General features: G+C 36.7%; 3 protein-coding genes across 8 annotated transcripts in view; 1 reads left to right on the plus strand and 2 right to left on the minus strand.

Annotated features, from left to right (window-relative positions):
• LOC121865385 (polycomb protein SCMH1-like) overlaps positions 1-15,038 on the plus strand; it is a 34,939-nt gene extending 19,901 nt beyond the window's left edge. For 4 of the 5 annotated variants that reach the window (XM_042364720.1, XM_042364722.1, XM_042364721.1 and 1 more), the window contains 2 exons: positions 4,254-4,399; positions 12,067-15,038. In XM_042364720.1, the coding sequence (XP_042220654.1) occupies positions 4,254-4,399; positions 12,067-12,201 (281 nt within the window). In that variant the 3' untranslated portion in view covers positions 12,202-15,038. The remainder of the gene's footprint in view (positions 1-4,253; positions 4,400-12,066) is intronic. The other variant, XM_042364723.1, reaches the window with a different exon arrangement.
• Positions 15,039-33,470: 18,432 nt separating this feature from the next.
• Positions 33,471-59,247, minus strand: LOC121865387 (serine/arginine repetitive matrix protein 2-like). 2 transcript variants are annotated; one of them, XM_042364725.1, is made up of 17 exons: positions 59,207-59,247; positions 56,163-57,744; positions 55,059-55,475; positions 54,448-54,691; positions 52,531-52,623; positions 51,616-51,691; positions 51,148-51,286; positions 49,547-49,710; positions 48,317-48,422; positions 44,625-44,660; positions 42,585-42,658; positions 41,183-41,293; positions 40,681-40,794; positions 38,471-38,618; positions 38,258-38,323; positions 38,030-38,145; positions 33,471-35,159 (listed from the first exon to the last, which is right to left on the minus strand). In XM_042364725.1, exons 2-17 carry the CDS (start codon positions 57,742-57,744, stop codon positions 35,025-35,027), a joined length of 3,621 nt encoding a protein of 1,206 aa, XP_042220659.1. In that variant the 5' UTR covers positions 59,207-59,247; the 3' UTR covers positions 33,471-35,024. The 2 variants fall into 2 exon arrangements, with proteins under 2 accessions (XP_042220659.1, XP_042220660.1); XM_042364726.1 differs by lacking the exons at positions 33,471-35,159; positions 38,030-38,145; positions 38,258-38,323; positions 38,471-38,618 and adding an exon at positions 40,056-40,239.
• A 4,147-nt stretch (positions 59,248-63,394) lies between these two features.
• Positions 63,395-69,838, minus strand: part of LOC121865388 — a 10,583-nt gene continuing 4,139 nt past the window's right edge. Inside the window, exons 2-6 of the mRNA XM_042364728.1 lie at positions 68,135-68,446; positions 67,227-67,483; positions 66,494-66,632; positions 65,921-66,042; positions 63,395-65,435 (exon numbers count right to left, since the gene is read on the minus strand). Of these exons, the coding sequence (XP_042220662.1) occupies positions 64,881-65,435; positions 65,921-66,042; positions 66,494-66,632; positions 67,227-67,483; positions 68,135-68,446 (1,385 nt within the window). The 3' untranslated portion in view covers positions 63,395-64,880. The remainder of the gene's footprint in view (positions 65,436-65,920; positions 66,043-66,493; positions 66,633-67,226; positions 67,484-68,134; positions 68,447-69,838) is intronic.

The raw sequence follows: 69,838 nt of genomic DNA on the forward strand, positions 1-69,838 counted from the left end.
CTTAGGATCACCAAACATAAGTGCCTTAAAAGTCATTAGGCAGAGGTTAAGCTTTAATTGGAAACCAATGCAATTCGATCAAGAATGGGGTAGTGGGAGTCCTCGGTGGGAGAAAAAAAAAGAGCTTGGTAACCTTGTTTAACATTCTGAACTTTCTTGAGTAGATAAGTAGGACAGTCAGGCAGGCTGAAGTAGCAAACCATCAAAGGCAGGCTGGCATGGTAATGCCATGCTGTGGCTCATGTTAAACTGGGAATGTTTTTGTGCTAAATAAATACATTAGTTTTGTAATTGATTTCTTGTGGTAATGTGAATTTGTTGTACAAACTCTTGTTAAGTGAAGACTACTTGCATATAGTGGTCAAATTGAGAATCAGTTGAGGGGAGTAGGTTGAAAAAATGTAGTTTGTTCAGGAGCCAAAAGTGGTCTGAAGTACTGAACTGCATTGACTTGAGAGGCTTCAGGTTCTCTAAGATGGCCATGAAGCATAGTGTGCCATCACTCTCTGTGTGAATCTTTGAACTTATGACCTGGAGCTATTTCTAACATTTCTGCAGCTTGTTTAGAATCCCTTTCAGCTCAGTCTACATTGAAAATGAGCTGAACTAATCATTCTCAAAATACTCATACAGTATTTGCAACTCCACCAAATTTCAAATTGTTCAACTTATTACTTTTCATCTGTTTAATTGCTCGATAGACAGCCATCAAGTTAGAAGAGAATCGTGATGTCACTAGTTGGATGATTCATATAGTGTGCACATATATGTGTTTGTAGTATTTTATTTTCCAGTTTTTCTGGTCCTTTCCCATTAATACTGTATATTGCAGGGTGGCCAGAACCAAGAGTAAACACATTCTCTTTATTTGTTATCATCTATTCATTCATATTGCTATAACATCCCCATAAACCACCCAAGGCCTATTCTTTTACCACTCACACATTCCACTGCATCTTAGATATCCATCCTCTGTACATTTTTGGAAAATTTAGGTTAAAACAGCCTACAGTTATCCTCTCTTCATGGACATCATTGTATAATGACACATATTGTCCATTTGAAATATAAATCACTGTTACTTGTGGTCACAGCATGCTATAAACACCTGACTTCATGAGCATGATGGGTTATTGTCATATATTTACCCCACTGAGATATAGGTCACTGTGACCCACTTTTGGAAAATTAGGTCAAATTATGCTCTGAATGTCAGACAAGGTTTGTAGACATGGTCATTTTATAATTGTTATCCCTTGAAAAATAAGTCACTGACCTGCACTTTTGAGAATATTTTCTCAACCTGGCAGTCACTAGACTTTGTGGGGATGATTACTTAATGATGTATAGTCATCTCATTGAAAAAATGTCATTGTGATTGAAAAATGGTAATGAGACTTAGCTTTTGGAAGTTTTGGTCACAATGTGCTACAATCACCATACTTTGTGTGCATGATCATATAATAATATCTTGTTACCTCTTTGGAAAACAACAGGTCACTGTGACAAACTTTTTGGGTTTCACACTAATGCAACATGGTGCAATCACCTGACTTACCTCTCTTAAAACTAGGTCTGGGGGGGAGGGGGTATTGGTCACTCATTTTTATGTTTAACTTTGGTTGACCACTAAAGCAGCATGATACAGTCACCAGATTTAATTAACATGATAATCTGAAACAGTATAGTGAAAGTGGGTCCCATAGACATGACTGCCCATTAGAGACTGTGTAGATACAACACACTATATACTAAGCTTTCAGTACACAAGGAGTTAGTGTGTGGCACTGTATGTGTCTACTCTCTCTTTCCCTTATGTAAAGTTATATTCCCATTTATAGCTGGGTGGACTGAGAGTGCTTTGGGATCACACCTGTGGATCTGAGGACAGGTGTACTTGCTTTGCAGCTGCACCCCAATTTAATACAGTTACTGTTTAAAAATTAATGATTTTGACCTGCATTCTGGAAAATTTTAATCATAATATGTTGTGGTCAGTAGACTTCATGGGCATAATTCTAGTCACCAATTTGGAAAGAATAGATCACTGGGATCTGCCTTTGGGAATTACAGATGACAACATACATTAACCAAACTTCACCTGCATGATTATCTAATGGCCTTTCATTGCCTCCCTAAGAAACAATCGATTACTGTGACCTCATTTTTGGGTTGTATACTTATACAAAACTTGTTATGGGCTTGACCAACTAATGATATCTAGTTTCTTCTTTTTGACTAGTTCATTGTCACTTAATTTTTACTAGTGTTGGTTATGTTAGGCTTTGTTAAACTATGGGTATACAATATAAGAACTTGCTTCAGTTAACATATATGTGAATGGTCAGTTAATGGCACTTAATTACCTTCCTGAATAAAAGCACATAATGCATCTGCAGGTGAGCTTTATATTTTTCAGACAATTCAAGTACTCAGTTGTTATTTAATTCAGTGGGACACAATTCAGTTGTTGTTAAAAGTTATTACTGTGCTTCAGCAACAAAGGCATTTAAGTGCATAACAAGGTTAGTAATACATTAGTCCAACAACAATACAAAAAATAAGACATAATTCTGTATATTCATTTGAATACAACACCATGTCTTTCCAAGGGGATCTTGTGTATATTTGTACTTTTGTATGTATGTACAGTATGTGCATACAACAGCTACCATCAGCTGTTTTCTTTGACTTGAGTTTTGGATAAGTAGCATTGACTCATGATATGAAAGGAATGAGCAAATAAGAAATGACTTGCTTGAGAGCAGGATGTGGAGGAAATAGGAGGCAGAGAATAAGAAATTAAAAATTATGTTTGTGTGAAAATGAAAGGAGTATTGGGTTGAGAGTAAATAAGGATCTGCTCATGTGGCATAGACATCCGGGGAGAATGAGATTTGGGTCTTTGGTAAAAAGAGGGTGTCATTCAGGGGAGGAAAGGAGGAGGAGAGGGGAGGGATGAAGGATGCAGTAGAAGTGAGGGAGATGAACATTCAGGAAACAGCAGTGTGCATGAATGGATGGAGAGCATGGTGTTGAGTAAATTTGGGGAAAGGAAGAGTTATTGATGGGTGATGCTGGATTGTATAAAACTAGGCAAACCACATTTGTAGCCTAGTTGTGGAAGTGGAACATATCTTGTATCTTGAAACAAATACTGTACTTATTTTCATTTAAAGGCCTCTCAAAAGATTTGATGCTAGTAGGATTGCATCTTTCATGGCAAGGAAAGCTAATTCCTTCCTTCCATGGCTCTAATATTAAGAGTGACCATCTCTCTATTGTAGTCATTGTTCTATACTGTAATTAATAATTCCTGTGCCCAGGAGTTGAACCCAGGTCATTGGGATACTGAGAACTGAATTTTACTCGTGTATTTCAGTGACAATACAAATGTATGTTGTTTTTGTCTAATGTGATTCTAGAAAAACAAAGGAAATTGGTAATGCATCATAGTCAATAAACGCTTGTGCATGGCATAAAATCACTGTGCATTTAGCTTTCAACTGCCAGCTTCAGATAATGAAGTTCTTTAAATTTGTTTTTGAAATTCTCTGAGTTAAGCATCATAACAATTAAAAAAGAATATCAGGAAAGGTCAAGGGCCAAGAAATTGCATTTAGAATGTGTCTACATCTGGGGTCTTATTTTGGTCTGAGACCCCCTGCCTGCTTCTATTGATACCCTGCTGCTTACTGCATATTCTGTTGACGACTCTTGCTATGAATATTATCTAGACTAAGTTTTTTGTTGTTAAGGGCACAGACCTTACATGGTACTGTAAAGACAAAGGAGTACAGAAATTTAGAAAACTACATCAAAGAGTTAACAAGTAAGATTTTAGTGTAAAAGAATTAATGATAAGTAAGATGTTTGGTAGATAAGTTTTCTTTAAGAAATGATCAGCATTTTGTCCCAAACATGATCCGGGTATTTCATAGCACAGTTTAGTATTCCGGTTAGGTTCTTATTCTTTTCCTTAATACAGTATTGTTAAAAAGTTTTAGGTAATTCAACTGCTGTTAGATGTTATCCAGTCTTCTACATGAACTTCTCCTATGAAGATTTTAAATGATGTTTGATTAGTAGAACAGGTATTTACATTAATCTGAATCTTAAGGTAATAATTACAATAATTGCACAAATATTAGTAGTAGTATGTGATGACTGTTACTTAGCATCAGTGCTTATGTTACTATAACTGCAGATCTGATAGCTTTAGATTATCAAGAGTCCTCCTCCCCCTCCCTCAGAGCCATCCCCCTCCTCGGTGAGTGAGCCGGGCCAGAGTCCCCGGCCCCGCGGTGATCCGGCAGAGTGGACCGTTGAGGAAGTCATCACACACATTGCCAACACTGACCCCGCACTAGCCAACCATGCTGATCTGTTCAGACGACACGTTAGTTAGCTGTGGTGTTTTCTTAAAGATTTATTTTATTTATTTTTATTTATTTTGTCCAACTAGAAAATTAAGGAGTTTATAGTTAAGGAGCATGCCAGTAAATTTAGAAAAAAGTAAGAATAGTTTTAGGAGAAAGTTAAAATGACAGAGTAATATTGAGAGAGATGTGATTGTGAGAAACTGAACTCATTTGTGTGATGTGGGGTAATGCATGAGCCTCTCTCCTGCTGGATTTGGGATGGAGAATTTCAGGTCTCTTCCCTACATTCATTATGCTGTCTTCCACTTCCTCTCTTTCTTTCTATATTCTTTACACTTCCTCTCTGTGTTGCTAAATGTTTCATGCAGAATCTTTCTATTTTAACTATATCCATGCACTTAACCCTCCATATCCATTTTGGTCGTCAGTCTCTCCATCTTCACTGCCCCCAATTTTCCCACATCCCTTTAACCATACTCTTGTACATACTGTCATTATATCATCTTTCAGCCACTCCTTTTTTTTTATTCCATGTCTTTCTCTTATATTGTCACTGTCCATTCTATTTACTCTAAACTCAACCCCCAGAAATTCCTCCCCACTTGTTTGCACTCACCCTATCATTGTACTATTACACAATCAACTTTCACTTCATCACCCTGAAGTAGGATGAGCTGCCCTTTAAAACCTTTTTAACATCTAGATTCCCACTCTAATCCCTCATTGCTCTTTTTGCAATATCTGCCATCTGTCTGCCTTTCAAAGCTTTAACTGATATACCAGCATCTACTTATCTGTCCAGTCCAAAACTACTTTCCAGATATTTGAAATACTGAAATCCATCCAATTTCTTACACTCCATATCTCACACACTAATTCCTTAAAAAAAACTAGAAACATATTCATCTATCAGAATCCTAATCCTGCTCAATGTCAAGCAAGTGTTTTTCCATTACAGTATACCCAGTAGGACAGCATCTTCTTTCACTCTTCTTTTATTCATTAATCATAATCCATCATCTGCATTGCTAGGTGATACCATGCTCACCCAGTGCTAGAAGTTAAATAAAAAATTTACATTGTCCTGCAGCATAGTCTGGGCAGCCAGCTCAACATTTATGGTTGTCCAGATTGGGTTTTGGTTTACCTGATCTCACAGAATCTAAAACACCTAAAGGTATTTCTTCTTATGTTATAACAATAGATAAATGATTCATACTGTACTTTTGTTTTCAGGATATCTATAAAGTGTTTGTTTTTGTAGAGTACAAGGAATTTCTTCTGCTTCATTGTACAAGCCACCTAAAACCTAGTACAGGAAACCACCTCGTTTATTATTCAGGGTTGATTCTTGCTAGAGTATAGTTAGAGTACAGTACTTGATGATTCTCTGCATAGATTTAGTGGCAGAAACACCTCGGCTTAGAATTTCCTCTGTAATAAGAGAAGTGTTCAGTAGGTGAACCCCAGTTGACTGTAGCTTGTTAGGTAAGTATAATTCAAGCAGCAGACTGAAATTGCTGTAGTACACCTGGTTGTGATTGAATTTTTAAGCTGTTTAAAGGAGAACAATGGTTCCATTCTAGGAGTCAATTTTTCACTAATATAGTGTTTGCTCACATAAATACATACAGTACCTGTACATACAGTAATCCCTCACCAATCATGGGTTTATGAAGTGGTTCTTATTGTTTGCTTTATTATGTACTGTATATGTTCCTCAAATGACAATTTGTTATCACTTACCACACCCAAGTCCTTTTCCTTCTCAAACCTCTTTAACTCTATGGAGCGTGGATGACACCTTTTGCACCATCCAAAATATTACACTAATGTATGGATGATGCATATTGCATCCAAGTCTCTATATACTGTATTTGTTATAAACCCATTTTTTGATGGATGGGTGCATGTTTTGGTTTAAAATGCATGCCAACCTTCCAAGCACTATTATAAACAAAAGCAGGTGAAAATTGAATATTCTATATTATTTAAAAGTTGAATGATTTAAATGTCAGATCAACAGGATCACATCATAATGGTGATGATACTATTATATTTACTATTTGGAGCTGAGGAGTACCTTGTTCAAGTGGTTATGGCATTATATGAGGGCTCAAAAACCTCTGTGAGAGTAAATGGTGAGGAGTGTGAGGAAGAAGTCCATCAGGGGACTGTTTTGAGCTCCTTTCTGTTTATCATGGTGCTGGAGGTAATATCACAGGACTATAGGACTGGTCTGCCATGGGAGTTGTTGTATGCTGATGACTTGGTGCTGATTGCAGATACTATTGAAGAGACGGTGGAGATATTTGAGAAAAACAAGGATGGAATAGAGGCAAAAACAAAAATACAGGTATACCTCTGGCAATGAACTGGATTTGTTCATAAAATTCACTTCATTGTCAGAAATTTCATGGTCAGTGGTAGATTTAACATGGAGTAAATGGTGTAAGTTGCAGTCCTTCATTATTCTGTTTTTTGCAAATGCCCAAAAGAAAACCATCCTGCTATTATAAACATTAAAAATAATACATATCACATCATAAAATACAATATTATATATTTATGTATAAAAAATAGCTCCTTCTACCTTAAAACCATCCTCTAGGTGATGTGATACTGAGAGTGGGCGACTCAATCCAGCCAGGCAGCCATCCAGCTGACTCAAAAGAGTGTGTGGCTGCTGTACTGTGTGTTTGCCTTGAGGTTACATTGGGGGAGACAGCACGTGACTAGGCTGGAGATGCAAACCTAGGTGTTACAAGAGAAAATGCTCTAGTTATTTTAAGCTAAACTTAAATTTAACTAAATCTAGCTTGACAATCAGTGACAAGTATGTTAAAGTAAACTTACAACAGATGTGGTTGTAAGGTGCCTGTGTTTAAACTGAAATAGGCTGAGTTGCTAGACACACTATTGAGATATCGCCCACTGCCTTTACACATATGGTCAGTTGCTCACCTCCCAAACAGAATACACATCCATGCTCTTCATTTTTCTTATTTTATGCAGGTTGGATTTCCCTAGTCCGGAATTCCATGGTCCTACGCCATCCGTGGTTCGGTACAAGTTTAGTTTGCCTGTACTTTATTTATATTACAGTACAGTACCTGTATTTAATGTAAACTATTTCTTGTCAGTCATTTTTATGCTTCCTATATGTATTTCCAAGTGCCAATACCTAAAATTTTGCAATAGCACTTAATACATTGTTACAATGGCTTATTTGGGTGTTCCGGCACTGTAACATTTTGACCACCCGTTGTCTGGAAAAGTCTGCTGGCTGTCTCTGGTCTGGTCCTGAGGGTGCCAGATTTGAGAGGTTCAACCTGTAGTCTTATATTATCTATTCTTTATTTTCTAAGTCATATTAGAGTATTGAAATTATTTTTTCACAACTTTTATTGTTTCATTAGCTGTAAAATGGAAACATGTTTAGGCATCTTACAGGCCACAGCTGACTGGCGACGTGTGTTATGTTTTGTGCACTTCGTTCTGATTAGCTGAAATGAAAACAACTATGTTGGATTCCATTTTTTTTTAAGTAAAAAAAAAGAAGAGGGAAAAGAACTTCATAATAAAGAGGCTTCGTTGCCAGAGGTATACTTGTACAGTATTGATTAATGGTGTGACCATGTGCTGTCAGCAGGAAAGGTATTGGCAGCAGCTCAATTATTTGCAAGGTGTGTACACAAGAAATGCAGTGAAATAGATGGTAGCCTGCAGGATGTTGTTGACTTTTAAGTGTTCTGTATGTGCATACAGCAAGACTGGAGAAACTAAACATTGGGATATGTCCCAGGACTGTGTCGATGAGTTCTGTTACCTTGGTGACATGGACAGTGCCGGTGGGAGTGCTGAAGCCTTCCTAGTTGCAAGAGTCAGAAGTGGCTGGACGACGTTTAGAGAGCTGCTGCCTTTTTTGACAATGAGGACTTTCCTTCCAAGTGGAAGGTAGAATGTATGTGGCTGGTGTGAGAAGTATGGTGTTGTATGGCAGTTAAAGAGGATGGTGTAAGTAGATTTGAGCGAGCTAAAAGAGAATGGTGAGGTGGATGTGTAATTAATGTGATACTGAAAGACAGGAGGTCTTGTTCAGAACTAAGAGGGTAGTTGGGTGTTGATAGTAATTGGCCCAGCTCTTCATGTTTGTTCTCTGCCTTTATGCATGTGAGCTCATGCTAGTGATATAAATTTTGAAATATATTTTTCATATACATAGTTGTGTATGAAAAGCTTGTAAGGTATAAAAGCCTCATACGTACATTTGCATTGCTAGAGGAAGTAGCATTGCTAGGAAGATTGTTGAGGTCAAGCACACAGCGTCATGTGGACTGCTTCATTACACTATACAGTATTCTTTTATTTTATATATATATATATATATATATATATATATATATATATATATATATATATATATATATATATATATATATATATATATATATATATATATATATATATATATATATATATATATATATATATATATATATATATATATATATATATATATATATATATATATATATATATATATATATATATATATATATATATATATATATATATATATATATATATATATATATATATATATTGATAAAATCACACGGAAAAAGGGAAACAACGGGCACCTTAGCTTTCGTCTTTATTCAAGACATCTTCAGAGGCAACTGGATTACATGGACAGAGAGAGGCTTAAATATACAGGGTGACCTTATAAAACATGAGGTCAGGTCATAATGATGTCATCCACTAATCCACTAATCCCCACACCAACACACACGAATATAATACAATGAAGCAGTGTACTTTATAATATTTTTATACAGTTATGATAAAAAATATGTATTGCAAACATCCTGCACTTATTTTTAACCTTGGGCTGCACATTATGAGACTTACGGTGAGTTTCTCAGGGATTATTTTCCCTAATCCCTTATTTTCCACATGACTCAGCCCTTACTAACCACAGCTTTGCCAACCATGGGAGAATTGCAGAATGTAACCACTGTAAAGTTGTACTTAAAAGATTTTTCCTGGTTGGGCTGTCAACGTGAGCATTAATTGCTGTTCACGCCACTGCAGTCAAATTACTCTCCGCTTGCTACCTTGGTCACCCCTGGTACTTAAAAACCTTCATTATGGCATATTGCTAAACATAATAAAAAAAAGTTATCATGTAGGCTGAGATATATTTGAGTCTACAGTTGGGGGAACATTGTAGGTGTGATATGACATGTTGTGTTATGTGTGATCAGGTAAGGTTGTCTCCATTCCTTGAAGGGAGAACCAATAAGTAATATGTGTGCGTGTTGAGCAAGTGGGGGGATAGATGAATGGGTGAGTGAATGGATGGATGGATGAAGTAATGGGTGACTGAATGGATGGATGGCACTGTGTGTTAGTGTGTGTCTGTCTGTCTAATCTGTCTGTGATTGGGAGCACTTTTTCTAAATCTGTATTTTATGTGGGGGGGATTCGGGGGTACCCCTACTTATATCTGTACTTAACCTTTACAATATTTCTGAATAGAGGTTTTGAATCTGAAATACTTAAATGAATAATGTTATCTTTAAATTTTGACTAGACAAAATACATGATAAAAATTTTAAATGATGAGGCTTTTATAGTCATACATCCAAGGACAAGGTCATATGACCACCTGCCCCAGCCATCACCCTTGCTTACCCAAATTTTGCCTCACCTATCACCTCTTACTGCCCAACTCCTACCCTACTCATCACCTCTAACTGTTCTACCCATCACCCCTCACTGCCCAACTCCTATGCTGCCAACCACCCCTCACTGCATTACCCATCACCTCTTCCCCTCTCATTATCCCCCTACTGCTATACCCACTATTCATCACTGCTCATTTCCCAGCTCCTACCCTTCCCACTACCCCTCACTGCTCACCTTCTAGTCCCCTCCCACTCCCACAGCCTCCTTCAACATTTACCAATATTTTACCTCATCTCCCTAACCATACAGATACATTAACTTTTTGGAACTACCCTTGATATAAACATTGACTTTATTAATTATTATTATTACCTGTTCTTTTTATTGTTGATTGGAATATTGACTCCACAGAACGATGTCTTCGGTATTTGGTATCCTGTGTTTTGTGTACCCGGTATATATTTTTCACTAATTAAGAGTGTATTGGCAAGAGAAACCCATAAGAGCGCAGTGGTGTCAATGCATGTACAGTGTTCCCTCAGTTAACGAATACAATTCGTTCTAGAAGGTCGTTCGTTAACCGAATCCATTGTTTCATTGGGATATAGGGTAATTGGTTCCAGCTCACCGAAAAGTACATACAAAGTAAAAAAAAAATGCAATAAAGTACACTTACTTTGAGGTGTGTATGTAAAAGGTTCCTGGTTGATGATGATGGGAATTAGAAGTGAGGGTGGAGGAGAAGGGAGAAGAGAAGGAAGTGGGGATGGAGGAGAAATCACCTTTCAGGGGACCCATGCTTGATGCCGTCATTTCACCCATAAAATTTTAAGTTCACTAGGTGTAATTCAAGATTATTTTATTTAGATCAACACTGCACTGCACTATATATTATCAATATGTTAACTTAAGTTCAGAATGACCAATAATTTCAATGAAAAATGCAAAAATATTCAAGGCCCCAACAAAATAGATGTTCACTCCACTGTTTTCAAAGCCCAACTGACTCCTTGTGGCTGAGTCAAGCATCTGATGGGCGCACAAAAAACTAGTTCCTTGTACTGCATATATTATCAATATGTTAAATAAATGTTAAAATGACCAATAATTTTAATATAAAAAATGCAAAAATATTAAAGAGCACAACTTTCTTGATATTTACTCCATTGGAAACGAATGTAAACATAGAACAGATTACTGAATTGGCAGACTAGCCCATCAGCTGATCAACTGATGCTCACAACAAAACATGATGTTTGTAAGGATTTCGTTAATAAAATTTTTGTTAGTTAACCTAATTGAAGATTCTTGTGGAAGGTAATTCGTTAACTGAAATTTTGTTAACTGAACCGTTCGCTAACTGAGGGACCACTGTATACTGAAGCTTACTCTCAGCCCAACATTATTTAAGTACTGTACCCTTTTATATGTGTTTGTCCATCTCTTGGAAAATCAAGGATCTGCCTGTCATCGACTTTTTCTTCTGGTACTCCACAGTCCCGGACAACATTTCGCTCCCCATGGTGAAACTGAGTCACGGGAATAAGTCTCCGAACTGTCTTACCCTGACTGTTTCATCTCGTTTGTGGTCAATGCTGCTTCATTTTGGGCGGGAGTGAACTTTTGTCCCTGACTGTACATGTACAGTATATTTGATATGAAAAAGTAAAGAAGTAGAAAAAAATGGACTTAATTTGTCTAGAAATAGGTTTTGGTGATGATTTGTTGCAGGGTTGCTTTGGGAATATGTTCCACCTCAAGGTAGTGCTTCTGGGAAAAAAAGGATAAGGATCACAAGATTGATTTTGCATTGCTTTGCTTTAGGAATTATAATATTGAATTTATTTTATCTAAAGTAGATGCAAGGATTGCTTATTTTCATTGGGTCTTTTAGATTTAATATGTGAATCCCATGTAACTCATTATTATGAGTAAGTACATTTATCTGTGTCCATATACTCATACATTGTTTATTTGTTTTTTGTTGCAGGAGATTGATGGAAAAGCTCTCCTTTTACTCAACAGTGACATGATGATGAAGTATATGGGACTTAAACTTGGTCCTGCACTCAAGATATGTAACCTCATTAATAAGATACGTGGACGCAAACATCTCGTCACATAAACTGTGTCAGTGGAAATGTGATACTTTGTTGATTTGTCATGTAGACTACCTGTTACCTACGTAGTTTGGAACAGGAGGAAGTATCCACCTTGTACAAGACTGTGTGTGACTCCTGTAGATGTAATTCCTATGGCCACCGTGCAGGGTTAATTCTGACGTGTACAGTATGTCACACCCACCTTCATCCGTCTTAACCATGATAGGTTATGTCGGAAGAGTTATTCTTGTTATCCCAATTTCATGGAGATAATTGTTGTAACTAAATTTTATTTATTTATTTATTTATTTATTTTATTTTTTATTTATTTTTTAATCTTATTTTTAATATAAATAAACTGGCATCTTCCAAAGAAAAAACACTAAGTTTAGCATGTATAGACATCATGGAAGAAACAGCATGATAGCTTGTGGTTATTGCAAATGCCTAAAACATGAAGTAGGACCACATGCATGAAATGGAATGAATCTGTATAGTTTATTTTGTCAAGAGTACTGTATATCAATAAATATGTGTCTTGTCAACATGTCAGGGAAAGAAACATGTGTAATATGTACAAAAGGCACTTAAATAAGAGGACTAGCATTCTTGTTATGGTTTTACACTATTAGGTATGTCCAAATACTGTACAGTGGTATTTTTTATCTGAAAATAACTGTTGGGAAAGAAAGCTAATTTTATTGTAGACTTTTTTGTGTGTGTGCATCAGTTACTAATTTTATCACAAATTTATTAGATGCGGTAAGCAAGGGTGCAGAATACAGGAATCAGGTTAAGGGTTGAGATAAACATTGAAGAGTGTTAGAATGGCTTTAATGTTCATAATTATTGTTAGGTTCATAAATTATGTGATTGGCTTGTCATTAATGTAATCTTTCATCCCATGGCAGAATGAAGACTCCATTTGAGTTTTGGGAACAGGCTTGCTGATTTAACTGATAATTAATTTGGGGGGAAATACATTCTACATGAAGTAAATATATTGATAGTACCCCGGTAATACCCCGTGATTTTGGGGAATATTTGAGAGGAAGGGTTTATTTCACCAGCATCTGGTTCCCAGAATTATCACTTTGATCATTACGAGTCAGTTACTCTAAGGACTTGTCAAAATGATGCTTACATAACCAGCATCTGTTTTTTTTTGTGGTCCTGTTTCCTCTGAAGCAGTAGTCATACCCATCTAATCTAGCCTAAGTAACCTAATGAGAGTTACCCACATGGAATGAAAAATGACTTAAGTTTTTAATTGGGTGAACTTCACCAGCTCTACAAATTACAAAATGGTACAAGGAGAATTGATTGCAGGTGAAACAGTCACTTCAAATTTGAAAAGAATTTATAGTGATTGTACCTCTGGAAATAGCTGTTTTGAAAATTTGTATTGAAGTTCATTTGCATCAATTGTAGTTAATGTAATTTGACAGTTGTAAATAAAGTATGTGGTGATTGCATGGCAGTACAGTCTGAGTTAGCTATTTCATCTCGTGACAGTGATCATTGGGTGGCCATATTGACCGAGGTAGTTGGGGGCAAAGCATAAAGACCAGAACTTTAATTGATGCTAACATAAAACAGGAAATTACATCACTAATTTCAGTAATCTAAGAAAAAAATAGAATAGAAATAAAACTGAAAAGTCTAGTCAAAATTTAATGTACAGTTAAAGAAGTAGTAGAATGAACAATTACATAAGATGATACTGTTGGGTTTGTGGTAGATGCTATTGGCTTAATGGTTGCATTTATCTTGATATCTCTGGGTAAATGAAACTACCCCAAAAAATTTTAAGAACAAAAAAACTTCTTTTGACAGCTTTAATTTATAGATTCTTATGTTGTATTTCTGGGATACCAAAGGGGGTGAAGAGAAAGCCTTGGGTTAGTTCACATATAGTGGGGATGATTGTTTAATTATTATTATTGAAAGTTTATTTGTGTTCTGTTTGGATGTCATTTTCTTTCATACAGTGTTTAGTCTAAATCACCGGATTTCTTTAGCTATATTTCCTTATCTTTTAATCAAGCCATTTCAAACGGTCAGACATACAGCTTTACATAAACTTTTGAGTATTGCAAGTGTTATCCTTGGGACTACAATCTGTCTCCAACTTTACATCTTGTTCTTTTAATATTACTGGACTTGTGATAGAAAATGCAGCCCTCACTACTAATTACCCAATACATCATTTGGTTACAGGTGTTGTGACTGAGACATATGTGTGATGTATCATTATGTACTGTGTAGCCAGCACATAATTTACGTTAACATCTGGTGCCTGTTGACTCTCTCTCTCTCTCTCTCTCTCGTTTGGTTAGAAAAAATATGATTTCACTGCATTATTTTGAGATTATAGGAAAGTTATTTTTTATTTTTATTTTTTTCTTCATGAAAAGGCTATGTTCACATATATGTTTTGTACTACTGAAGTTTACTGTAGTGTAATTTAATTTTGAACATACACTTTGATTCTCAAGTGAATAAATGAGAAAGATTTGTCACAAAATTAATTTCTATCTTTAATACAGATGAAGTATTTGTGAGAACATTGGTTTATTGAAAGAATTTTGAATTTCTCTGCACGAAAAGCATACCACTGATGTATTTATGGGCACTTGAGCATCACCTGAAAGTGTGAGTATATAACACATTGTCTTGTTTGAAAATCTAGATAATGAAACTATATATAGTACTGGATTGTGGAAACTAAATATTATGTGATTATAATGTGTATGGGAGGATGTACTGTATTCAGATTTAACCCTTTGAGGACGGTGATGGCAGTTTGTGGTCGTTACCCATTTAATGGGGAATATCAAATAATAAAAGAAAAATATAATTAAAATCTTTTACTCTTATTATAAACTCTTGATTTGCATAATCAGAGTTGAGGGTCAAGGGGAATAAATCAAGAATTACAACGATCCCATGTGGGAGCTTTATGAGAGAACACGTGGCATGTGGAAGCTACCTCCGCATTTAAATTCCCTAAAGATTCACTAGAATCACTTGTTAAATCTTGAAGAAAGTCACCATCTTCACTTACATCTCTTTCACTATGGACAGGAGGGTAATCCTTGTCTCCAGAATCAAATATAGTGTCATTAGTTTCCTCGAGCGGATATGGTATGTTTATACTGCCTTAGGTCAGTTGCCAGAAGCCTCCACAAAGACACAAGCAAAAACAAATCATGGGAAACTTATATTGGGCCTGCAAGAAATATTTATCACAACAGTTACGGGATATGTCCAGAAGGATAATGATAGTGTGACCCTCCGTCCTTCGACAGTTGTGGTATATACCTGTAAATTGTTAAATCGGGTAAACTGTTTTGAATTTGTGAATACACTTCTATAGTTCGAAATGTCTAATATTTCCAAATCGTTGGCAATATAAACATTTTCTAACCAATAATAATAGATTTTATGCTTCAGTGGTACTTGGTTAGTGAAGCAAGTTTAATGAAAATGATGTACAGTATCTTCTTGGCTGTGGCCTATCAGACAAAATGAGCAATGGATGACAGAAGTCATCAGAGCAGAACCACAGTTTTTTTGTTAATATTTTTATGTTTGAAAGTAATTTTTTCCCTGACTGATATCACATCGATAACCCAACAAGCAAGTGTGTACAACTACATGGCATGAATTTAATATTGCTGAAATTATTGTAAAATATTACCTAAAGATGTTGTCATTAACACAATAATAATCCCACCCTTATAGATACATAATATACTGTACTGTACTGAATTTGCCTTAAATAGTGTTGATTAGCATAATTAATCAAAAGACCTGTTTGTTGGGATTTATACAAACTTCTGAATTTTTTTGCTTCTGTGGGAAGAATATAAGAGGTGAGAGAAGAAACTGGGAACTTTTTTTTATGTTACACAATATTGTATACCTTCTCAGGAGTATGTGTTTGGGGATCATCCTATATTTGCTATCCACAAAAATTTTCAGATAAGCATCTGTGGCTAACTTGACCCGAACTGGGATACGTACTTGATAAAATGTAACCATTTATTGTCACTTTTCATCATGTGTTGCAAGTAGTTTGAAAGATGTCATTGTGTATATTCACATGCTAGTCCACTTGGGTATTTTTATTTTGTGCTGCTAAAGCAGATACAGTATCCTAATAGGTTTTATGGAAATAAACTGATTATTTTTTTAAGTGTCATTATGATCAGTGAACAAATTATTAATTTATATATATATATATATATATATATATATATATATATATATATATATATATATATATATATATATATATATATATATATATATATATATATATATATATACATATATAAAATGATGGTTACATCTGATTATGGATTGACATTCAGAAGTGTAGATATTTATCACTATACAATTATTATAGTGATGGTAATACTTTAGTACCTCATCTTTATATTCATTAGGTAACATCAGAAGTTATCAAAAGAATATACAGTACAGTATAGTGGTTTCACTGTGTGAGAGTTGTGCCTGATGGATATCATGACAGAAAGTACAAGATTATGCCGTGCCAAGAGCACATCCAACTACATAAGAGGTCTCTCTGTTATACAGCATGTTTCTTTTACATGATATTTAACTATTCTCTGATGATATGAAAGTTCAAGAAATTTAGTACTTTCTCCAATGTGTAGGGACACTAAATTTGTGATATTAGTATAAGCATTTAGAGGAATCAGAATAAGTTTGACAAAGGACATGTGTTATTTGGATAAAAAATGACAAATATCCTTACCTTCATTCTGTAGTAGTCTATTTACCATTCATCCAACTCAAGCAAGGAGGACCATATTCAAATAAGGGATGCATACTTTAAATTCAGACGTAGGAATACAAAGCATTTGAATCCTAGTGTACTGTATATATATTTTTGGGAATAATAAAAAGAAAAACTCAACCATTAGAGACCTGGCACCAATTTATTTATTTTTTCCATATTAAAGATGTTAATTTTATAGTGCACTATTGCTATTACTACAATAGAAAATATACTACAGTATGTGCACAAGTTTCTTTTCTTTCTACTTCATAACTTTGATCCCTCATCTTCAAGATCCTTGTAAGTATTATTGGCATCTTGTATTTTTCCTCCCATGTTGAATTTTTATTTTTATTTTTATTTTTATTTTCTGTTTTAGGACATTTCCACAAGCCACCATTTATGGAGCTGTTATTCTTGGTCTTAACTTGAGCATATTAAAAACTTCTTAAAGTGTAAAATTAATACAGTGGTCCCTCGGTTAATGAACGGTTCGATTAACGAAATTTCGGTTAACGAATTACTTCCCACAAGGGTCTTCAATTCGGTTAACGAACAAAACTTCGATTAACGAAATCCTTACGAACAACACGTTTTGTTGTGAGCATCAGCTGGTCAGCTGATGGGCTAGTCTGCCAATTCAGTAATCTGTTCTATGTTTACATTCGTTTCCAGTGGAGTAAATATCAAGAAAGTTGTGCTCTTTAATATTTTTGCATTTTTTATATTAAAATTATTAGTCCTTTTAACATTTATTTAATGTATTGATAATATATGCAGTACAGGGAACTAGTTTTTTGTGCGCCCATCAGATGCGTGACTCGGCCAACAGGCGTCAGTTGGGCTCTGTTGACTGTGGAGTGAACATCTGTTTTGTTGGTGTCTTGAATATTTTGCATTTTTCATTGAAATTATTGGTCATTCTGAAATTTAGTTAACATATTGATAATATATAGCGCAGTGCAGTGTTGATTTAAATAAAATAATCTTGAATTACACCTAGTGAACTTAAAATTTTATGGGTGAAATGACGGCATCAAGCATGGGTCCACTGAAAGGTGATTTCTCCTCCATCCCCACTTCCTTCTCTTCTCCCTTCTCCTCCACCCTCACTTCTAATTCCCATCATCATCATCATCATCATCATCAACAACCAGGAACCTTTTACATACACACCTCAAAGTAAGTGTACTTTACTGCATTTTTTTTTTACTTTGTATGTACTTTTCGGTGAGCTGGAACCAATTACCCAATATCCCATTGAAACAATGGATTCGGTTAACGAAATTTTTGGTTAACGAACGACCCTCTGGAACTAATTGTGTTCGTTAACCGAGGGACCACTGGATATGTATTGCTCATTTTTCATAATGGATTTTTTTAATCATATACTGTACAGTAATTTCCCTATTAGCCAGAGTCCATGGTCCCTGGAACTCTCCAATAGCTGGAATTGAAAGTGGCCCTGAATTTCTCTAAAAAAAAAATCTCAATTCCGGGTCTGCGAACGAATTTCCGAGGTTGAAAATCAACCACATTTTCCGGAAAATTTCAGAGAAAATTCAGGAACTCCCCACCCAAATCTGGAAAGAAATTCCGAGGATGAAATACTGTAATGTGCAATTTCCGAAAAAAATCAAAGAAAATCTCTCCAAACCTTTCTGCTCCTGGCCTGGGACAAAGGTTCCAGAAGTGACGAAAGATTGCATCACTTGCTGGGTGCATGGGTGGAAAGACTAGTAGGGTAACTGCAATTGGCAAATGGTGTCATGTGATTGCATGGAATTCCTTGATAGGCTGATGCGTCTCCCAGCTTATCCACTCTAAGCTTAGCATCATGACACACTTAGTTCATAGTCATCTGCCATTGTACAAGCTAAGCATAGAGTGTTAAAGCAGTGTAAAGACATAAAAAATTATTAATCATGTACACTGTACTGTACATTCACTTAGTGTGAAAGTACCATATATGCAGGAAAAGGGAAACACTGGAGCACCTTAGCTTTTGTCTTTATTCGAGACATCATTCTTCAGGTCGTGAGAACCGCTAATGTAAGACCACTAAACCCCTACCGCACCTCCACTGCAAATGAGAGAAGAGCTTACCTGTATATACAATGGGTGACCTGACAATGCATTAGGACAGGAAAGTAACATGACTCACTAATCCCCTACCCAACCTCTGTTCCAAGTGTTAAGACAAAAAGTTATTACAATTATGTAAACATTCAGCAGAGTAGAGGCTCAAAATGTCAACATCTGCTGGTGAGTACAGTACTGTATACTGTATTGTATTTAGTACAGTAGTAGTATACATTATTTTGTTTTTTTGCAATATAATTTACATGTACAGTAGTGTTTGCGTAAATAAATATGGTTCCGTACAAGCGTCATTTAGACTTGGGAAAATTTTCCTTAGTGCAGGGTGGAAAATTCCACTGTCTTGACACACAACTCCATTAGCGCCTGTATCATAGATTTTTTGTATTTTATTTTAATTGTTTTTGTACTTTGTACCCATAATTTTAGATAAACTTTTCAGGATTGTTTTGGTTAAAAAAAATAGTGTTTCAAATGATTCAGAATCATTATGACACCAAATTCATCTCCCTAATACAATTAAAACATACTGTGAATAAAAATTTATACACTTTTGCTAGCCGTAAATATTTTCGCTCGTGCCCTCGGTCTAAATGTCCTTGCAAGATGAGATGTGTAGTTTAGACTCAGAAAACTGTTCTCAGCACCCAGAAACATTAGGGGGATGTGGGATAGTGTCTGTTCATGCGAGATGCATATTTTAGATTCAGAAACTTTTCCCATTACCTGGAAAATTTCTGGGAATGTGGAATTGTTTCCGGGTTTAAGAGAGTTGTCTCTGCCTTGAAACCTCTCAAACCTGGAAGACCTCCACACCAATTATTCTGGTTAACGGGCAGTTTACTGTAGTTCCCCGAGGGAGTATTTGGAGAGTGCAAGTGTATCGTTTGTTTGTAAATAGCCAAAGCCAATGACAAGTATTTAGTGGTGACAACATACAATTACTGTACTGTACAGTACTCCAAATTATGAATAACATAATACAATGTCTTGATTAAAAAGGAAAGGAAAATGTTTACCAAAAAATGCTCTTTACTTGTTATCATTCTTTTTCAGTAAATATTCAGCATTTATTTACTGTAGTGTGATTGGCTTACTACCAACTACAGTACAGGTATAATTATGAGTTACATTTTTTTGTGGATTTGTAATTATTTGTAGGTGAAACAAACAGTGATAGCAAACACAGCCTTGAGGATTTATTCATTCTCATAATTTTTTATAGGACATGTTAGTTATTATTTTTTCTTGGCATCTGAAACATGATTGTTATTGATGCCAAAATGTACTAAATTATTTTAGTACTTGTAATGCCATTATTTGATGTATGATTACATATGATTACATTGAAATGTCATAATTATGGAAATGCCCTACCTGTAAACATTATTCTATGAATCTCTATATTCTTTTATTTTCTATTTTTTTAAAGTGTATGAATGTATTTGGAAGTTGATTTATTTGTTATAAAATTTACATTGCAACCTAGTGTAGGAAAGAAAATACTATTCAGCAGTTGCTATTAAGTGAGTTCATTAAGTGGGATACTGACCCTCAAAAAAAATTTATTTAGTGTAATTTCTCTTCAGTAGTACAACAATTAGGGAATGGTTTTGGAAATGTCTCATACTTGTTAGTTTTGGAGTAAAATGTTAGCTTGTCATTGTTGTAAGTCTGGTGTTTGGAGAGTCTATTATCAGGACACCATACATACGCATGTATGCACAAATATGCACACAGATAGAGGTAGTCCTTGTTTGTTGTGAGGGGTCTTCCTGTAAACCCTTGCAATATGCAAAACAAATTTACCCATAAGAAACAATGTTTTGAGGAGGGGATGCATTCCTGGCCTGGAATTTTTTTGGGTTACTGTACTGTACTTGGATTGATTTGCTTATAGAAACATTTACCGGGTATGTCAATAAAAACATTTAATAGTACATACGTACTTACAAATATAGAGGAAGTACTATACAAAATACAATTTAGAGGTTTGTGCATGTTCTTCCTCTCATGGGTGTTTGTCAACTGTTGTTCCTTCACAGAACTCATGATGTTTAACCCCATGTGTACAGACTTCCTTCTTGAGCTGAATAAAATCGTCTGGCGTTCATCGCATAAAATATTAAAGTAATGAAGGGGTTAATAATGTCTACTTCACCTCTAAATTGACAATTGTTCTTTGTTTTGTGACACAAGTTATACTTGGTGAATTACTGATGGGTCTTTTTTTCACATGTGTGATTTGTGACATTTATGAAGATATAATGTGTATACTGTATAAGTAAACAACTTTTACAAAATTCATGTAAGGCTTAACACAATGGCTGCTCCAGTAGCAGACTGCTATTGTCTGTCATGTTGCACTGCACAGGATTGCACAGTAGAGTGAAAACACGTCTCAGCACATCAGGAAGGTTCTCACTGACTGGTGTTCAACAAGTAATCTACAGTATGTGTATGTTTAAACATTTTTCTTGCGATAGCATTGCAAAGAACTGAAACGATGCGATAATATAGTACAATATACAGTAGTCATAAAATTTTAATTGCGATAAATAACAAATGTAATCGTGAGTTTGCAATAAAAGAGGACTGTGTGTATGTGTGTGCTTGCATGCATGCATGTGCTAAGCTGTCGATAAATTGGCATGCTAGGGGCTCTTGCATTGCTGAAATACTGAATTAACCTGATTTTTTGTGTGATAACAAAATTCACTTCATCAATTGGCAAGCCTGGAGAGAAGAGAAAGGTTCGAGGTGGCAAACCGCAAAATTTTTTCAAAATTTAAATAAATGGTATAATAGACTTGAGAATGTGCTAAAATACAGAGAAGAACATGTAGTATTGTACACCTGTATGTGAATTACTGTATATGGATATAAATACAACAAAAAAATTATGCTTGTAATCTAAGTCAGTGTTCATGACTCTTTTTGAGCGGAGATACACATAGCTACTATACTAATGTCCTTAGGCAGAGGAGGACTAGGTATAAGTGCAGATATAAACTACTGGAAATGTTCAAAATCAACCCCATGATATCTTAATGTCAGTATCCATATGATCAAGATATTATAGTTTATCAGTAACAGAAAGGCTCTTGAAGTTCAGAGGGGTTTTTGAAGCCATATTGGTAATAAATGGTGAAAGTGTATAAGAATATAAGAATGTGCAAAGGGTTGGCAACAGTGAACTGAAAGGGAGTCCGAGTTACAGCTACACAAAGTGACAAACGTTGGCCACTTATCAAAATTGACCGAGATTTCAGTGGTGCTAAAACTTCCTGAATTAGTGCCAATTCCAAAATAATCAATGCATATTTACACTATAAGGGGGTCCCCGGGTTACGAATGGATTCCATTCCTGAGGACGTTCTTAAATTGAATTAGTACGTAAGCCGGAACACATGCTATGTGCATACTGTACTTGCAGAACAATGTTTAAAATCCCACTATATCATCGCTCAAGTCCTTATATACCGGGTACATCTAAAATCACTTAATTTAAGACAAAAGAAGAAATAGAATGACAAAATACAGTAAATGAAAGTAAAAATATGTCCTCAGGTAAATAAAATACCCCGTTCATATCGGGAGGCGTTCGTAAGTCGGGGATCCCCTGATACTGTATAAAACATTATGCAATTATCCCTCTTTTCATTTTATTCCTTGTGTCTCACTAGGTCTCATATTTTTATTCATGATCCAAATCCTATATTTGTGTATGGGCTGCATTGCACATCAATAATTTCTACCTTTAGACTCCTGACTCTACAGTTTGTTAGACTTGAAATTATGTATATTTGGAACTGGATATCATAAATTAATGTGGTGGTCTTGGGTCAATTGGTGTCACCTGGATAAATTTGTGCAAGATTTAAAAGATGATGGGGTATACTTTTTCACTTCAGAGTGTTTTATTGGATTATGCCATCTAAATAGGACATTCTTGTCAGGGCAATTCTTATACTGTATAAGTTTCTACACCAGTGGTCATTCACCGTACTCTTGTGCCTGTGCTACCACAAATATTTATGTATAGGTATACCTCTGAACTATAGCAGTGGATTGCCTTAAGTTAAGTTATTTCTACTACATACTGGGTAGTCATAAAATTTGCTCACAGAAAGTGGTTGTTCTTTGATATTGAATAATTTACATGAAATTTAGAATTGTACAGTTGCATTATTTCATGGTGTACATATAACTAATTGTTCAATATTCTGATACATGCATTTTTTTTTACAAATATTTTGTATTCCCATTAAAAGATGTAATACAGATAATTCATTATTGCTCATATGGGACTGAAGTAATACCAAGATACGTAAGTTATTTGGCTATCTGATTTTTCTATTTCTTGTTCTCCATCCATCCCTTCCTTTATTACTATATTCTTCCCCTTCTATCCTTGTCTCCCCCTTTGCTTATCACTAAATTGTATTCATAACTATTATTTTAAATTTTGCATAAAATTCAACCTAGTGTCCACATTTCCTGATATGACCGAAAAACCTACACACGGGAATGTTTTAAATGCAGTTTTGCTCTGCCAATTAAGGGAGTATCACACTGGGTAAAATTTCTGCCATTCTTGTTTGCCATTTCTCCATTCTTGGTCAATAATTTTCCAATTACACACTCAGTTGTAGCACAGTTTCTGTATCCCCATTGCATGGAACAAAACAATCGTAAACATGGCAGGTGACCCAAAAGCTTTTGTACCATATTTCAGGAAAATCATCATTCCCTCTCTTTATCAACAAGGGAAGTTTCAGAATCCATCGTCCAAATAATGCATGCAGCTTGAGAATCCGTGCTGGTTGCTCTCACAGTGGATGTAATTGAAAGTCAAATATAAAAAAAGAAGCAACATGTAATTTTGATTTCTGTGTATAAATATATTCTATTGATAATATATATGCATTAAAATCACTTAAATTTGTTTCCTAATACAATACTGTTATTTGATTATTTTTTAAATCAATGTCTTTCAATTAAAATATTATAAAACCTCAATTGGACCAGAAAGGCAGTCAAAACTCATCTGAGAACTGTCAAATGTTGCCTTTTCTTCAGATTTAAATTTTTAGGCAAAAAATCTGACAGAGAAGCCGGTGTCGCTGTATTCTGCTGAAGGATGCGGAAATTTTGCCCAGTGTGAAGCTCCTTTGTCAATTATTGTACCTGTATATGTTTTTATTATACAGTACATGTACGTACTTGTTACTGTTTTGTAATCTTGTTTGTTTTGGATGAAATTTTAAGCAAAGCAGTTCATGCATTTGTTTGTCCACTTGAACTGCCTATCTTGCAGTGGATGGCAATCCACCATCGTTGTTTGTCTGGAAATTATTCACATTTTTCAATTTTCAGAAACTACAGGCTCATTTGCTGAAGTTATCTACAGTATAAGTATTCCTTGGGTGGTCTTATTTTGAAATAATACAGCATCCCAGATGGCTGCCTTTACTAAAAAAAAAAAAAAAATCCTGTGAAAATACCAGCTTGATTTTCTTGAAACTTTTTATATTTTTTGGAATGTCCCCTTGCAAAACTGTATCCAATGTCAGCATATCATAAGTTACACACACACGTGCACACACAGACACACACACACACACACACACACACTACTGCTACTTTGCTGTCACTCAGAATCAAGTAGCTTGTATGACAATCATCCAGCTATGATACAATGAGATGAGGTGGCATTGTGCAAGACACTGCCATTCATGCTATCGTGGAGTTGTCTCACAATGGCGATGAATTTTGGTGGGCAACCAAAACGAATGAGGGGTCCACCCAACGGCTTGCCTGTTGACGAGTCGAAGGCCTTAGTAAGGTTGAAGATGATGAAGGCCATGTACAAGTCACGACGTTGTTCTCTGCATTTCTCTTGTATCTGGCAGGCAGCAAAGATCATGTCAGTGGTGCCACTTGATGGTCTAAAGCCACATTGAGATAATGGGAGGAAGTTTTCTGCCTCAGGAAGAGGTCTGTTTAGGAGGACTTGGGTGATAATCTTGCCAGCTATGGACAGCAGGAAGATCCTGCAGTAGTTGCCACATTCTGACCAGTCTCCCTTGTTCTTATAAATATTGACGATGGAGACATCTTTAATGATCTTGGGGGATTTCCTCCTCCTCCCTTATTTTCTCCAGGGTAGAGTGGAGACAACTGGTAAGTAGAGGTTGTTCTGTTTTATACACCTCGGTTGGGATTCCATCAGGTCCTGTGGCTTTGTTATTTTCATCTGCTTGATGGCAGTAGCTACCTCATCACAGGATGGAGGATAGCTGAGGTGGATCAATTATGGGGGCTGAAAGACCTGCTGGATAGTCAGGACATCCACATCGGTGTTTTGGTTGAGCAGGTAATAGTAGTGCTCTTTCCAGCACTGGTGGATGCCTTCTTCATCTTTAATTAGGGAGTTGCTGTCGGATGAGTGGACGGGGTCTGTACCATGAGTAGTTGGGTTATACATTGTTTTAGTAGAATTGACAAATTAATGCATCTTGTGTTGATCAGCAAATTTTTGCATTTCACATGCTTTATTTTTCCACCATTCGTCCTTTAGATAGGGAAGTTTGCGCTGAACCATTGCTTTCTTCCGGCAGAAGGTATCAGCTTTGGTCCGAGACCGAGGGTTGTTCTGCCAGTCAGTGAGAGCAGCACATTTACCATTGATGAGTATGTTGATTTCTGAGTTATTTTCATCAAATCAATCCTGGTGTTTTCTTTTGATCTGGCCAAAGGTTTCACTGCAGGTTTTTTGGATGACACCATCGAGATTACCCTATTCGCCACTCAGATTTAGGTTGGTTGTTGTTGGATTGTTTATCAGCCCATCGATGAGCTACACTCTGAAAGCATGTTTCACCACTTGATCCTCCAGTTGCTTGGTGTTAAAACAACTTCTAGAGGCTTGTTGCCTCCACTGTTTTGGGGCAATGTGAAGGGAGAGTTTGGCTTTGACAAACTAAACAGCTCTTTTGTCATAAGGGCAGTTTTTCTTTCAGGATGCTCATTTGTACCAGCATCCAGACGGATCTTGATATTACATGCAGCGACCATAAGAGGTTGTATAGTTTGTGATTATGTTTTTAACCACATTAGGATGACCTTACTGGGTGCGGTTGCCCAGTCAGGTTTTTAAGGCAGGCTATGTTAGGGCACGTTTTCTAGCCCTTCCTCATGTGGGGTGAGCAGAGTGGCTCCTGGAATGGGCTGCTCAGTTGCATAGACACAGGACAGGATTGCACTTCTGCCTAGATCCCAGTGCATAAATGACTATCTTGTATATGTCGCTCATGTGCAGAGTTGTGACTAGAGACTTGGGCATTCATCTCTGCCTGTCCCCGTCGCCATAGGGATTTTGGGGGTTCTGATGATACACACACACACACACACACACTCACCAAGGACCTTGTGACATTTTGTCTTGTTTTACTTTTGAAGTCTTTCCAAGTATTTATTTATCCAGGTTGTTGCTTTATTTACATTGTCTGTGGTGCATCAGGGTTTGCATTTTATATTTGGAAGTTTTAATTAATATTTACTTTTTTTTTTTACTTTTAGTTAATCATTGGACACTACTTTTCAATTTACTTTTAGACTTGTGCTCAAATGTTAGGTAGGTAGGTATGTACTGTACACATAATAAATGCTAGAATATAACATTTTCTAAACACTGTTATGAACCCCTTGAATTTCTTTTCATTGGCTTATCATTCTCTTCTCATTCAACCATACATGAATTACCGTAGTTAATTTTCAGCGTTTTAATGTGTATCGCCAGTACTGTATATTTTAATAAAATCGTTTGATCACTTTCAAAATCTTTGTACTTTCTAAATGTTAATCCAAAAGAATTGATTAGCATGTGACAAAAACTTTTGAATGAATTTTGAATTTACAGCCACTTCCATATAGGATGGAAACAACTTAATGTTGCTGCAGTATGGTGTAACTTTAATTTATACTTTATACCTCTTGATCAATATCCACACATGCCTGCTTGTGCCCTTTGAACAAACTTAATTGATTTCATAATTTTTGGGGGGATTGTATTTGTATTAACGTTTCATAAACACACCCAACAGGGAAATTACTATTTTATGTAATTTCAATATTTTATGGATACGTACAGTCCAATACTGAACTGAATGTATCACTTGTGTTTCAGAAAAACAGGCAGATTTACAGATTTATTACCAAGTAAAAAATAACAAGGGCATTGGTGATCTCACAGTTAAAGTAATTACAGTATGGAGTAAGTTGCGCTAGAATACTTTTTTCCTAAAGAGGCAAGATCACAGGTAATCCCTTTACTTGTGAAAGAATTATGATGATTTACTAGTGTAGATATTGCTTTGTGATCTTGCAAATTTTTCTCATGACTTTTTTGTCAATGAATGCATAGTACAGTGCCACATAGTAAAGGTTGCCCTCATTTATACTGGCCCCCACAGAGCCAGACTTACATGTACTGGGTATGTTGTTTACATTTGGCGACCCATAGATTGTTTTTATTTGCTGTGATAATTTCAAGGCCATACTTCTAAATAATGCGTTTGGTCATCTTACAAGTTTAATAACTCGTCATATTTATGCCACCTAAAACTATTCCCTTTATTCAACTTGTGGATCAGGAAATAATAGCAACAATTAAAATGTATTATATGAAGCAGACATAACTTAGTTGTTTAAAGCTAATAACCAGCTTACCAAGCTATCTGTCTGGGAGTTCTGGCACCAATACAAGGTCCTCAAAGCCAGCCTATCTTGCAGAAAACAACAATGCATTTGTGCGTAGAGTTCAGGCATACCTCTTACAATGGACTGTTGTATTCATAACTTATTGTGCTTATTTTGTCCTTTGTCATTCAGTAGACATTATATTTTATTTATAAAATGTTTTTCATACATTTGTTGTGTCTAGTATCACTATTGGTGTTATTACCAATACCCAATGAAGCCCTCATATATCACCCACAGCCATAGACAAGAAACTGTGCTGCCATGAACACATTTTCATTGGAACCATGTTGTAGAGCAGTTTCTGACAGTGTTCCATATTTCAAGAACACATCTTAAGTGTTATTTGACTTATGCCTGTATATAATGTTAGTTATTAAATTACCTGTGCTATTAGTGCATGCATAAACACTTACTTCAGTACAGAATCATCACTACCAAGGGGACTTTTTGTGGCAATTGGGAACATGACCCCTTTTACTATGGAAACTTAACATTTAGGTTATTTTCACTTGTGCCGAACTGCCCTTTCCTCAATATAAATGAGGGCAACCTGTACTTGGCTTCACAGCCACGGGGAAGTACAGTGGAAATAAAGTAAATTAGTGATTTAATAACTTTCTGAAATTTGTTTTTGTGTTTAATAGGAACTATTATTTTTATTGATTTTCTAATATGTTTTCTAGATTTTTTTTCTCGGTCATTTCAGTTCCTGATTTTAGTAAGTTGTGTGAGAATTGAATTGACTAAGAGATGTATGTAGAATAAATCCTCCCCAGCCTTCATCTGTTCCTTCAGCAGAATCCTGTTGTGGGTTTTGCCAGAATCATTGCTGGGAGTCATTGTCAAATCATGTAATATATTTGAAATCTGAAATTTGTTTTTTTTATCCATTTAATGTTGAGTGATTATTATTTCAGTTACATTATTAGTTAAAGGCCTTTCTTCTTGTATGTAACCATATGCATAGGGTTCTATGTGAGGAGAGAATTTTAGAATAACAAGTGTAAAGTATGGAAGGAATGTTAACAGAGGTAGTGAATGATATATATTAGGAGTAAAGCAGGGTACATATTCCCCAACTGACAAAAGGATTCTGTTCTTGAAAAACCTTTTGTAAATCATTTTCTTAAATCCGATCACATTTAACCATAGACTTCCATTATAAAAGCAATGTTCCTTAACCCCTAGGCACTGGGCTTCGGTAGACAACCCCCACTACCCACGCTGGCATGTAAAGAAATACATGTACTTACCACAGGTTGTCATCACCAGGCTAGGAAGAGTAGAAAAAATACGTGAAGTGGCGTGTGTGGAGGAGTGGGGAGAGTTTAGCAGTACATGAGGTAAACATCATTGATTTGTAGTATGCAGTATGAGTACAGGGCAGTTGTTTTTATTATGTTATTACTATTTTCTTTTCCTTTTTTTTTCCGGGGAAGAGCCCACCCGGGTAAAGGTCACTGACCTACAATGGGACCTAGGGGGCAAAAAAATAAAGAGCAAAAAGAAATAAAAAATAGAAGAGAAAGAGACTATACCAATCCACACCAGGAAGATGCTGGAAAACCAGCGTTTTTAAGTAAGACATTGTAAGAGTATGGAAACACAGAAGGCAGAGTATTCCACAGCTTGGCTGTGTGAGGAAAGAAGGATGTACTATAAAGGGTTATTCTAGTGTGACCGACATCCACGCAGAAATGACGGGCACCGTGGGCAAGACGAGTGTTATGAGCCCATGGCCTTGCCGGCGGTACACAGGATGCCAAATCCACCGAACATTGCCCGTTAAAGTACCTGTAAAAAGAGAGAGAGCGAAGCAACATTGCAGCGAAGAGAAAGGGAAGAGATTATAGTCAAGACCACTACTGTACTACACTTCTGCTTGGAGATTGGGGGTAGCAATATGAGGCGAGGCATATGAAGTCAAAGGGCGATCTCTCTACACAAAAATTGAGACATCACAGAAAAGGGAGGCGTGAGCGAGCAAAAGATAAATGCTTACTTGGAAACATAGTCTAGTCAGGCCCATGTGGCAATTCAAAATTTACTGTGAAATTACAATACTGTATGTCATATGACATGAACTGAAGCTCTGTAAGCACATGTTATATGATGTGAACCAAAGTCTAGGGGTTAACCCTTAGACATTAAAACACTAAAAACAATATACCACTAAACTGAGTGGGACCAGGTGGCTACAGTTATATTAAACTTAAACCTATCTCCAGGTCTGCTCTCGACGGGATCGCATTTGGATCAGGGGAAAATAAGGATCTCATCCTCCGAATACGAGGGTTAACATCCACACTTCAGGATGCAGGCCGTCCCGTGACATTCCTATGGATACCCAGTCATGTCGGTATCTTGGGGAATGAGGCAGCAGATGGCCTTGCCAAGACTGGCTGCAACAAGGACACACCTGACTACGTTGTTCCTCGAACACTTTTACAGATTAGGACCCAAATTCGCCGCAAACAGAGAGAAGCTCGGGAAGCAGCCATACCCCTGGACTCCCCGCTCACCTGGTACGATGTCCTCCGTAAACTTCCTGACCTCTCGTACGTCTACGGGAAAGGGTCGTGGAAAGGGGACGTGATTGCTGCCCGTATCATCATTGGGTATGACTTTGCTTGGGAGATTGGTATCCCCGCATCCCCTGAGCAACGCTCTTATGCATTATGCAGAAGACCCGACAGCAGCACCCTTATCCACTACCTCCTAAGATGTCCCCACACACAACGCTTCCGTGACGCCTGCTGGACCACCACTCCACGACCCCCTGACGGAGACACGATGATCCTCCCCATACTGGCCAGATATTTTGTAAATAATATTGATTATGTGTTAAAGGAATATCCGTCCTTCCTTAGGCTTTAGTAAGCCCCTTTATAATATTTATACTGTATATACTTGTCACACTTGCCAGATGCTTCTGGTGTCATTGTACAGGGGTACCTAGTGACAGCACTAGGATCCCGCTTCCTCTATCAAGGAATAAACAATTGAAATTGAAAAAAAATTGAACCTATCTCTTTTGAAGGATGGTAGTGTGACTGGTAGATGAATGGCATAGTACAGCATCAACTATAGGTATATTTCCTAGACTGTAAATTTTCTACATGTCGACTCCTTGGATATCGACCACTTTTCGATCTGTATATTTAACAAGTCTGGCGCCTCAGCAGCAACACCCATTGTTTGTTACAACCTTTAAATGGTGATTATTGCCAGGAGTAAAAAAAAAAAACATACAGCTTTTAATATGAAGGATAAAAATAAGTACAGCTCCTCCCCGACTTATGACCTACTCGACTTACGACCACCCGGACATATGATTGTGCTGTGTACTGACAAAATTTTCGTTTGTAATTCCCTTTAAAATGGCTGGCATGCTTAAAAGTGAGAGTTTTGTGGTGCTGAGAAGAAAAAGAGACCCCCATTTTAGATTTTCTATGTATTATTTAAGCATTTTCGACTTGCGACCTGGATGCGAGTCCCTAGCCCCGTCGTAAGTCGGGGAGGAGCTGTAACTTGATTTAAAGAGGTTAAAGGAAGAGGACCTGGGAGTGATAGATGGTAACAAATTGATGTTCAAGGAACATACTGTACAGTACAGTATACACGATGAAGTGAACAAGACAAACCGCTTGCTAGACGTGATCCAGTAGACAGTCCTGCCACGCTGGGCTGGAAATCTGAAGCAACACTGCAGAAACCCACAGGTACTTAAAACTGGATACAGATATTCCCATGCATTATGAAAATGTGCTTAAGGAATTTTGAAATTATTACAAAAAATTTTGCCCTTAGTTACAGCACATTTTGAAATAGAAAAAAATCCTTATACAGTACTGTACAGTATAACAAAGAAATTCACCAAAATTTAAAAATTTATTTTGTGTGGATTCTTGGTGGTTGCTACAAGATGGTGTGCACCTACCCACCACAACAACAATGGAGCTGCTCAGTTTGAATTCATTCCTCAGCTTGTGTTACGTTTTGCTTGTGTTCAGGACTGCTACTGTGTATTCAAGATGAGTGGAAAAAGGCCATCAAGTTCAATGAAAGCAGTAGTACTAAAAGATTCCATAAAGGAATTACATTGGACATTAAACTTTGTTTTAAGGACGTAACTCTCTTGAGCGCTGCCTCATTACTGCCAAGAGAAACTAGTGCGTGCCTAGGCGGCTAATTATCCATAATGTAAGAAAATAAACAGTAATGAAAATAACTTGTCGGCGTGTTAGTCCTGTATATTAACCTGGAATACTTTTGTAACCGGTGGGATGCTTGTACAGGTACAGTGGGGTATGCTATAACGAACGGATCCTACTACGAATATTCCTATAACGAACGGTTTTACCTATAAAATTGAGAATGCTATAACGAACGCAACTCCTACAACGAACGCGGATGAATACGGGACTATTTCGCCTGGCGCATGAATATTGTTGTACCGCGACCCACAACAAGAGCGTCAGGCGCCATCTTTGTCTCATTGTGCACCAGTGTTATTGTTGAAATTTCGTCTTTTGATGTGGAAATTCGCGTTATTTGTATAACTATTTTGTTATACAAGTATACAATTGTAACAATGAGTCGTCCAAAGCGAGTGAGAAAGCTAATAACCCTTGAAACTAAGAAAGAAATTATAAAGAAACGTGAGAATGGAAGAAGCATTGCGAAACTTAGTGATGAATATGGGATGGCTAAATCGACTATATGTACGATTTTGAAGAATAAAGAGGAGTTAAAAACTGTGCAAGTGGCAAAGGGAATCTTTAGACTTAGCAAAGCAAAGTGTAATGTGATTGAAGAGATGGAAAATTTACTCTTAGTGTGGATAAAGGAGAAAGAAATGGCAGGTGGTAACATTAGTGAAGCTATAATTTGTGAGAAGGCCAGACAATTGTTTGAGGACCTTAAAGCCAAGACTCCCAGTGGAAGTGATAGTGATGTGCCAGTGTTTAGGGGTACCTGCATGCTGAATAACACTAAGGTAAGATAAAGTACCGTATTTTTTACATTTTCCACAGAATTTTTTCAGTGTTAGGTGGTTGTATTTGGGGGCCTGGAACGGATTAATCCTATAATGAACGAATGCTATAACGAACGAGGTTCTGGAACCAATTACGTTGGTTATAGCATACCCCACTGTACTAGTTAGTTCACAATACATAAAATGTGAATACTCAAAACCACAGATGATAAACCTGCAGTGGGTGAGGGATTACTGTATTGTACATAATCCTGAGCTTATAACTGAGATGTTGTCTAACAACAGTGAACTCCTCAACTGGCAGCCTGTATTATAAGAAGCTGTCAGGTGAAAGGCATAAATTTTTAATATGTGGAAGGGTCAAGTTTGATAAGTGAAACTGGTAACTGAAGATTGGTTATATAATTGTTGAATATATTGGAAGCTGCTACAGTTGTATGTGAATACTGTAATGTTTTAGGAGGTTAACCAGTTGAATAATATGAATCATTTTGGTGAATTATCCAAGAAAATACGACTAATGAACGCAATTAATTATTGGTAATGGCATTGCGTTAATATTACACTGAATGAAGATACCTAGGGAATATTTTTAACAATTGAGGAAAAATTCTTCAGATATTTCAAGTTTCTTTATACAATTTTACATTTCATACATATATTATGCTCAAAATGTATACTGTATCTACATGTAGAACATTTGATTATTACAGTTTTACTTCTTAACTTTTAATACAAAGAGTATAATTTGTAGTCAATGAAACATGAGTAACATAAAGAAAATCTGTAAATTATTTGCTAACAGATGTATAGTTTCATAATAGTATCCCCTACCAGCATGTGACTTCCTGCTGTCTGATACTGTATATGGATCACAAGCCAAATTGTCGGTTTTGAAAGTACGTGCCATACATAATTGGTGGATGACTATTTCAAATAAACTGAAATTTACTCCATACAATATAAGCCATGTTTCTATAATACAGTACCTCATGCTTGGCAGAGTTGTACCGTCACTTGAACATTGTGCCTGATCACAGATGGACGGAAGAACACTGGTCATAAATTCTATATTGCATTTTTCAACTGGAAGGGGAATAAATAAGAAAACAAAAGTATAGCAATAATTTGGGATGCAATATAAGTTTTATATGGCTAAATAACTAACAGCTCCAAATCCAATTATTTTCTTTCTTCAACACATTGCGTGTAAATCTCCTACAGTTGTAGAACTTCATGTAATCTAAACAAACAAACTTCAGTGCTTTACTTAATTAAGAGACACTTCTCTGAATTTTATTATAATATTTACTGTATCTAAAAAATTATCTGTCAGGAGGGGGTTCGATGACTTCTATAATGCAACATGCAACTCATGATGTCCTAGGAGGGTTGGTATGCATGGCATACCAATCCTACTACATTTGGTAACTGAACATCGTATTAATTACACCAAAATAAATTCAGCAAACATTGCATTACTCATGTTAAACTATATACCAAAGTAAATGCATGTCCCAATATCTATCATCTGTGGTCTCAAATTGTTTCACAGTGTAGATACCGTAGATACTTTTTGGGGATACTGTACAGTAAAGTAAAGATAAATGATTCACATTCTGCAAAGATTCATTATACCAAAGTTATGAAAAAACATCAGAATTCTGACAAGGTATAGAGAGCACTACTACAGTACAGGATGTGCAAAACTAAAAAACATACTTAACCTTGCATTATACTGCCAGAATACTTATGGCCCTATTTAACACCAATACCAGCAACATGTTTGGTACTGATGTACAGTATGCTCTTAGGTTTGTTTCTGTAATTAATCATAATGAAATTCAATAATGTTACCTTCTTTCTCCAGCACTACACACATTTATAAAGGGTGCCTAAAGAACTAAGTTTTAAAATTTTAAAACAATTGATGCTGAAAGAAATTTTACAATAAAAGCTTCACCAACGATGCTAGATGATATGTGTCTGGATGGTGATATTACGTAGCATTAAGGAAGAAAACTCTTTTATCCTATATTTGTACATAATGGACACTTATATTATTTAACTTAATATCATTATCAAACAAGAGTTTGCAATATAAAGCCAGATTATTGATACTAGCAAGTGTTCCAAATCAGATGCAATAAAAAGTAACAGGTAGCCAGTACCTATAGCAGTGGGTTATTTGGATCCTTGGGAAAGAGGCCAAGGGACTGAAGATATGCTGCTGCAGCATTTGCTTTTGCCATTTTCTTGGTTGATGCTGCTACTGATGGTTTAAATTCTTGCCCATTCACCATCACCTTCACAAATGAAATAAATTATCAAAGTTAATGACTAATTAATATGTATAAATATTCTTGAAGTACTCCTGTATAAAAAATCAGATTGTTAACTTTGCATTAATGATATTTAGAAATATTCTTGAAGTATAAAAAATCAGATTGTTAACTTTGTAAACTATGACTAAATTTAGCAATTCTTACTCCACTTCTACAAACAGTATACTGTACCTGACATGTCAGCTATTCCTATGTTTGAGGTATGGTGATAAATGGTGAATATTCTCTATATACTGTTATGCATACGTATTTTTTCATTGTTTTAAGATTTAAGTCTAAGGTAGTCAAAATATTTGTTACCACTATGAGAGGAGATTCAGGAACAATAAAGAAGCCTTTGGAGAGGGGAACAATATAAAACTCATGTGTACTGTACAGCTACAGTATATAGCAACACTGATAGATATCCCTGAAGTACAGATATGAGTAGAAGAATGAATAATGAACCATCAAGAACTGCATTTTGAATTGTAAATACAGAATTGTTAACAGAAAGATTTCCAGTTGTGTACAGTACTGCCTGGACTAGACATCGGTGAGGTTTAACATGATACTGCTCACACTACATTATTTTTTAATTATGCTGTCTGAGTGTGAGCAAGGTACTCTAGTACAAATAAAACTACAGTATTTACTTTTTGTGTAGTTTTAATTAGGGATGCACCGGAACCAGAATATTAAGTTTCGGCCAGAACTGGAACTTTAAATGTTGCTTAAAAAAAAAAAAAAAAAAATGTTTCATGACACCCAGAAATGCCAATATGATATTATTGGTCTTTGTCTTGGTTTTTAAACTAATTTCTAAAACTAAAGCCGTGAAATGAAGTTCAAGTAGGCCACTTTGTTTTATATGCTTTACCACTTTTTAATAGTGTTTTTATTTTTGTTTATTATTTTTTTTTACGGGAATTAGCCCACCAGGACACAGGTCAAACGACCCACAATGGGGCCTGGGGGTCTACACACTGCAACGGGTGTTTAATGTTGCTAGTTGATAAAATATCTGGCCATTCACCCTGTCTTGGAAAACATTCATGCTATTTGGGATGAGATAACTACAAAATTGATGAATGGAGCTCAGAAGGCAGTATGGAGGTAGAATGTTTAACTTTGGAGGTTATGACTTTGAGACACAGGTGTTGATATAGCCCACATAGTTGACCTGGAGCACAAGATTAGAATTAAGTTCAGCAAATTTGACTTTGAGGTATACTGTACATAAAGAATACAGTAGAAGACAATTTGGCATTTAATCCACTATTGAATGTACTTTACATAAATTTTAAAAGTGAAATGTCTTTATTCTTTGTATGTTTGTATCTACAGCAAGTATATACAGTATAGGGGCAAGATAGGTGGTGGGCTGGTCCTTCACCAGAGTGAGGCATGAGCATCCTCTACCTCCCATAGCTCATTCCTAACTTTTTCTATTTCTCTATTTAGTGTTCCTCTAGTGAGGAAAGGACATGGGCATCCATCCTTACAAATTTTTATCTCTTGTTCTTGAGTAATCATCAACAGACAATAAATGATTTTCAGTTTCTGTTGGATCATTGTCACCTAAAGATCCAACTGCACTGCCTACTGTGCTTGTGGGCAGTGTGCCACTGAGAGCTACAAAGAAATGTATACAGTATTCCCTTTATGTGTTTGCCCTTAGGACAATTATTTCTTTTACTTGTATTGTATATGTGTGTGTGTGTGTGTGTGTATAGACACACACACACACACACTCTAAACACATACAAATAAATAATAATGGGAAAATTCTCTCACAAATAATCTGAATCAATGTAGTATTAAAAATGTTGAGTCTACCCTCAAGTCTACTCCGTGCTTTATTATTAATAAAGCACGGACTTGAGGGTAGACTCAACATTTTTAATACTACATTTGTTTCTGAATATTTGTGAGAGAATTTTCCCATTATTATTTATCTGTATGTTTTGTGTGTGTCTACACACAAGCACATATATACAAAACAATACAGGTAAAGGAAATTACAGTCTCTAGAACGAATGGCTCTGTGTTCCGGTCGTGAAAATGCCGGCAACTGTAAAACTACCCACAGTCATTCTTGGGTATATCCAGGGTGTCATCCGCGAATAATAGAGGACCAAGAAATAAAAATCCGCGAATTATCCGGGAGTACTGCACTGTATTTTCGAGCAGTAAGTACACAACAGCTTACAGGGAGATGAAAAGGTTGCTCTGAAAGAAGAGAGTGAGTAGTTTGATTACATATGAGTCATGTAGCACAAAAACTCAGACTGACTACTTTCTTCATAGGAAATCAGATAGGAAGCTTGTAAAGGTTCTAACAGGGAATGAATGTACCTTTTAGTACAGACTGCTTGTCTGCAACATGTTGCTTAAAAGGTGCAGGAAAAGGAAGAAGGTGCGTGTTCCAAAAAGGAGCGTGTGGAAATTGAAAGAAAAGAATGTAAGAGAAGCATTTTATGTCGAGTTGAGAATGGTGGATACAGCCAACGATAGTGTGAGGGTTAGTGTAGCCAGATGCTGGGTCAAATTAATGGATGTTCTGCTGAGCAGGACTAGTAAGATGTGAGAATGGACAAAGGTCCCAGCCAGGCATGCAATTATATGGTGGTGGAACGATGAAGTGAACAGAGTGATAGAGGAGAAATGAAAATTGTACAAGGCCTGGAAGATGGGTGATGAAAAGGAGTACCTGGAGGCCAAGTGCAGAGTTAAAAGTAAGGTTTACAAGGCTAACAAGCATGAACAGTGAAGATGCAAGAGGCAATATGCTTGGAACAACCACGCAAAAAGTGAGTAGAAATAAGGATGTTATTTAGTAATGATCTAACCTTCATGAGGAAATTCTTTTTGTGGTCTGGGCCACAGTCAAAAACCATCTCAAAATCAGGTGGAGACCACTTTCGCTTTGAGCACAGTTCAACCAAGGCTGAAACTGGATGCTTTCCTGAAAAAAATAATTGATCTTATCAAATTTCACACCAAATTAGGTTACAAATATATAGCATCAATATAACTACTCCCCAGTGTTAACAAGTAAAATGCTCAACATAACTCACCAGAAAGATCCTTAGCCAGTGGTATTGGTTGTTTCTTTGGAGTGAGTTCTTCTTGAGCATGAAACCCTGCAAATGATTCATGAAAATTTGGAATATGAGGTTAACAGCTCTTACATAAGTAAACTTTTTGGTCTATATCAAAACACATGTAGTTCTTCACAATTAAATCTGTACAAAAATTATTACTTTGGAAAACACATACAAAAAAATTACCCTTTTTGTCCATCTTCACATCCAGCAGCAAAGGTTCAATTGTTCCCTCCTTGTTCTTACCCAGCCCTTCCCCTGGTGACCAGCCCATTTTCTGTAGCATCTTGAGTCCAAATTGTGGCCTCACAGGTGCGGCTTCCTTGAACTGTTCCTAGAGGGGTCATGAGGGAATAGGAGGATGGCATAGATTAGAGAGTGGAGAAAACAAAGCCAGAACTGTTTGGAGAAGCTGCATTACTGTCTGAGCAGACACCATGAAACTTTAGCTGACATACCAAGCAGAATGGTCATATCAGTAACCATACTTAATGATCATACTCAATGGGTTTAATCTCAACATAATGCCATCACAATAATATTGAGGCTCTAACACATTGACAGCTTAACAGTTCTTCAAGAGTTTTGGTTTCATAATGTAACCTAACAATTTAACAAGTTAAAAAATGATAAGTCTACCTGTTACATTAACAAAGCTTTAGCTTTTATTACTTTCTAAAATCTACTGCAGAGTGACTTGTTTAACATTTCAATAATAAAAATCTCTCAAAAATGAAAACTAGGTGCTTTTAACTTATTAATAATCATTACACTTACATTGTATTAGTGCAAAATCTAAGCTGTTTTAATTTCATGTACAAGAACAACCACTAGTGATACACTAACAATAAGAAGCATTATTAAATGTTTCTATGTAATATAATTAAAAAAATAATTCAATACCCCTAATCATAGAATTAAGAAAGAATATTTATCTCAAACTTCAATTTTTTCGTAAGAAAAATATTAGTAAAAAAATAAGAAATAAGTTCTTACGTTATTTAGTCTTTGTTGAAATGTAACTTTATTCATACTGTAAATAATAATTAAAAACAAATAATTTATGTAACGAATACAGTAACCTAAAAAAGAAATTTAGTCGCTAATTTCCAAAGCATGAAATTCTTGCCTACATGATAGCACTACTTATACCTTGTGACTCACCAAAATGTTGACTCACTCACCCGTCCCAGCAGCCGCCAGAAAACACCTTAGGCCCCACAGCTGTCTGTTGCCAGAACCCGGATGCACTAACGAGATGGAGCGGAGACTTGGGGGGAGGGGGATCTGTAACAAGCTCTCTCTTCACTGGGCCCAAGTGGGGAAGCCAGCGGGATTTTCCCTTTATGATTCATCCTGCCAAGATGCACTCTTTCGTACTCTCACATTCTCTAGATTCGTGACTACTCACGACTTATGAAGACCCCAAATATTTGACATTAACAGAAAATCCCAATCAAAGGTGTGATGAGAGCTTGTTATAGACCCCTTCCACGACAGGCTAGGGGTCAGTGTACCAACGGTTCCACTGGCCCCTATCCTGCGTGAACACTGTTGAGATAACCAAAAATTGGCTCAAGTTATTTAACTTGAGTGCCAACACTACCAGGAACCAAGGTAAATGATGAACCCAAGAGATATTCGAATAAATTAAGATTCTATACATTTACAGTCAATGAAAATTACATCTCTTCGTTTTCTGAAGACAAAGTCACCATTGTGGAGTGTGAAGTTCACATAAGTTAATATATTATACTGTACTGTACTGTTCTATGAACAGAAAAAGAACAATTTCAATTGCTCTAGGGTTCACCACCAGCCTGGTTCCTAGTAGTGTCCGTAGGCTTGGGTATCCTCTTGTGGTGTGGCAGGACATCGCAGCAGCAGAGGTACTCTCCCCAGCAGCTTCACATCGGAGCTGACAAGTTGGAACCTGAAATACAACAGCCTGGGGGCTGGAGTGGGCCGGAGGCTGAGTCAAATGCCCTAGAGAAGGTAACACTTCTTTACTAACAACTGACCGTGACCTGTTTAACCAAACCAACTGTAAAACTGAGCAACAGTGCTCACCAACATCATATCTAAGGATGACAAAAAAAAAAAAATGACAGAGAGGAAGCTGGATACTGTGAGTACTTCGTGGGCACCAAAAACAACAAGAACAACGTATACGTATAGCCTTGTAATGGCTTCATGTGGAAATTAATTTTTGTCCCCATGAGTCACCCAATCAAGCTTCCTGTACAAGAAGATTATCTAATAAAATACAAGAACAAATTAGAAAAGCCTAAAAGATATATATGTATATATATCAGACCTCAGTGCAACATCCAGCCCCCCCCAACATCCCAGTTCTTTTTTACAAGAGCAAACTTAATAGAATGCAGCATGCCTACCTTCCTGGCCCAGGCTTGATGGCCTGCTGATAGTTCTTCCTGAGACAAAACCTTCACCCCAGTTGTCCCTGTGAACTGACCTGGCTCCTGCTTACTCAGGGCCCAATTCTGCATCTGTAGAAAAGTTACATTCCTATATATTGAGGGCATATTCACAAAGCTTTTCAACCATTATTATATACTGTAAAAAATACACGTCCATTCCTAGTAATTGGGGATGGATTTAAAAAAAAAATCCATTGAGTATTATTTGCCTCAGTTAAGTAAAGCCTTTTACTGTACTGTAATCACATTCAACTGGGGATGATACATCCAGGCTGCTTCACCAGAAGGAATCTGAGAAATGTTATGCTCAGTGCTATGTATATATAGGCAACACCTACCTTCTCTTATGCACTGCCTATCCACATTTCATACAAAAGAGCCTATGTGAAACCTGTGTGTGCCAAGTCTTCATCTGATGGTGCATGTTACCAAGAGTTGATTATTTTACAGTTCTTACCTCCTTCTGCACATTGTGAAGAGTCTTTATAGCTTCACTATCATGAGGATTGTCCTGCAGCTTCCGCATGGCACTCAATCTTGTTGAAACTATCTGAGAGATGTCCACAGCCTGTCAAGGAATGATGTATTAACACTAAAATAATAAATATGCAACTTGTGAATTGATTAAGCCAACAAAGCGAATAGATATTTGATGACCAAGGTGGTTCATCACATTTGATTTTCTATATTAATTATGTTTAGTAAATGTCCAGTATTACCTATTTCTTGCTATATGAGGGTAATTTGTACAGTCACTCAAAAAACTATCTCTACTTGGGAAGGGGGGGGGGGGTCAATGACTTACAGCATGAACGCTAACACACCTGTTGTCTCAGTAGGGTTGCCAAAATCCTTCGTCCATTGTGTCATTTTTTCAACACAATTTTGTATAGATAGATAGATAGTTTCAACTGAGGAAGGTGAAGGGAAACCTTTTTGTGTTGACAACTCTACACTCCATTAGAAGCATTTAAAAATAACCCAGGACGAAACCACAGATATTATATAAAAACAATTTTTTTTTTACGGGGATTTGCCTAACCGAGCACAGGTCACTGACCCACATCAGGGCCTGGGGGGCGAAAATATTATTATTATTATTATTATTATTATTATTATTATTATTATTATTATTATTATTATTATAATAATAATAATAATAATAATAATAATAATTACAATACACTGTAATAATAATAATAATAATAATAATAATAATAATAATAATAATTAATAAAAATAAATAAAAATAATAAAAAATTAAATAATAATAATAACCAGACCATAAGTAGATACAAAAATGAAAAAACAAAATATCAAGAGTGAGAAACAATATACTACAGCTACTCGACTTACGACCACCCAGATATTCGACCGTCCTAGTCATACCAATTTTTTTTCAAATTACATATTTTCGAGTCCCGACATTAGTGATTGCGCTGTGTACTGACAAAATTTTTGTTTGGAATTCCTTTTAAAATGGCTGGCAAGCTTAAAAGTGAGAGTTTTGTGGTGCTGAGAAGAAAGAGAAACACCCATTTTAGATTTTCTATGTATTATCTTCACATTTTCGACTTACGACCTGGATTTGGGTCCCTAACCCCGTCGTAAGTCGAGGAGTGGCTGTATATAAATGTTGTGCTGTCAATAGTAAGAGAAACAATTGAGACCCTGTAAATGTGTGCAAATGAGGCAGAAAGTCAAATCAGCAACGTGGGACTTGATCACAATTTTTGTGATGCCATATGGCAGCAGGGTCTACCATAAGACAACACTTTATGCTTCCAATATCTTCCCAGGCGGTAGTACCTCCCTGTTTGATAGATGCCGACTACCTACTACTGTATTGTAGTCCTTACCGGAGGTTCTGATTGAGGAAACACTTTGTCCTCCTCTTTCTTCTCCTTAGGAGGAACAGGAACCCAGTCACTCTCTGGAATAATATAAGATCATTACACTAAGAATGTCCTCATGCATATGCTGTGGTAAAAAATTACCTTTTATTTAATATTTTTCACTCACTCTTATGTCACTATTCATTAATTGATAAGAATAATATATCTTGTACCTGTATGATGTAAACTGAACATGTGTGATCACAAACCTTGGTATACACACATACAGTATATAACCCAAAGTAAAATATTCAGTTGTTTCCTTGCACTACAAAGAATGAAAGCATTTGATCCAAGTGTAAATTCCACCCGCGGCAACCTTTAGGCACATCATACACCAAATTTCATTAAAATCTAAAAATCTAATAAAAGAAAGGTAACCACAATAGGTAATGTAAATATATATATATATATATATATATATATATATATATATATATATATATATATATATATATATATATATATATATATATATATATATATATATATATATATATATATAGTGGGATGTAGTTACAGGGATATTTCAATTTGGCGACCTGCCAAGTCCACACACACACATTCACTTCACACACATATACACCGATGGTCTTCATTATTATTATTTGATAGCAACCTGCCATCTCCATGGAGATGTAGTGTAAAACTTATATTACAGTACATACTATTTCATTTATATTAAGCTATTTTATATGTATTTGACGTAAATTTAATTAAATGTACAATACAGATATTGTTTTGTGAATGAACAGGCAACCTAGTTTGGCTTTGATGAGTGTTATATGCAGCCATGAAACCTAGCCCCCTATTTTCCCATAAGCCTTTTATTTTGCCAACCGTGGATTTGCCAACTACGTGGTTTTTCAGGAGCCTAACCCCTGCGGTTAGTGAGGGAATACTGTAGTAAAAATCCAAGTATTACTTATTTCATAAGAAGATGGCTAGCCTGGTGTCTCCACTCATATAATTTACCAATAAAATAAATTTCCCTAAATTACTATAAACCAAAATTAAAACCACATACTGTACTCCATATAAGGCTGCTACACATGACAGCATCATATAATATACAGTACAGCATTCCATATACCTGTACTGTTTGCATTTTCAACACTGAGGCAGAGCAGCACAAGAAAAGTTTCTCATATACTGTACAGTATTTGGGTTACTGACCCTCTTTACTCACCAATATTAAAAAATTTACTATGAAATTCCAAACTTTGGTCAGGCTATCAGGCATGCCAATTATCACAAATACTCCACAGAATATTAGGAAATGACAAGAGAAGTTACATACGATAAAAAGGTAGAGTCACAGAGACAGATTTAGAAACATGAAAAATTAAATGGATGCAAGGACAGACAGAAAGAAAAACATAATTAAGTAATACCCCTGCCCTGGTAGTGCGGGTATTGAAATAAAAACATAAAGCTTTGGAGAATATTACAAAGTTTGAGAATATGTGGCAAACTGTCAAGGAGACTGCAATGAAAATGTCACAAAAAAATGGAGCTATCAATGAAAGAAAAAATTTTCCCAGTCAAGCTTCTATAGCCAACATGCTAGTCAATCTACTATTTACTGATCATCAAAACTAAGTCATTGATTTATACCTTAGAGAAAATCAATAGTTACATTATAAATTTTGCCTAAATGAAAAGCAAAAACTAAATTTTATGAAAATCATCAACATGACCTAATTCCCAAGTTATGAGGTGTGTGATCAATATATCACTCTTAAATCTAAAGTGTTTACACTACAGTATTAGTGACTGAATTCCATATAACACAGCTAGAAAGAAAAAAAATGGAAACAAATTCCAATTTAAATCTTTTATTGTATACAACATATTTTTAACAACATTCCATTACACTTTTAATCTTTGTTAATATTTTCGGGTACTCTATAACCCGTACACTCTCCTAAAATCCTTATATCTGAGAAGCTGTTGAAAAAATAACTTGGGAATTGCATTCTTCATTGTCCCTTAAAAGCATACCTGTTTGATGCTTTCCGTCACTGCTAGTCAATTCCCCTGTGGAGAAAAGATAATTCCAGTTTATATATATATATACTGTATATATATATATATATATATATATATATATATATATATATATATATATATATATATATATATATATATATATATATATATATATATATATATATATATATATATATATAAAATCAACGACCTCTCCAGCCAGGACTCGAGCCCTCGACCTAAAGTGTGTGACCAGGAAACGTTACCGACCATGCCACAAGGACACTAAAAGCAATCTTAGACTATGTTATATTTCACACAAAGCCTGTTCATCGAGCTGATGGTGCCATGAACCTCCCATTGGGGACTGCCCGTGCCACATATGTGGTGGGAGTAGCATTTTACCGAATCCAGCTGGCTGGTGAGGTCGTTGATTATATGTTCAAAGTCCACGTGTTATATAGACTAAAAAAAAAAAAAATATATATATATATATATATATATGCCAAAATTATTATTTTTTGTCATACACTACAGTTCTGTACAATAGACTATTATACTTTACCTAAGATGTACTGTATTCCTTATAATACAAACTGAAACTTTAAATAAACATACAAACTTTTTGTTTACCAAAAATGAGATTTTCAGCCAAAAAAATAAGTAAACTGTTGTGCCAACAATTAGTATAACTAAAATATCAGAGTAAACAAATAATGGTGTATGTTCAAGTATTGTACTAGGGGAAATACAGTATATTTAGGGGTGTGCTGGAATCAGTTTGCCCGAACAAATATTTGGCAGTCAATAGAAATTTATTTTGAAATGGTGCAGAAAAAGACCTATTTTTTTTTTTGCTATTAATTACTATGCAGGGGGTCCCTGACTTACGAACGCCTCCCGATACGAACGGGGTATTTTATTTACCTGATGACTTTTTTTTACTTTCATTTACTGTATTTTGTCATTCTATTTCTTCTTTTGTCTTATATTAAGTGATTTTAGATGTATATAAGGACTTAGGCTATGATATAATGGGATTTTAAACATTTTCTGTAAGTACGTTATGCACATAGCATGTGTTCCGACTTACGTACAAATCTGACTTAAGAACGTCCTCAGGAATGGAACCATTTCGTAACCTGGGGACCCCCTGTATGTTACACAAATTAGGGCAAGTTTATTACTGATGTAACACAGAATTACTTGGGCACATGTAGCTAACACAGTTTTATTTTAGTGCCACAAGAATCTTACATTTTAAGTAAAACCACTAATATATTGCATTTTACTTCCCACAAGTAGTTTCTGTAGGAAGCTTCCGTAACATATTCCAGAACAATTCACTCATGAACCCTACTTTGATCACTGCCAACATCTTCCCCACTCACCTGACTGCTACTGGTTAACTAATTTCTGGACAGTATACAGTATCTATAATGTGTCATTACCATCGAATAACAATTTGAGATCCAATGTGTTGCAGTTGCCCCTGGTGTTAACCTTAGCTATGGTGCTCTGCCACTAACCCTCCAATTTCCACATACTTGCAACAGGTTTAAGGTGGAAGCCCATAGATTCTTTAAACTTTACGATAATTATTTATTCTAATTATTTTTGCACTTTTTGTATGTAGAGTTGTGTGTAACCAAGTAAAAAAATAAAATGTAGAAAATTACATACACTGTACCTCGGTACATGGAAGTTCAGCATATAGGTATACGATTTCACTCATACGAGGACCCTATTCCTACCAGGAATTCAATTAATGCGAACAAAATTCAGTTGTATGTGAGTAAGCACATTGTCACCAAGTCTCGTGTTTCATCGGCTACTCTTGGGTGGTGTGCGTAGCTTCCCGCCATATGCGCTTAGTCTCGCATTAGCCCGCGTTCTGTGTGGACTGCCGCTCTATCACTCCTGTGGATTCTTTCATGATTTGGTGTTTTTTTGCACCCAGTAACTATATTTCTCAAGTACAGTACTGTAATATGATTCCAAGCGTCCTGCATTATCGTCTCCTAATCCCTGTCCACCTATGAAGAGGAAGAGAACAGCCCTAACACTGGAATTAAGTTAGAAATTTTGAATCGTTGTGATGAAGCATCAGCACTTGGCTGTTACTACAACCTGGGTGAGTCCACGATTCCAAATATTAAGAAGAATGCAAACAAGATGTCACTCCACTTCCATCACCCACAATGTAAAACCTTTACCACCGCCTCCGTCATATCGTCTACCGAAGCTGATGTACTATCTGCTTTTATTGTTAAGTACACTGCTCTATCTCTTATTTTAAAAATAAAATTATCTTATTTGTTTTATGGTTTGTTTGTCTTGAAATTGTGTTGAAAATGGGTCTAGAACATTTTCGTTTTGGGTTATGGAATGTATCCTATGTTTTTCCATTTACATACGTATTTGATATACAGTGTGCTATTTCGGTTTATGCGAGGGTTTTCAGGAACACATCCCTCGCACATATCAAGGACTTACCCGAAATTACAAGTAAAAATACTTTATGATAATTACTGTACTGTAGTAGTATTTTTTTTATATTTTTTTTCTACACTTTCTGTATGTAAGATTGAGTGTGTATGTAACTAAAGGAAAATTTGAAAAAATTACATATACTGTATCTACTAGAAATTATGATTTAAGAAATAACCATAACATAACACACAGCTCACAGGTGGGGGTATGGTTGGAAATATCCCAGCTTGGCCCGAGAATTACTTGTTGCTCATTTTAAATACGACTTTTGGGAGAGTATCCATAAAGTCAGAAGTCTGTTACCCAGGGAGTGTCTGTACTAACGTAGTCCGGTATAGCACTAATATGCAATTACAGTATTGGACAAAAGTGTAGATGGGAATATGTGTATTCACAAAAGAATTCTTTTATTTGAAAATAAATTATCTAACTTACATGAACACCAGTTTTCCATCATATTTTGAAACGATAATCATAATACACTGTACTATTTCTTTTTCACCTCAAAATAATTCACAAGTGAACCAAAAAAAAAAAATAATAATTTTAAGTGTTTGGTTTAAAAAGATCAAACATGCATTGTACGAGTAAATTTGTATTTTCAGAACTCATGTAAATAGGAGGACAAAGGTATTTTTATTGGGCCATTAAGGTAATAAAATGGCAAAGGTTTTCTATCCCTGCCTTATTTATTTCTATTAAAGGTAACTAGGTCAGCATAACCTTGCCATCCTACTGATATCCTGTAATGTACTGAATATATTTTTCTCCTTGTTAATTTCATCTAAGTCTACCTTTCTAAAGTTACTTTATACTGCTCATTCATTCACTATTTCTCCTAACAAAGTGCATTAAATTTCTGCAACTGAAATGCAAATGGCAAAGAGCATTAGTTAGATTTTCCCCTTTATAGCTCAGTAATGTTAATTCCAATAAGCCAATTAAATATAATTATAAGAGTTATGTAACAATCCCCCCCCCCCTCCTCAAAAAAAGAAAAAGAAAGTATTCAGAGTAAATGTGACTTGGGATAAGACTGATTTATTTTTAATAGTAAGAAGGTTATCTGCCCATAAACTTCACAATACATGATGAGAGAAAATGAGTATACTATACACATACTCTTCTTGTGTAAGTTTACAATCTCTGAATATCCCAGAATATGCTACACTGTACCAATTACACTAGCAAAATATTTAATGGGAAAATACCTTTTGTCCGATGTTGGGATCCACTGGACACTGGGAACTGCTCGCGAAGCTTTGCCTGACCAGCTAATCTCTCTGCATTTGTCTTTGTTGGGAGCATAGGAGCATTCTGCAAGAGATGTAATAACTAAAATGAAAGACAATTAAAGTTATACAGTACTGTATGAAGATGTTCCAAAAAGCATTTCTTGCATATGAGCTACTTAGTAATACAGATGGTAAACAAATTTTTTTTTACAAATGAAAGGAATTTCTTATTATATGACAGTTGTAATTTTAACAAATACTGAGCTAATACTAATGGTCAACGTCCACCAGATACTCACCCGCCTCAATATTTTTTTTCAACAAATAAAAAGTGCAGGGAGAGAACAGTCAAGTATTGTTGTCAAATCTATTTTCCAAAGCATCCTCTTCATTGAGTGAAGCTATTTGAAGAAGGATGATTTGAACTGTTTGAGGTTATATGACAGAAAAAACACTTGGGGCCTATATTTATAGTATGTCCTTAACCACTTGTGTACGGGGTCCCCTCTGTGCTGAATAATATCATCTGGCGTTAGGCAAATAAAGTATTAAAAGTGGGAGCCCCGTAGAGAAGGGATTAACAGAATTCAAAATGATTTTTGCAAAACATTGGACTAGGTTATTATTCTCCCTTTCTAAAATGTACCTTATTGTCAACTAGTTTATCCCAACTACACTACAGCATTGTCAGTAAAAGTTTGCAAGATTTAAAAAATAAAAAAAATTTCTAATTAAATCCTGTGATTCAGACCATGTTCCTCACATCAATGTTTGAAAATAATATCCCTAATAGTGATTGAATTTAATCTTCTTGATCTTTTTCCCCCAATTTTCTTGCTCGTTCATTTGTCATTCCTTCTTTAACTGGACAACTTCTGTTGCACTCAAGACATTTTATTGACATCCTAAATTCAGGTTTTTCTAACTTGCCAACATGGACAAATGTCAGATGTGCTAGGACTGGTGGCTCTGCATTGTTGTGAGGGCAGTACTGTATATGGTCAGTCTTCCTATGCTCTTAAGTAAATATACTTCTATGTTGAATTTGAATTATGAAATTTACAGAAATCATTTATCCTTCTTAACTCTACCTGCCTTCATATCCTTAAAAAAAATATGAGAAAGAATCTTTCTTAGTTATATTTTTAATATTATGGAACATAACATTACAAAATAAGTGTTGTTAGTACTTTGTGATAAACATACCCGAATATTCATTAGTATTGGCTTGGTGTCTCGCACACTGAAGGGGTGACGAGTATTGCTGAAAGGTTTGTCAGTAGTGTCATTTTCTTCCCCAGAACTTAAAGATGGATCACTCAGATCAACATCACTGTAGTTACCACTGGCCACCAACTGTTTGCAGAAATCTAATCATAAAATATAAAGCATATTAGAAGACCATATCAAGTATTGTAATTACAAAATTTCAATCAATTGACTGACAGATTTTATCTAGTAAAATTTGTCCCACATTCAGTATCTACTTTGGCTTTATTATGTACAGTATCTCAAAAAAAAATAAATACATAAATAAAAAATCTGTCCATACTCTGTGTGAAACATTATGAGACCAAGGATGGTAGATAATAGGACATGCATTAACTTTGGTTTATTGTTTAACATAAGTAATGCAATGCGTATTTATTTTGGCGTAATTAATATAATGTTCAGTTCCCAAATGTAGGAGGATCTGTATGCCACAGAGCCAAGCATACCAACCCTCACGGGACATCACAAGTTATATGTAGCATTTCGGAAGTCATCGGACCCATCCTGGCAGATACTTTTTTGAGATACAGTACAGTATATACAGTATATGCTGTAGGGATATAAAGACCAATACAAAGTAAAGTATGTCACTCTAACAAAGGATAGTCAAGGAAACCATCAAAGGTGTTATTTCCATTGGGGTTCTATTGTGAGGACAGGATGATTAAGAGGGGGTTGGGCTGACCCATTACAAAAGACTACAAAATGGGCAAATTAATTAATCTAACTAAATTACAGTACCGTGTAACTGAGATCAGTGGGTTCTTTTTACAGTACAATAGTATATCAATAACACAAAATAGCATATTGCTTTGTTTCATTATCGTATAACTGTTCAATTATATTACTGGAATTTATGTGCTTACGTAAATAATTTCAATTTCTTATCGATGAACATAGCAATAAAAAATATTCTAGGTTAAAATGTATTCCAATTTTCACAAAAGCTATTTCCTCAACGTCACAAGACCTTTCCTACTATATTGTACAGTGGGTAGAGCAAAGAGCAAACACAAACTCTCTTTATGTTTGCCATTACTCATTCACTCTTACTGCTATGACAAATGTACTCCCTATAATATGCCCTTCACAACATTACCCCAAGATGAATATCTGGTTTATCACTGTCACTTCAGACAAAATTATTAATCAGCAGCATGTCCATCACCATAAACCACTCAATGTCAGGTTTTCCCATTATTGACAAAAATCAGTGCTTCCTGAGCATCCTTCAACCCAAGTTCTTGTGTATCCTCCACTCCGTCATTCTCTCTCCTCGGTGTTCTTCTCTCTATCCCACCAGCCACCTCTAAATTATACACTTTTTACAAATAATTCATTTCCCATTTTCTTAACAAATTCTGGTCATCTTTCTGTCTGACACTTTCACATCTCTGTTACTTCTTTATTCACTTCTTCTTCTTGTACCCAAAGTCCAAGAATTACATTTACACAGTAACCCTTACTTATCCCCATCTTCATCACCTTTGGCATATATGTGGTAAAATAAAAGGGAAAAAAAGTAGTAAGCTGACCTGTGAGCTCATCTACACTCTTGCCACCAGCCTTAATTTTGACCAGCTGTTCCTGCTCCACACTCGGGGGCAGACAACCATTCTGCATCAGGTACACTGCGTTACGGCGAGCTATCTCTAGTAGACGCTTTCTTGTCACCTGAAATTTGGATTAAGTATTGGCACACAATGAAGTTCAGATTCAAACATTTTCTGTCACTGAAGTTTTCTTTATTAACCATTTGGATATGTAGGTATATCTTGAACAGCTGAAAACTATGGCCTCTGGTATTGTGGTATCAATGAAGGGCATCTCTCTTTATGATGCATCCCTTGTATGACATATTATAAAAAAAATTATTTGAAAAGGCCATATTAATGTAGACCACTTATGTATGCGCATATACACAGGGCTATCCCTCCCCCCCCCAAAAAAAGAGAAGAAGATATAATAAAATAAAACACTAGCAGCTAATACCACAGCCTCACCTTGTCCCTGAGGTCTGCTGTAGGATCCCGCCGTCTTCTTGAGCGAGATTTGGACCTTGAGCGTGACCTGGAGTAACTAGAAAATCAAGTCTTTAATACAAATCCAAAGGTCATAAAATAATGAATACCAGTAACACCATTACAGACTTCAGAGCATGATCTCATACTATAACCTGAAGGTCTGGTCATAGGTAAATTTGCATAAATATTTTGAAAAGCTATTCTTTAACACCAAGGTTAGGAAAATGTGGACACTTAAGTGTCCACAAATACTTACTTAATAAATCACATTAAAGTAATTAAATATTGCAACATTAAAAGATATTACAAAGAACATACTGTAATGCAAAATTAACCCTTAGGCCCCGGGTGATGTTCCAGAACGTCCGACTAGCGCGCCCCGGGTGACATTCCAGAACGTCCGCCCACAATTTTTATTTTTTATTTATTTATTTATTTATTTATTTATATTAATTTTGGAAATGTTGATTTTTTTCTCGAGTTAACCCCGCGTAGGGGGTACTGCCAGCAGCACCCTAACCCGGGGCTTAAGGGTTAAAAAAAAATTAAAATAAAATACATATTCTGTATGTCTTTTAAATCTGGCCCCCAAGCAAGTGGCGAGTCATATATTACAGTGCTGATAAATCATGAGAGCAGCAACATATGAATGGCCAAGGTGAAGGGGTTAAATGATTAAAACTACAAAACTATTTGGCATTTCTCACATCATTGATACAAACTTGGATTCAGGTTTTGGTGTTGTAGATCTAAAGATAACTGATGGATGAGATAATGATTAAATCTCTTTGGGTAAGACTTAACAATTACTCTTTCCCCCTTGGCTGAAGCAGAAATGAATAATTAAAGGTTTGACAATGAAAGGAGCAATGTAAACCTTCCATGATGCCTCACCTTTTGCGATGTGATCTTGCTGAACGTTCCCTTGAGTGAGAACGAGAGTGTCTCCTGTGTCGCCGGTCATGATCCCGCTCCTTAGTATGAGTGCTGAAAAAAAAAGTGTTCTTACCAATTTTTACAAAATATTACAAAGATTAAATATTAAGATATGAACTAAAAATCTCCATACTTTACCTAAATATCATTGTACAAACCAAGAATCTATGTCAACCTTTAACACTTTAATCACCTACACACTGTGCTCACCCCAAAAAATTGTGTGAAAGGAAAGTGAAACAACCTAATGTGGGTTCTGAGTTGAAAGTCTGAATGATGGTACAATGCATGGGAGATCATGTGAAGTTGTTGAGACATTGAGCCATAAACTAAATAACTAAGTAGAAAAGAGAATCAACAAGACTGATTACTGGGAAGAATGACCCATAAAAAAATTTTAGGATGGCTTGCCATTCTTGCTCAGGTTATGAAGGTGTGCATGGTGGAAAAGACTTTGGGATAAAAACTACTGAAGGCAAAAGAATACTTGAGTTTCGAGAGGCACTGAATATACGTGTGTGCAACACGTTGTTTAAGAAGAGGATGAGAAGAATGATCACATACAAATCAGGTGACACAAAATCCCAGACTGACTATATGCAGGCAGTTCTCACTATATTAACTCCTACTATTAGTATTTGCATATACAATATGAGGCTTAGAAAATGGGTGGTGATCAGGAAAAGCACCTGGAGGCCAAGTACATGGTGATAAGAGAGGTTTGCAAAGCTAAGAAGCATGAACAAGAAGCATTTACAGATAGTTTGAAAAGTGAGGATAACAGAAGTGAGGTATAGTACTATACAGTAAATTGTGGATAGAGACAAAGATGTAGTTCATGAGCAGTGTTGGAAACAACTAAGGAAATGTGTTTATTGTTAGTGAAGAAATTAAGGATGCTTGGAGTAGACTGTATACAATACAGGGGGTCCCCGGGTTACAAACAGGTTCTGTTCCAGAGGACGTTCTTAAGTCGGATTTGTACGTAAGTCGGAACACATGCTATGTGCATACCGTATTTACAGAACAATGTATAAAATCCCACTTCAGTTTGTCAGCCTAAGTCCTTACATACATCTAAAATCACTTAATTTAAGACAAAAGAAGAAACAATAATAAAATACAGTAAATGAAAGTAAAATATGAAGTCATCAGGTAAATTAACTACTGTAAATTTCAAGTTTAACCCTGTTTGTATCAGTGGGCTTTTGTAAGTCTGATGTTCGTAAGTTGGGAAACCCCTGTACTACAATCACATGCTGAGTCAGCAGTGTGTAAAAGTTTATATACATTTTAGATATCTGATTTTTTGGGGGCCAGATAATTTTTTTTCCCATGTTATTGCTCTAGAATATCACTCACTTGAAATTGAAAATATGACAGTAACGTCACCTATGGAAAGTAAGCTTATTGATTGCTACTACTATATTTTATAAATATATTAAAAAGATTCAGCATTTTCATAATAGTTCTTTGTTTGTACTCAGATTTGGAAGGTTGTCACATGTTTTAGATCAAACAAGGCAATGATAGACCCAACAATGGATTTTTAAGAATTTTAATAGTCTTGGGTGCAATATGCTTCATTTGTACTCTAGCATAAGTATTTTGTTTGTCATCCATGCTTTTGTGTGTTAAATAGCAATTATCAGAATATGACATTAAGCCATTATCAAGGTAACATGAACCAATTATTTAAACTGATGGAACACAGACAGATTTAGACAGAGGTGGCTCTACATATACGCATTTACTGTTCTATATTTGTTGTGGAGCATAAAAACTTTGTCAAACATAAATAGGGCATTCTAAACAGCCAATGAACTCTAGCACTAAAAGGAAAAGTTATCACAAAAACTCGATCTTCCTTCGCACCTTGAATGCCGTCTAGATTTATGCTTTTCCCTTGATCGTGATCTGGTTTTGTCTCTTTCCCGGCTTCTGCTTCTATCACGCCCTCTCTTCTTCTCATCCTTGTTCTTTTCCTTGTCTTTCTTGGACTTCCTCTTCTCTTTAGGCTTACTTTTACCTTTTCTTGACTTTTTTTTACTGTGTGACTTTGCAGATGGCTTACTTTCTACTTCCTCATCTTCACTGGCTATTTCACCCTCCTCCATTCCTGAAACACACAATAATAGTTAAATTTTGATGTCAACTGTATTAGCCATCCATCCAGTTTTAAGCAAAACACAGAATGCATATGTCCAATAGGAACATTATTGAAACCTAATTCTGACAGATATGATATGCAGACTACAGGTCAATTTTAACAACAATGTAATAGCTAGTTTCTAACCTGTGGTACACTCAACCTGAACTTGTTGTACAAGTAAACAATTTCAAGATATATTCTGCTTACTGAAGTTGAATGGTGCTACCTAAATCATGGTTATAACAACACCTTTAAATTACTTGTTATAAAGAAGTCTATGAGGTCATCAGCTGAACAAGGAAATGTGACTTACTCTTGCAATTCCTGTGCTTACCATTCATTGTGTCGTCCTCCTTCTCTCCATTTTTCATATCTTGAGTGACCAGTATCTCAACGTTCTTTTTTTCCACACTGTCTGTTTCTTTGTTGTTTCCTGTTGCTTCCTTTTTCTCTTCCACCTCTTTCTTTGCCTGATCTATGCCTTCAGTCTCCACTTTTAAATCACACTCCGCAGCTAACACTAAGTTTTCATCATTATCCTCCACAGCTTCTTCTATCTCTCCCTCTTCTTCCTGTTCTATTATGTTCTCTACATCAGAATCAATGTCCACTTCTGCATTATCTGGGCTGTTTCCCTGATGGTCAGCCATTTCTTTAGCCCTCCTTTCAGCCTCCTCCTGAGCCTGCAGGAAGACCAGGCTGTCCTTTAGACTCTTGATGATGATTGTCTTTGTTTTTCCTTTTTCTGATCCTATGAGTAAAGTAAACATATGAAATTAGTTAATAGGTTCTAATTAATGCGTGTTATGCACTGAAGTTGCATATACTGTACTGTACAACACACTACAGAACAGCTAATATGACCCAAAAGATGAGAGTGGTTTATAGATCCCTGAGTAGTATGTGTGCTAATTTATGCTTATCTTTGGCCTTCTGGGTTGACAATAGCACAAACAAAGCATTGCAAGGTGAGCTGATACTGTAGTATGTAGATGATATTCCAAAAGTGTAATGATCACACTGGTAAATGATGTACAAATCCACATTGGAGAAATAAAAGATGAAATCTTGGAGCTGGTATACTAGGACCCTCTTCAGCCAACTAACAGAATAAAAGCAAAGGAAAAAGACATAGAACAAAGGAATCGGGACAAATGACCTGTTTCCTGAGTTGAGGTAGATTGAGGATTAGGGATAATCTTCTAGACAGTATTCAGAATCATGTTTTGCAAAAAGTAAAATGGCCACGAGGCAACTATTTTTCATGCTATTAAGAAATGAAGTCACAACACTATGATTTCTCTTCAGAAATCATCTAAGAAAAATTAATTTGTAAGATTCTTGAGGATTGGGTCCATCTCTAAAAAATTGGGAAGCTGCAACCCATTCATCAAAAGCATGAAAACCAACATACAGTAACCCCCAAAACAGACCATACCTTCTTCCTGTTTATTTTTAGTATTGTCCTTTGTCTTGAGGTTGTCCTGTTCTTTAGAGGGTGAATCACCAGAAGGGGCTGGAACTGGGATAGTTTTCAGGTCCAGTCCAGTACCATTTACCCCTTTTACCTCCTCATTCTTCTGTAAGTCATCCAAATGTAGCAGTGGCTGAGGAAGTGGGATGGAACTAGGATCTGGAACAGTTGGGGCTGGGATTGGAAGGGGTATGCTTTCCAGAGCAATAACACCCCCAGTACTGTTACGTGACTTGGATTCTGACCCAGGAGTTGGTATACTACTAAGGTCAATATTTGGAGCATTTTGACTTTTCAGTGCTGCAATCTTGCTGCATTTTTCTCTTGCTTTTTCAAACAAATCAAATGGTTCCTTAGAATATGACGATCTTCTCTGGGACCTTGACCCTGACCTTCGTGATCTTGACCTTGATCTTCTGTTATTTGACCTTGACCTTCGGGATCTTGACCGAGAACTTCTTTGTGATTTAGACACTGATCTTCTATGGGATCTTGATCTTGATTTTCTTCTGGATCTGGATCTTGACTTTCTTTGCGATCCTGATATCGACCTTCGTAATCTTGACATAGATCTACGTCTTGATGAGGGCTTCGGAGATGAAGACCTTGAAAATGACTTGGAGGATCTTTGCCTTTTTGATGGTTTTGGTGTTAATGACCTTGAATGTGACCGAGAGGGTCTTTTACGTTTTTCTGTTATTGAGGGTGACCTTGTTCCTGACTTCTGTTGCCAAGACTTTGTCTTGGAATGTGATCTTGAACATCTTGTCTGTTTAGAAAGTGAAACTGATCTTGACTTAGAATGTCTTTGTCTGACTCTACTGACAGATCGTGACCTTGAGTGATGGTTATTCACAGAGTGTGACTGTGATGGGGAGGAAGACTTGGAGGTTCCAGTCTGATCAGTCTTAAGGTATTTCACCTGTGACTCATCTTTACTGTCTGAATCTGATCTTGACTTCCTTCTCTTTCTGTTGTCAGGTTCCACACTTTTGGAGGAAGGCTCAGTCAACTTGGGGCTTTGAGATTTGAGCATATTCTTCTGTTTTTCTTTGCCATCTGGTGATTGAGCCTTTTTTATTTCTTCCTGTACCAATATTTTCTCAATTAAAGCCTGGTTTCGGACCTTAATATCCTGTAAAATATTTGTAGAGACTTGATTCTCTTCAGGAGCTTCACTAATCTCTTTTTTCTTCCTTTTTTTGTGTTTGTGTCTACCCACATCTTCTTTTTTTCGTCGCCTTTTCTTCTTTTTCTTTTTATCCTTCTTCTTCTTTGGTGTTTTTCGCTTGTCTGTTTTTTCAACTTGGATCTTATCTTCAACTATTTTTGCAGTTTCTTTTGTCTCCTCTTCACTCTCACTAGACTTTGAGTCACTTCCCTCATCTTCACTATTGTCCGAATCTCCAACATTTATGCAAACTTCACCATCTCCGACATCATCATCTTCTGGTTCATGTACTTTTGGTGACAAAGGGACATTTAGGGAGTTGAAGAGCTCATTTATAATTTCATCAGAAGTTTTGTTGTTCTCTGCGTCTCCCATCTGAAATAGTAAATATTCAATTTTATCAAAGTTATCTTCATAAATTAAAGTTTACCTAAATTTATTAAAATAGAAAGCTGAACATTTGATTTCCCTTTTTGGTTTCCAGTGACCCCTCTTAAAATTATATTCAATTTTATTATATGCACAGTACGGTACTTAAATTTAAATAGGATAAAATTATAAATAGCACATTTTCCCTTACTGCCGACTTTGAACAACCAATATTGTTGGTAATTGGGGAGGTCTTATTGGTTAAAATACTCTAAAAATATAAATTTGTGCCAAAAACGTAATATTTTTGTTTTCTTTCTCCCTATATAAATAGAAATATGAAATTCCATGTTAGACCTAAAATGAATCTTTACCTCTATTTTTGTTTGTAGTTTCCATGCACAACAGAAATATGGTTAGGTATGTTTATAGCTACACAACGATCGACTCACGGTGAAATAAATATCAAATGCTGCCAGTCACGGTCAAATATAGTTCTTGCGTTGTTTTCCGGTAATGGACGATTTGCCAATCAGAGCGCACTCTTGGTAAAATAGCGTTAATAGGAACTTAGCCGGTCACAGGAAAATATCCACTGCCAAAATTTAATCTATCGGTATTCATTCACATTATGGCTCCCTCGTGATGTAACCACCAAAAAACGCACTAAAACAAAAAGAGAATCACTTTTTCTCTGCCACCAGTTAAATAAGGTAAGAGTTTGTATGTTAGTACAGTACAGTATTACACCTCTTTGCATGTTAGTAAAGGTTAGGTCAGGTTTTCAAAGATTTGTTTGGTGTCCTTTTTTTTGTGATTAACTCCACATTTTCTCTAATCTTTAATTCCCTGCCCACTTTGTTGCAATAATGGTTGTCCTTAAATATACATCAGCGACAGAAATAAGTCATAATCTTTCAAATCATCATGAAAAACATAAGGAAAACATATTTTGATTCTTAAATTCTTATTGTGGCATGAAACAAATCTTTACCTTTTCATCATCACGAAGGTATTTAGCATGAAAAATTTCTTCATTTAAAGGTTTTAAAATTAAACATTATGGGTTTTTGCGGATTAATTATTATACATCTTTATGTCCACAAGGGGTTCAGGGTTTGGAGAGTTGTAGTGGGTTTCAGATTTGACCTTATTGCACTGTCCAGCAAAACAACTGATTCAAAGCAGAAATAATTGTGAAGTAACAGTAAACCAAAGATCTAAAGAGAATCTTATTACCAGGTAGATAATATCTGCACAGTTAGCACCTGACAGAGGCCTGTGTGAATGTCCCCTCCTGTAGAAACACGTCCTCAATATTGCCGGCTAGTCACAAGTGTCTTGCGTTAAAAACTACTTACAAGATAACTACCGACTCATTGTGAATTCGTCTACAAATAATGGAACGCAAACTACCTGAAACACCGAAGGGAAACACAAAATAACAGAAACTCCATTGGCATCTTACCTTACACCCCTCGGTTTTGTTGACAACCAGAATGCTGGGGCCTGGGGTAATCCTTTGAGCGAATAGTATATGTTTCACAAAATTATTATAAAGTGTTTTCATATTAATAGCCACTAAATTTATCATATTATTATATATTTACATTTATGTCGAAATCAATCCAAAATATTGCATAGATGCATTATGTAATAACAAGTAATTGACTTTAGCGCGTGATTTAAACATGTCTCATGGTCTCACCCACCCATGTGAGATTGCAATTTTATAAATTTAATTCTGTGTTTTGGTATTTATTATTAACTCTTGGTGCAGGTTTTTTGAGCTGCTCAAATGGTCTTGAGTGGAGTTTAGCAAATGTTCTTTAACAATATAGGAAAATTCTCCTTCAACTGTAAATAAATCTAAAGTACCGGTTCGTCGCAGCCTGGATAAATGTATATACAGGCATGGAAACCCCACCTTCAGAAAAATTGTAACACAGAGAGACCAATGACTGATTGAAAGTACTTAGTTTAGAGTGGGACTATAAACGTGTGAGACCTTGGCCAGTAATTGAATAGTGTATGATTGCTACACACTCCAAGGGAATATTACAAGTTTCCCCAAAATGAAGGGGGGAAAGGGAGATGCTTTACCTCTGAAGAAGATAAGATTTTCTATTAATATTAAAAGGACATTAATATGTAGCGATCATTTTAAAAAGAGTGAGTTTGGGAGAAGCATCTCAGGGGGCACTACTCAGTTGAGTGTCCTTACTTGGAGCTGGCGGACGCTCGCCCCACAAGGGGTCACAGCTCAAGATTGAAGAAGCCGCAAGTCCAGAAAACTGTGAGGGCAAACTTTTTCGGAGTGAGAGTTGTGAACTCTTGGAACAATCTACCAGAAAGTGTTGTGACGGCACCGAGTGTGAGCTCTTTCAAGAGAAGACTTGACCAACACTGGAGCGGGTTCAGGTACATTCAGGAGCCGGTGCATGCCCAGTACTTGCCAACAGTGTGTGACAGAGACGTGACCGATCGCCCGGGCGGCTAATGAGCCGATCAATTGGTGAAGAGGATAAAAGTAAAAGAAATACCCGGTCAAACAATTCCAAAACTTCTAATAAGAATTAAAGAAGGTTCAATCCCAACACTACAATTACTTGAAGCACAAGGTGAGACGATTAAGATATGACATAACTATTGAATTTTTAAGTATTATTACTAATGTTTTGCAAAAAAAATTATATTCCACTGTGCTGTTCCAACAGTTGAATTATATTATATGATACAAGAGGAATTGTGTAATGTGAGTAGGTGTGCTCACTTTAAACTTGAGTATAAAAGCGTACAATTTATTGATGCTTTCAATTTAAATGCACAGCCTATTCAGTTACGTACTGCATTGCATTGACTGAAGCAATGGATGCACCTGGGACGTACCAACGGTAAGGAGGCGTATCATATGTCCCAACGCGATGAAGAAACTGCACTATTGGAGACTGAATGTGAGAAGGACCCAGGTGTGTATGCTGACAATGAGCTGAAGTTCTCGGGCCATTACGAGAAGGTAAATCAGGCAAATAAATTATTAGATCTTATAAGAAGGTTGTTCAGATATTTAGAGGGTCCGTCCCTCGTAACGATCTTCAAGAGTGAAGTGCTTTCCCATCTGGAGTACTGTCACCCCGTCTGGTCCTCGAGATATGCTAGGGACTGTCAGTTGGTTGAAAATGTTCAAAGGAGGGCCACGGCCACCAGACTGGTACCCGCACTTCGGCACCTCAACTACCCTGAGAGATTGGAGCGCCTGAACTTGCCTAGCTTAAACACCTAATTGAGGTGTATAAGCATCTCAAGGGGCACTACCCAGTCGAGTGTCCTTACTTGGAGCTGGCGGACGCTCACCCCACAAGGGGTCACAGCTCAAGATTGAAGAAGTCGCAGGTCCAGAAAACTGTGAGGGCAATCTTTTTCGGAGAGAGAGTTGTGAACTCTTGGAACAATCTACCAGAAAGTGTTGTGACGGCACCGAGTGTGAGCTCTTTCAAGACCAGACTTGACCAACACTGGAGCATGTTCAGGTACATTCAGGAGCCGGTGCATGCCCAGTACTTGCCAACAGTGTGTAACAGAGACGTGACCGACCACCCAAGCGGCTAACGAGACGATCAGTGGTGAAGAGGATAAAAGTAAAAAGTAAAGTATTTCACAATGTACTTTTACTTTTATCCTCTTCACCACTGATCGTCTCGTTAGCCGCTTGGGCGATCGGTCACGTCTCTGTTACGCCCTGGAAACATTGGTAACGCAGCCACTTTCAGCAAAGTACTGTATAATATATGAAAAAAGTACTGTACTTGAAGTGAATAGAGCAAGCAAACAAGTTTAATAATAATAATAATAATAATAATAATAATAATAATAATAATAATAATAATAATAATAATGGTTATATACAGTACAATCAATGTTGCAAATGCATTCCAGTAGCAAATCTTTTATTTTGAACTTCAAACTTTTAAATTGTAAACATAATAATTATTTAACACTATCATGCAAATTATATAAAACAGATATAAGTAATGGAATACTGTATATACATATAATAAGGTACACTATAGCTGCAAATATGAAATTTCTATACAGGATCCCACCCAATAAGACACACATAATTATAAAACCACCATTTTAACAGAAAAGATGTTCAGTATCTGTAGATTTGTTTCACTGAAAGCCACAAAAACAAACTGTACAAATTCAAATCCTTTACCTTTACCTTGTGTTAAAACTACTTAACTTTATTTCTAGCAACTTCTGGAAAAAATAGCATCATCAGTTTGTTTTGTACTTTCACCCAAGATTAAAACTGTCACAAAAAACTTGCTTCACATCTCCAAAGAAAATGTTATGTTAGGTTGAGTTTAGTGTGGGATAAAAATACAAGGCTTCTATATATTTTTTCATTTATCTTTGTTTGTTTAATTGGATTACCTGAAGATTAGACACCAGCTTATTTCACCCAATTACATTATTAAACACCCTAACGCGATCTGTGGGGTTAGGTTAGGTTAGTTTAGGTAAGGTTAGGTTACGTTAGGTTAGGTTAGTTTAGGTAAGGTTAGGTTACGTTAGGTTAGGTTAGTTTAGGTAAGGTTAGGTTACGTTAGGTTAGGTTAGTTTAGGTAAGGTTAGGTTAGCTTGTCTAATCATCAGGTGAAATAAGGTGGGATTCCTAATCTTCAGGTGAAATAATCTTGGCTGTCTACTCTTCAGGTGAAATAAACCATGACGGAACCCTATACTGTAATTGGTTTGGTTAGGTTAAGGCTATGTCAGGTAAGGTTTTGATTAAGGCTATGTTAGGTTAGTTTTATATTCTGTTAATGTTATAGCTGGTTAAATGTCAAGTTAATGTACGTTAGTCTCGACTATCTGTATGATGAAGTCCAATCAGTTGTTTAACTTGTTTTGTTCTAGTCGTTGCCGCTGCCTTTAAATGTGCAATCAAGTAATATATTTAAAGTGCTTCACCCCCAGTGCAAAGGTGCCAATGCTTCCTATAGTCTTTGTTAAGGGAATGTTCATTGGTTATGTTTTGTCAAACTGTGTTAAAGGGTCGCCCAGCCCTGTACACGGCACCGTGGCCCTAAAATAGAGCTTGGTACACTTCTGGTTTCTCCTCTTTAAGAAGTCTTACTTCGGCGACGTCAACGTCAATGCAACCCCATCGTGCATATTTCACATGGCCACGCGGAAAGTCAAGGGGAATCATCTCGGCAAATGGATCGATTTCCATGGACATGTTGTCATCCCGTTTTGAGGCTATGTCATCAAAGAAGAGTTGTGAGAAATCTGAAACATAGTTCTCCCAGAACACAAACGTATCAGAACAGCTTTTACATTTCTAAAAGAAATTTTCCATGAGACGATGCAGAATTAGGTACAATCTCTGAAGCCTGCTGGAGGAATTCTAAGCTGCAGCTCTGTCTATATATATTGTTAATAACTAAGGTCTAATGGTTATTGTCATAGCTAACGGATTTAAAAGGTTATTTTTATTTTATTCTTTGACTGGGAAAATTTCCCGTCACCAAGGTTCAGTTCTTGCCGCACAATTATTGTGTTTATTCAGTAATTATCAGACCTCGCATAGGGTTTGGGTCAGTTCTAGAATTATTACAGGAATCAAGGTAAATGAAGAAAATAATAGAGATCAAAAGTTTACAAACCTAGATAATTTATTTCCTCAAATTTTCTCAAGATTTATATAGTAATAATTCACTCACAGTCATTCCTAGTCACACTACAAAATACACAGTAATGAAAATGGTGTTCCTACTGGGGACCTTACACAGTTAATTCACTGTAAACCGTCACTGTAATGTTCAGGGTTCAATCACCGATTTTCAATATACACAGTCACTTTGATTTTCAATGTACATGGCTGTAATTTTCATTGGTCGCAGACTCGCTGTTACACTATCCACGGCCAGCCCTGGAGGAGGAAATGGTCGGCACGCCTGCATCCAGAGACATGAGAAAGCAACAGAGAAAAATACACCGAGAACTTTCCACTCTGGTCGCCCTGAAAAGCTGGACAGCAGTGTGCTTAGCCTTAACTTCACTTTATCCTCTTCGCCACCTGTTAACCGCTTGGGCGGTCAGCCACGGCTCTGTTACGCACTGTTGGCAAGTACTTGTTCCAGAATGTGTTTGAACCTGAAATGAACTCACACTTGGTGCCATCACAACACACTGACAGACTATTGCAAGAGTTCACAACTCCCACTCCCCAAAAATGATTGCCCTGGCAATTTTCTGAACTTGTGGATTCTTTAATCTAGTAGGGCGGGCATCCTCTTGTTGAAGGTGTGAGCACTCGAGGTGCTTATGAATTTCTATTAAATTACCCCTTGCCCATCTATGGTATAAAGCAAGCTATGCAACTGCGGGCACTCGAGTCTCTCTGGGTACCTGAGGTGCCGGAGTGTAGGCACCAGTTTGAGGGCCCTCTTTTGGACGTCCTCAGTCTATTGACAGTCTCTAGCATATCTCGGAGACCAGATAGGATGACAGTACTTCAAACAGGGAAGCACTTCATTTTTCACAATGCCCACTATCTTAACGTTAATTGTGCCATTTCACACACGGTATACTTTAACCTATTTTAAAAAAGCAGACACTTGGGCGTATTAAGGAAACACAGACCAGATAACTTTGTTAAAGTCCTTCGTGACGAAATGTTAGGAATAAAGTTATCTCTCTGGGTCTGTTTCCATTTGTCCCGAGGAATCATATCCATAATGTTATCTTTTAACAGATCATACAGCTTAATGAAACATAGACAGTATACGTTGGTCAAAACAGAAAATTGGTGAAGACAAAATACAATGACAATTTGAGCATAGCAATCCGTAAATATACAACATGCCTACATATTCAGGTAAAGGGTATACTTCTGTTGACGACTACTGATATGAAGATGATGCCTAACATTTAATCTATATTAGAAACATATTTCAACGAAAGCAAAACAAATAAATTTAAAACCACAACCCTAGGATGAGCATTTCGCTGCACGTTAAGCTCATAGCTCAATGTATTATTCCAGGCAGCTCAACAGAATGCTCCTAGCTGACACTACGTCCTCTGCTAGATGTCCTAACCGTATGGAATTTCTCAGGATGGGGCTTTTATCTATGAAAGGCGTTCATGTCACAGTAGTTATAATCGCTTGTGGCGATGTTCTCAACAGTATCATAGGTGCAGGACTCTGCTAATCTTTGCCCCATGGGTGCTAGTCGTATATTGACATAATCTTCCTCGTTGGGGTAGGTGGTGTCAGTAGTGTTTGAAGATTGCTTTCGGGAGGCCAGGGAATGAGAAGCATCACTAGAACATTGACGGGAAGCTGAAGAATGCAAAGAAGACTCTGGATTATGGGATATGTTGCCTTGGAAAAATTTTTCATGCTTCAGGATTTCCACCTCCACGGGTTTCACTTCCTTGGCAGTCACGTAATCAAGTTCGTCGGCATGTGCTGGGGGTGAGGTGAAGTTTTGGCGACGTGGCGGCTGAGGCGGTATTATAGACTGGTGCTTCTCCCTGTGCAGGGCCCAAGGATCACCACCTTGCTGTTCCTGAGGACCATTACTTTTTGTGGACGACTGCAGAATCCGAGGGCCATTACCCTCTTGCCTTTCCGGTAGACCGTTTTTCGCAGGGAACATCTGATTTTGCAGCCATGTCTGAAATATAAAATTGATAGTTGAGCGAATTCACTTATATGATCATACCAAGGAGGACCTCCTTCCATCATGCACACATGCACACACACACCCACAATTATCGTGAGAATATGTTAAGGTACGTTGACGTGTCCTAGGTAAGTGAGTTGACATTTACTTGCCTGGTATTTTTTTTAATTGTTTTGACAAATTTTGGTGGAAATGTGGTTTTCCAGGTTTTTTATGGGAAAAGTCACGTAAACATTAAAAAAAAAATCCAAATTTATTGCGTGCACTCACTCACAGATCACTTGTGTCCCTCTAAATGCCCTTGACCCTCACCCTTCTCTATCCAGTGACGTTTGAAGAACCCGGTCAATTTCCCTCGTTTCACATTCATATTGACGTTCTCACTTTAATTTTTTAGCACAACTTTGCTTACACAGCAATCAGTGTGAACCTTTATACAGATTAGACAGATAAGGAAATAAGGATGAGTGACTTACCGGCGCCGAGCTAGACACCATAAAGCGCACCAGCAACACAATGACGACGATGCTCAGCACTAGCAGCACTCCCACCACCGACAAAACAGCAGATAACACCACCACTATCAACGACACTGGCGCTGTTAATAACAAAGCAACTCAGGTAATTACAGAAAAAGAAACCATCCCAGTATATGTGATATGTTCAGGGTTATATCAGGGGTTAAAATTGTATGAGACTTAATTAGTGTGTCAGTGTGGTCAAACAACATTAGTCTGATTTAGTCATGTCAACTGTGAAAATCTAAGGTGACCTCTGGTATAAGGTTTAGATTCTTGATTCACAGCTCACACAACGCACGTAAATTTTGGCTGTACAGTATAGACACACTATTAATGCCTTCTGTGCTTAGCTATTTAGGGTTAAAACACAAGTAAAGGCTAAGATTATAATTTATGTACCACAAAAGTATAGTCGACACAAACTGTTAATACGAAATACAAAAAGCCACTAGCAGTAAGACTATGCAGTAGTGTAGGGAAAACCTGTGTGTGTGAGGGAGGGGGGTAGGAGACGCATGGGTCACTTACTTGATGTGTGTTTGGGGTCGGTGGGCAAGGGGTGGGCCACGTATATACTGCCCGTCATGTTTTCCTTCACCTCCATCCTGATGTTGGAGCCATAGTTTATCCTTACCGGGCTCTTTAGTGTGAAGCCATTACCGATGATCTTGAGACAGAAGTGGATAGGTTAGCTGGAGTGAGGAGACGGGTGGGTTTGGACAGGGTGGGCTATGAGACAGCTAACGAGCCGATCAGTGATGAAGAGGATAAAAGTAAGTAAAAGTAAAAGTAAAATACCTTAGGCAATAGAATGTCTTATAGGCTTTGGTGTTTGGGGTAAGGTCAGGATGGATGAGGGTGGGATGGTTAATTTAGGTTAAATTTTACTTTGTTAGATTGAAAAATGTTACGTTAGATTGGGGGGCAGACTTATGCATCGTTGAATTAAAACTACCTTTTTATGAATGTTTTATGTAAATAAACAATTATACGCTTTTGATTTCATGATGGATGCGCTTTGATTCGCAACAAATATACTAATGGCAAAGAAAATGCACTGTATGGAGCCCGTTCCGTTTGATACCCATTCCTGTGAATGCTTGTGATATAACAACATTGTCCTCACGTGTGGGAGACCTCGCACAGTAATGCTGTTGTAATACAAGCATTCGCGTGATTTTCATGAGAATTTGCAAAACAGTGTGTATACATTTTCTGAGACAGAGTGTAATGTATATATACGTGTCACAAAATGCGTCACCTTATATTGGTCATTGGTAGTGAGCTTTAAGTTCAGGTGAAGATGAACGCCAGGCAGCAGACCGAGATCACCACACCCGTCTGTGGACATCTTGAGAAGAGGTGTACCCTCTTCGTTCATACACAGGCTCATATCATTCTGGTTGATGTTCAGCAGCAAGGGCGCCGCTTCCGTCGCCAGGATTGTGAAATTCTCATCTTTTTCTAGCCGGAACTCGACCGGATCGTCGTTGACTGTTAGGTTCCATATGGATTGACCTGACACAAGCGACAAGTTAACAACAAAAATAATAATATAGTAATAAAACTGTAATAATAAAAGTTAGCATGTTAAAATCCATGGAAATACTGTACTGATGTGCTATTCGACGTGAGCGATCACCCAAGTGGGCGGTCGGTCACGTCTCTGTTACACACTGTTAGCAAGTACTGGGCATGCACCGGCTCCTGAATGTATCTGAACCTGCTCCAGAGATGGAGAACTCTCTATAAATAAATCAAGGTTCATTTTTACGAAGGGAAAATATTAAAGTTAAGTCAAGAATCGGATTCACAAAAATTCGTACGATGAATATTGCTTGTAACTGAAGATGTTTAATCAAGGAATTGCTTAAATGGTTTACTTAAACTGAGACTCTAGGTATGTTCACTGGCCAACTGTTACTATATACTGACCAAAAGATTCCCTAAATTTTATCTCTACGTGGTACTGAGTAAACGCGTCTATATAAAGTAGTCTTTATTGTATATAGTTACTTTGGAGGATTTTTATTTTTCCTTTAGCTTAATCAACCAGTTATGACCATTCTTACCTCTTCAGTTATAAGGACTATTCATTGTACGAACCTTTGGAATCAGCGTCCAGGCTATTAAAAGTAATGCCAACAGGAGAGATAGATAGTAACACACCTTGTGGACAGTCGGTCATAAATTGTACGTTTGCCATGACAAGGTAGAGAGGTTGGCGGGGGTGGGGTATGTCTGGCCCACTCGCCACTAGTTGCCCCGCCAAAAACAGCTCGAGCTTGGGGAACACCTGTAGCTTCGCCTGCGTCCATTTTTCCTGTCCACTGAAGGCTTTCTCCTTTGGCAACCCCAGCGTAAAATTTTTCCCATTTCTTGTCACTGTCACCCATAGATTCTTGTCCAAGGGCTCAGCCAACATCAGGTTCAGGGATGACCCCAGGACGGTCTGTTCCATACCACGGTGAACCGTACAACCTTCAAGAGACCAAGGTTATGAATCAAAGGTCAGAGGTGGTCAAGGGAAGATTATAGTAGGGCAACACTCACTCGGGGGTCAAGGTCAGTGGTGGCTGGGGTTTAAAGTTCATTTACCTGTGTGTGTGTGTGTGTGTGTGTGTGTGTGTGTGTGTGTGTGTGTGTGTATGTGTGTGTGTGTGTGTGTGTGTGTGATTTTAGTAGAGATAATTTAGTTTTTAACAGAATATAACGTATAGTTACTAGGATTTACTCTTCAGCATGGCTTAGAATCAGCAACACAGTATAGTATACGTTTAAGACTTTCAAATCTGGCCGACATGAACTGTTGCAGTCGTGGCGGGTCACACGGTGTAACGCGTGACAGGTGCGAGAAAGTAATTTTCTTTAGTATAGTACAGGTGCTCGTGGTGTTCGTGGACAATCACTCAGATAAACCTTCCATGAAATTGTGTAAGAAGCAGCAAACATAGGCTTTAGCGGAGGTATTTCTTCAACCGTGCAACAAAAATTTTATTTACCACACAAACCGAGGAAAATCAGGGGTTCATAACACTCGTGCATGGCCTTATATTGGGACGAGAGAAGTAATCCTGGCATCAATCAGTAGCGTACAGTAGCTGTATTACACACACACACTGGTATTTTCCCCAAGACACATCCATTATTTGGACTGATTAAGTATCCTGGCTTAGACTCTATTAATTCAGTAATACAGATTCTCCAACAAGTGAGATATGCCGTCTGTGGATATTCAAGAATATATAATTATCTAATTCCTTCTACCAGATCATGAGCGGCAGAAACACTTGAGTTGGTGTTTTATGTATGTTCATGTTTACAATTTATTCCAACGTGTCTTTTATCTAGCGCACTAGTAGCCGCACCCCATATTGCATAGACCAGTGCAAAGTGTACAGGATCGCCCTCTTTGTCCGCTCCACACTTGTTGAGCAGCCGTAGTTAAGAGGCAGCAAAGAATAAGTGTTTCTCTTCTCCCAAAAAGTGACGACTATTCTCAGATATGATATAGGCTAAGTGGTTTTCCTATACGACCAAAGGATCACACAGTTAGACAGTATTGTTATTTCCTTCAGGCATGCAACAAGCTGTGCAGTGTACCATGGAATATAAACACTTTGACAAAATTTTTTGTACCTTAATAAGAACATAAGAACATAAGAATGGAGGAAACTGCAGCCTATTGGCCCATACTGGGCAGTCCCGTTTACACAGAACCCCTATTGCTCATATAAGCATCCAACCTATGTTTGAAGCTATTCAGCATATTCGAGTTAATGATGATATTTGGTAACTTGTTCCATTCATCCACTACTCTGTTTCCAAACCAGTGTTTACCTATTTCACGCCTAAATCTAAATTTGTCTAATT

Source organism: Homarus americanus, unplaced genomic scaffold, assembly GCF_018991925.1.
Source record: "Homarus americanus isolate GMGI-L3 unplaced genomic scaffold, GMGI_Hamer_2.0 scaffold25483, whole genome shotgun sequence".
Classification (NCBI taxonomy): domain Eukaryota; kingdom Metazoa; phylum Arthropoda; class Malacostraca; order Decapoda; family Nephropidae; genus Homarus; species Homarus americanus.

Coding starts and splice junctions, on each gene's coding strand:
- LOC121865387 (XM_042364725.1), bottom strand. CDS start 57,744: ATGGGAGACGCAGAGAACAACAAAACTTCTGATGAAATTATAAATGAG. Junction 49,711..51,147: donor GAGTGTAGATGAGCTCACAG/GTCAGCTTACTA, acceptor TTTTATGATTAG/ATTTCTGCAAACAGTTGGTG. Junction 40,795..41,182: donor TTCACAATGTGCAGAAGGAG/GTAAGAACTGTA, acceptor ACTTTTCTACAG/ATGCAGAATTGGGCCCTGAG.